The 70,834-nt window shown below is 36.3% G+C and overlaps 4 protein-coding genes and 2 long non-coding RNA genes across 8 annotated transcripts; 4 read left to right on the forward strand and 2 right to left on the reverse strand.

Annotated features, from left to right (window-relative positions):
• Window positions 1-1,905: 1,905 nt before the first annotated feature.
• Window positions 1,906-12,793, forward strand: mrps18a (mitochondrial ribosomal protein S18A). Its single transcript, XM_055016265.1, has 6 exons — window positions 1,906-2,083; window positions 6,995-7,026; window positions 8,117-8,221; window positions 8,299-8,422; window positions 11,545-11,617; window positions 12,368-12,793. The coding sequence occupies exons 1-6, from the start codon at window positions 1,936-1,938 to the stop codon at window positions 12,510-12,512; spliced, it is 627 nt and encodes a 208-aa protein (XP_054872240.1). The 5' UTR covers window positions 1,906-1,935; the 3' UTR covers window positions 12,513-12,793.
• A 56-nt stretch (window positions 12,794-12,849) lies between these two features.
• rsph9 (radial spoke head component 9) lies at window positions 12,850-23,711 on the reverse strand. Its single transcript, XM_023295813.3, has 5 exons — window positions 23,366-23,711; window positions 22,756-22,921; window positions 20,183-20,312; window positions 18,487-18,633; window positions 12,850-13,050 (listed from the first exon to the last, which is right to left on the reverse strand). Exons 1-5 carry the CDS (start codon window positions 23,590-23,592, stop codon window positions 12,890-12,892), a joined length of 831 nt encoding a protein of 276 aa, XP_023151581.1. The 5' UTR covers window positions 23,593-23,711; the 3' UTR covers window positions 12,850-12,889.
• On the forward strand, window positions 19,866-22,909 carry LOC129350269 (uncharacterized). The gene is made up of 3 exons (XR_008603613.1): window positions 19,866-20,353; window positions 21,106-21,576; window positions 22,776-22,909. It is a non-coding gene; the product is annotated as an uncharacterized LOC129350269 (long non-coding RNA).
• A 10,753-nt stretch (window positions 23,712-34,464) lies between the features above and the next one.
• tmem63a (transmembrane protein 63A) lies at window positions 34,465-59,230 on the reverse strand. Of its 3 annotated transcripts, none has more exons than XM_055016044.1 (23): window positions 58,946-59,230; window positions 56,376-56,568; window positions 54,812-54,891; window positions 54,659-54,737; window positions 53,197-53,234; window positions 52,950-53,092; window positions 52,716-52,767; window positions 51,443-51,551; window positions 49,503-49,573; window positions 49,331-49,411; window positions 48,229-48,346; window positions 46,026-46,159; window positions 45,656-45,799; window positions 44,890-45,043; window positions 44,029-44,135; window positions 43,864-43,950; window positions 43,273-43,338; window positions 41,850-42,012; window positions 38,817-38,922; window positions 38,580-38,747; window positions 37,729-37,844; window positions 37,595-37,645; window positions 34,465-36,734 (listed from the first exon to the last, which is right to left on the reverse strand). In XM_055016044.1, exons 2-23 carry the CDS (start codon window positions 56,541-56,543, stop codon window positions 36,594-36,596), a joined length of 2,376 nt encoding a protein of 791 aa, XP_054872019.1. In that variant the 5' UTR covers window positions 56,544-56,568; window positions 58,946-59,230; the 3' UTR covers window positions 34,465-36,593. The 3 variants fall into 3 exon arrangements, with proteins under 3 accessions (XP_054872019.1, XP_054872018.1, XP_054872017.1); XM_055016043.1 differs by having other exon boundaries at window positions 56,376-56,545; window positions 58,731-58,971; XM_055016042.1 differs by having other exon boundaries at window positions 58,731-58,971.
• Window positions 40,558-50,586, forward strand: LOC118469386 (uncharacterized). The gene is made up of 5 exons (XR_008603552.1): window positions 40,558-40,801; window positions 40,879-41,086; window positions 41,876-41,998; window positions 49,345-49,438; window positions 49,543-50,586. It is a non-coding gene; the product is annotated as an uncharacterized LOC118469386 (long non-coding RNA).
• Window positions 59,231-64,373: 5,143 nt separating the features above from the next.
• Window positions 64,374-65,962, forward strand: LOC129350244 (glutamic acid-rich protein-like). The gene is made up of 2 exons (XM_055016170.1): window positions 64,374-64,446; window positions 64,537-65,962. The coding sequence occupies exons 1-2, from the start codon at window positions 64,374-64,376 to the stop codon at window positions 65,775-65,777; spliced, it is 1,314 nt and encodes a 437-aa protein (XP_054872145.1). The 3' UTR covers window positions 65,778-65,962.
• The last annotated feature ends 4,872 nt before the right edge of the window (window positions 65,963-70,834 follow it).

The raw sequence follows: 70,834 nt of genomic DNA on the forward strand, positions 1-70,834 counted from the left end.
TTACTGCAATAAAAACAGAATCTGTAACAGTTTGTGACGTTCATTTTGTTACTTCCAGCTGCTTAGGATTATTTCCTCTGAGTTTATTAAACACCTGCACCACCGGAAAAATACACATTCATGATACAAAATCACCAGAAAAGGTAATTAATTGTCAGATGTGAGGCATCGAGATGCAGAATAAAGTGTTAAAATATCAGGAAGCCAGAACATGCTGATTTTTGAAGAGCAATCAAAATAATCTTGAAGCCAAGCAACAGTTTTAATCGAATACTTGTGCGAAATCTTGGATGACTGCACTTAGCTGGAGTTTAGTTTGTTGCTTCCAGTTGTTTAGGATTATTTCCTCTGAGTTTATTAAATATCTGCAACATCAAACAGCAGCATAATTCATAAAATAGAGAGAAATTATAAATCATTCCTGACACCTTAGACAGCTTTCACACAGAGTTTATCAGCTGCAGGTAAATCATTAGTTAGCTCCTTGTGTTGAAGCTCCACTGCAGATTATTTTCACTTTACTGTCATCATAGGAAACTAAAAATAAACTACAAAGGTTCAGTCTCTTGGTTTTTAGTGCACCATTAGGATTCAATAAATGTTTTATGTGTCATTTGTTCATGCAGAATAGGAAATAAAATTAACATTAAGACCTCTACTTCTCTTTATTATTTATGATAGTGTGACTTTTTCTCATTTTCTGTTGTTTTTTTAAAGGAATTGTTGTTTTTGTTTATTTTTATTGTTATTGCACAGCCCACTTTGCACATGTGACAAATAAATGAAAGAATCTTAACTCTCGCGTCATCCTGCGGGTCAAAACTGATCCATTCAAAAGTTTGAAAATGTGGAAAAAAATAAATATTTTCACAGTGAAACTTTTGATGTCCACATTTTCAACATTTTTGGGAAATCTTGTTTGGTTGAAAAAAAGAAATGTTAAAAATGTTTCTTAAGAACATTCACAAAAAATAGATTTTTATGTGAATGTTCTTAAAGAAAATATTAGAAGTTTTACTGATATATATGGAGTCACTTTAGATATTTTTAGGATTTTTTGGGAAGATTTTTACTTATTTTTTGAAAATATTTACATGAATGTTCTTGCCAAAATTGGGGGATTTTTTTAAAATAAAACTTTTAAGGGAAACTTTTAAGGAATTATTGGAATTTTCTTCCTGAAGATTTTGCAAATTTTCTGAAATTTGAGGAATTTCTTTGCTGAATTTTTAAGTTTTTTCTTCTTTAATTTTAAATTTTTTTCAGACAAGGAAATAATATTTTTTGGTGCCCATAAATGAGGACAACAGGAGGGTTGAAAAATGTCTGTTCCACAAGGCTTTGCAATAACAAAACATTAGGATAAAACACTCCTTTAAACAGAAAAATCCATAAATAATGAGGAGCAAACAGATTGTGAGACTAAACTGCAAAAACACAAAAATATTCCTCATGTTTAACTTATTCTACATCACCGAATGCTCTGTCTAGTTTTGTGTTGTGTTTATCATTTATGAAGCTGTGAGGGAATTTAAAATAATGATAGCTAGAAGCAGCAATGTTCAATATTTCATGTCTGAAAAGATATTTTCCAACATCACTGCTGTTTCTCTCTCTCGTGTTTAATTCAGTTTTATAATCTGCTGTTTTGTGTTTTGTCGTTAACAATAATAATGATTCGTCCGTTTCATAATAAGGGTCATAAATGCAAATTAATTCGTTTATTTGTACTGAAAAGGAATTTCCTTTTTGGCCAACCAGTTGCTGTTTAATAAACTGTGAGAAGATAAATTATTAACCTCACATTTGTCATTGATTTGTGTTTAACCTACTTTCTCCATTCTGGCTGCAGTAACCGGTTTCCACCGAGGGAGTCGCTGTTGGATTCTCGCGAGATTACTACACCGGAAGAGGGGAAGGTCAGCGTAGTGGAACATGGCGGCCCGCAGTGTGCTGAGGTCCGTCTTGAGCTCTTTTACGGGTCTAAAACTCGGAGTTTCGGGCTCTAATGTGGGGGTTCTGCAGCGGATAAATGTCCCGCTGGTTTCCGCTTTAACCGTCCAGAGCAGAGGGGTCCGACAAGGTGAGAATCATTTATAAAAAACGACCCTTTTAGCCTGTTTGTGTGTTAGCTTCATGCTAACGTGGGGACGCTGGGAGCTTCTAGTTTGGTTTAAATTCTCAAAGTTTCCTTCATTTATGTCCAATATTTTAACATTTACGGATCAAGGAAACAATATGCGATTAGATAGATGGAATCATTAGAAAATTAGGATCTAAACCGACATCTGAAGCGACGCATAATTGTTAAAATCCTTGAAATTGTTGCATATTTTTGAGGATAGGTTCATTTATAGCCCAAAATAGTTCAGTAAAATAGATAAAATATTGATTTCAAAGCTTGAAACCTCCCTGTCCTTCTCTGGGAGCAACAAATATCTGTACAAACCTCCTTGAAATTCTTCTCAGTGTTAGAATTAAACAAAAAAGTATTATTTGTCATTACAAATTTAGGTTTATCGTGGATTTTAATTGAACAAACAGGTTTATTTTGTGACAAAACACAGTAAAATATTATATTAGAGGTGAATTTGTCACATTTTACTAAAAATGTCATGTCTGAAATTGTTCAAATCCTTGAAATTGTTGCATATTTTTGAGAATAGGGTTCATTTAGAGCTCAAAATAATTCACATAAAGCAGTAAAATATTGATATCAAAGCTTGAATTCTCCCTTGATAGTGGTGCAAAATCAGTAGATTTGCCCTCTGGGAACAATGAATATCTGTACAAACCATGAATTAAGTTTAAAAAAAGAACACCTATTATTTGTCATGACAAATTCAGCTTTATCGTGGATTTTTATTGGACAAACAGTCTGACTAGAAATGACACAAACAAGCGACAAAACACAGTAAAACATTATGTTAGAGGTGAATTTGTCACATTTTGCTCAAAATTTCATATCTGAAATTGTTTATTTACTTAGAATTGTTGTATATTTTTGAGAATATGGTTCATTTATAGACCAAACATGTTTATATAAAAATATAATATATAGACATTTAAGCCAAAATTAACAAAATCTGGGCTGAAAAAAATCATTCTTGCTGGTCTGTCAAACATTTAAAAAGCTAAATATATTCTGCAGCGATCGTCTGGAAAGTCTACTTCAGAAAGACAAATATGAGTTAAATCACATCAAGGTGATTCAGGTTTTTAAATCTGATCTCAAAAAATGTCAAGAACCAGAAGAAAGAGAGTAAAACACAGAAAAGGGTGGGATTCATTTGGCTTGTTTTGGCTTTTTCCACGTAAACTAAGCATTTCTACCCCTTCCTTCTTTAACATCAGAGCTAAAGACGGATTCAGATGTTTAAATTAAAGAACCACAGTGTAGAAATACTGTCGGCTGGCGTAAAAATTTTTAGTTTATCTGTTCATATTTCATCAGTCATTCTGCTCTCTGTTTTATTACATTGCAGTCCACTTACGTTGTGTATTTAAGGTGTAAATATCTCTACATTTACTGTTCATAACTGTATTTTACACTAAATTTTTGTTCACTTTTACTTTTTACTGAACTCTGGCTCACTTCAAAATGCTCTTTTACCCATAATTGTGGCTATAAGTGGGAGTTAAACACTGAATTTGCTTCTGTAACCTGCTGCTCTTGTTTAAATAGATGTATTTTTTATTTATGTATTTTTATAATATTACGTTTATGTGTTCACACGCTCCGCCTATTAGACTCATTCTGTTTGTCTGATTTATATAAATGCACAAAAATCTAGTCTACAGTGGTTATTCAACTGTGTAATAATCGTAAGTCCACCAAAACATAACCATTTCTTTTACTATTTTACTATATTTATAGTTTTTTTAAAAAAAATTCTACTAAAATTATTTGTTTGTTTCTTGCACAACTGGCACCTTATATTTCTTAAATGTTACTTGTGTGAGCTGCTGGATGGATGGAATTTCACCAATTAGATCAGGGGTGTCAAACATGAGGCCCGTGGGCAAAAAAAAGGCCCTCCAGGGGGTCCAATTATTCCCGACTTTATAAAGTGTAAAAATTCCAGAGAAGACATTAACTGCAGATTGTAAATTAGTAAAACTATAAATTTAAAGTAATTTCTAGACCATGACAAGTTGTTTGGATCATAAAGTAAAATACTAGATTATTCATTGTTCTTTTGTTGTTTTGTGTCTAATTTTTGTAATATTTTGTCTGGTTTTTGTTGTTTTTTTGTCTTTTTTGTTGTTTGTCTCATATTTTTGTCGTTTTGTTTCTCGTTTTTGTTATTTTGTGTTTAATTTTTGTAATATTTTGTCTTGTTTTTGTTGTTTTTAGTCTGACTTATCGTTTGTCACATCTTTGTCATTTTGTTTCTCGTTTTTGTCGTGTTGTGTTTCCTTTTTGTCTCGTTTGTGTTTTTTGCCTCATTTTTGTGATTTTGTGTTTCGCTTTATTCATTGTTTTGTGCATCTTTTTTCGCTTTTGTCATTTTGTGTCTCGTTTTTGTCATTGTGTGTTTCATTTTTGTAATATTTTGTCTTGCTTTAGTTGTTTTTTGTCTGACTTTTATCGTTTGTCTCATATTTTTGTCGTTTTGTGTCTCGCTTTTGTCATTTTGTGTTTACTTTTTGTTTTGCTTGTGTTTTTTGTCTCATTGTCATTTTGTGTTTTGCTTTATTCATTGTTTTGTGCATCATTTTTGTAATTTTTTGTCTTTTGTAAATTTTTTGTAACTTTTTGGTTTGTTTGGTGTCGTTTGTCTCGTATTTTGTCATTTTGTTTCTTGCTTTTGTCGTTTCTTTCTCATTTTTGGAATATTTGGTCTTGTTTTTGTTGTTGTATACGTTATCGTGTGGAACTATGGAAGTTGTAATGTGTAAATGATTAACTGAGGCAGAATGTTGTTGAGATTGAACTTACTTTTCTTCATAATGTTTTGTAGAAAGATAATTCCTTAATTTTTGCACTAAAACAAAGGAAAATGTGTAGTTGTGGTTATTTATCACTATATTATTTGTTATTTTGTTATGATTATACTGGTCACTTGAGATGAAATTGGGCTGAATGTGGCCCCTGAACTACAATAAAGTTTGACACCCCTGGATTAGATGAATAAAGTCTATATCTGCATCTACTGTATCTGGGTATAACTTTCCAGCTGCACTTTTACATCCTGCACCAAGTTCACCACATTATCTGTTGTTATAGAGACTCGACGTCTCTTATCCTGCTGCCACGTTTTCACTTTATGATGATTGGAAATAATAATAATTATAAAAAAGAAAAGCAGTCAAACACTTAGGTGTTTTGTCCTAAATGATAAAGTAGATTTCTGTAAAGGTCTGATGTTATTCTGAACCACACGTCTGCACAGTGTTTTACTTTGACAGCTCGGTTTCTACTCCTGTCTTGTATTTTTCACTCAGCTGTGGGAGGAGAAGTTACAAAGTTTATTACATACCGCCTGTCAAATGCCTGGATCATGTTTTTAAAAGCTTCTCTGATACCTGTGTTATTTGGTATCATGACGTGAAAAGTGATTTCTCGCTCATATTGTGAAACATTTGTAAAAGTAACTGGAACAGATTCGACTTTTCACTCTCCATACAGAACTCTGTGCTGCTGATTTAAATGTTAAACTGATTTTATTTTGTGCTCAAGCAACAATTTCAAGATGCTGCAGACAGACTAGATGTTTTTGGTTCTGCAGCTGAAATTTTACCATAGAACCAACTAATTTCTGCAAGCTTTGCAGCTGGTAAAAGTGAATTAACTCGTTTATATCTGCTGGTGAATTTCACTTCATGCAACAAAAAAGCTTTATCTTAATCTATTTGGTTGTTTCATGATGTACTTACTGAGAATAATAATTGTTTTTGTGATGACAATAACTAAAATTAGCAAATAAATGGAGATAAACAACTAAGTTTGCAGAACACATTTTTGAGGCCCCAAAAATGTGCCCAGAATGGTTCATTTCACCAAAGTCAAAGAAAAGTAATCCACAAACTCTCAAAATTATTAAATATTTGGCCGAAATCCCCCAAACTTTATTATTTTTTAAAGTACAAAAGCTTCAATCAAAATCAAAATGAGCTAAAGATCAGGTAAAATATATTAAAACCTGCCCCAGATTACCCTATTTTTAAAAAACTTACTAGTTTGTATAAAATGGCTCAAAATTTCACCAAAATGACAGAAGATTTCTTTTTTAAAAAAAAAAAAAAAATGGCTCAAATTTCAAGAAAATGTCTCAAATATTCAAGAAAATGGCTCAAAATTCAACAAAATTTTTCAAACTTCCTACAAAACGGCTCACAATTTCTTTAAAAAAAAAAAAGGAAAAAACTTCTATAAAATGACAATTGACACAATCCAGTCCAAAATGACCCAAAAAGTCCAAAAGGACAAGAAAAATGCACAGAATGCTCAATATTTGTCCAAAATTTCAATAAAGTCACTAAAAATTTATACATAGTCACCAAAAATTTTCCACAATGACTCTGAAATTACTGTATTTATGTTTTCCATTTGTTTAAATTAAACAGAACTCTTCAACATTTACTGAGAATTGATTTTTTTTAAAAATGTGAAAATGCTAAATATCTGATCTAATATTTGTCCAAACCGACTGCAATATACAGAAAAGCTTCCAGTTTTTGTGTCTCTATGGAAATCCTGCCTCTCTTATGATAAATAAACAACACATTTAAAATATTAGCTGTTTCCTCTGTGACATTTTTCAATAAAAGCATCTTTCCACTCGCTGAGTCACATCATCAAATGAAGCAGCATTAAAATAAACACATATCAGAACCGTGTGCCACCGGAGCTCATTTCACTTTTTGTTTTATTCCTCCTCCTCCTGACTTTAAATCTGTTTAATCTGCTTCTATTTCTGCACTTTTCTACAGCTTGAGATGTGATTTAATCAGTTAATATGTTAAATTTTATCTCCTTTTTGTGTTACAGTGGTGGAGAAGCAGGACGGGAAGACGACGACTGTAAGTACAACTGAACCGTGACCTGAAATATTCCGTTTTCTGTGTGTTTGTTTGGTTTGATTGTTAAATAAACAGATACGAGGAGTTTCCTGCTTCCCAAAGAGGTCAAAGTAAAATCAGCTGCTCAGAAATGCTCAGAATAAAAATAATATTTCTGCTCTGAAGCCAGTTTTGTTCACTGATGCTTCAAATAAAGTAGACGTTTTAGAAGATAAAAATGAACAAATATCGATGGAGCTCAGTTTCTAAATGCTTAAAACATAAAAGCTCTGTGATGGGGGGGAAAAACTCACAGAATAAGTATTACTGCAATATTTGCACCACTGTCACCTCAATAAGCTGTCTTGTATTGCACTACCGCCAGTTCACAGGTTGATTTTTATATATTTTGATTTATTTTACTTTATTTATATTGTTTTTTTGATCCTTTTTTATGTATGTTAACGCTAAGGTCAGTTTGATGATTGTAGAACAAAGAAATGTGAAGTAAAGAGAAGCAACCAGTAAGAAGGATCTTTACGCAAAATCATTACACAAAGATGCAAAATCACCATAAAAAGATGCAGAATCGCCAGAGAAAGATGCCAAAATCACCACATCTAGATGTAAAATCACCATAAAAAGATGCAAAATCACCACATGAAGACACAAAATCACCACATGAAGACACAAAATCATCACATGAAGACACAAAATCATCACATGAAGACGCAAAATCACCATAAAAAGATGCAGAATCATGACAAAAAGATGCAAAATCACCACATAAAGATGCAAAATTGCCACAAAAACACACATAATCACCACAAAAGCATGTGACATTCAGATGCTGTTCGTTTCTATGCGGTATAAACTCCTCTGTGGACTCGTAGCTTCAATGAAATGTGACACATTCGTCCTTCAGATGGGACTCAGATCAAATGTTTTTAATGTACAAAGACTGGTTTTCTGTATATTCACCCTCTAAACATCCTTTCTGAGCCCAGAATGTGGAACTTTCCCTCCAGTACTTGACGTGTACGTTGCAGCATGTAGATCAGTCTGAGTCCATGACGTCCTCCTCAGACTCATTGAAGTTGGTCTCTTTCAGATTGAAGGTCACATCCAGGACCTTTCAGCTGCTGCTCAGCCTCCAAACCCTGAAGCTAAATGTCCCATTTACAGATGGAACCTGCAGCACAGATACAACTACACGGTAAACACCTGTCCATCAGTCAGTCCGGTCTGTCCACCACACGTCTGACCTTCTGTCCTGTCCCTGTCCTCCTCCAGGACGTCCTGCTGCTCAGCCAGTTCATCAGGTCTGATGGAGGGATGCTGCCTCGGAGGATCACCGGCCTCTGTCCAGAGGAGCATCGAAAGATCTCCATCTGTGTCCAGATGGCTCACCGAGCAGGTCAGAGTTCCACCTGCAGCTCTTACTCACCTGTTGGTAGGACTTTATGTTGTTTTACTCACCTGTTGGTAGGACTTTATGTTGTTTTATTCACCTGTTGGTAGGACTTTATGTTGTTTTACTCACCTGTTGGTAGGACTTTATGTTGTTTTACTCACCTGTTGGTAGGACTTTATGTTGTTTTACTCACCTGTTGGTAGGACTTTATGTTGTTTTACTCACTTGTTGGTAGGACTTTATGTTGTTTTACTCACCTGTTGGTAGGACTTTATGTTGTTTTATTCACTTGTTGGTAGGACTTTATGTTGTTTTACTCACCTGTTGGTAGGACTTTATGTTGTTTTACTCACCTGTTGGTAGGACTTTATGTTGTTTTACTCACCTGTTGGTAGGACTTTATGTTGTTTTACTCACCTGTTGGTAGGACTTTATGTTGTTTTACTCACCTGTTGGTAGGACTTTATGTTGTTTTATTCACTTGTTGGTAGGACTTTATGTTGTTTTATTCACCTGTTGGTAGGACTTTATGTTGTTTTATTCACCTGTTGGTAGGACTTTATGTTGTTTTACTCACCTGTTGGTAGGACTTTATGTTGTTTTACTCACCTGTTGGTAGGACTTTATGTTGTTTTATTCACCTGTTGGTAGGACTTTATGTTGTTTTATTCACCTGTTGGTAGGACTTTATTTAGTTTTATTCACCTGTTGGTAGGACTCTATGTTGTTTTACTCACCTGTTGGTAGGACTTTATGTTGTTTTACTCACCTGTTGGTAGGACTTTATGTTGTTTTATTCACCTGTTGGTAGGACTTTATGTTGTTTTACTCACCTGTTGGTAGGACTTTATGTTGTTTTACTCACCTGTTGGTAGGACTTTATGTTGTTTTATTCACCTGTTGGTAGGACTTTATGTTGTTTTATTCACCTATTGGTAGGACTTTATGTTGTTTTATTCACCTGTTGGTAGGACTTTATGTTGTTTTATTCACCTGTTGGTAGGACTTTATTTAGTTTTATTCACCTGTTGGTAGGACTTTATTTTGATTTTGCTTCGTTTTTTGGTAAATTTTAGTCTCTTTTCAGTTATTTTGTGTCTTTGTGCTCATTTTGCACCTCTTTGTTGGTTTGTGTGTCTTTTTTTGCATCTAGTTGGCATTTTGTGTCTAAAAGGTGATGTTTTATCTTCTTTTATACTGAATCAGCATCTGTTTCTGTTAATTTAACATCTTTTTGTATTTGTTTCTGTCTCTCTGTGGTTTATTTGTGTCTCTGTCATCATTTTGTGTCTCTTTGTGTTTGTTTCCAGTCATTTTGTGTCTCTTTGATCAGTTTGATTTGATGTCAGTGAGTTCTGAGCTGATTCCCAGTGAACTCTGAGTTAAATAGGTCAGAACTAACAGCCTGACTGTGCAGAACGCTGCAGAAACACTGGAGGTGTTCACGAGTAAATATTGGATTAAATGTGGAGGGCTGATAATGTGGAACTTTCCTCCTGATAAAAACAACTCTTAGAATATTTACCGACCCATCGATCAATCTGCCTTCAGGAAAGATTTTCATCTGGTGCCATTAAAACGTCCTGACATGAGAAATACTTTAATTAATGATCGAATACGTAATGTTCCCGAAACTTTAAGCACCAGATTTGTGTTTACAGCTGCACTGAAACCTGCAGTGACCTTTATACCGACAATAAAAACAGGCACATAGCCTGGCTTGTACTGCTTGATATCGCTGTTTTGTGTCTTTTTATGGTGATTTTGCACCTGTTTGTGGTGATTTTATATATTTTTGTGGTGATTTTGCATCTTTAATCTACTTGCAGCCTTGTAAACATAAATAAGTAAAGTAGTAAACTATAATAATAATAATAATAATAATAATAATAATAAAAAACATCTAGTATTTGCAGCATATAAAACCATTTAAAACTGGTTATTTTAAACTGAAACAATAAGAACAGTCTGGGAACATCTGTTGAATCTTAATATGTGGCGTTAATATTTAATATTGCACTTTTTAATCATATTCATGTTAGTATAAATGCAGACTAATAGAGATGATTGTAATCTTACTACAGCTTTAGTGTTTTTACTTTATGCACCTGTAATAACCTTTATACAGACACATAAACTGGCTTTTACTGCTTGCTGTACAAACTAATTAACCTTATTTTGTCTTTTACAAATTCAAAATGTCGACAAGCTTTAAGGAAATTTCAAATCCAGTGTAGAGGTGGAGACGGATATAAAAGTGGTGATTTTCACACGGCTCAAAGTGACGACAGGATGGTAATTCAGTTGTTGCATGTCAGATTCCTCCAAACTAAGTATTTATTTATCCCTAAACAAACTATCAAAGCTGGATTTTGTCTGCTTGGTTTACACGGATGATAAACACTGTCAGAAACACCGTCCAGATGTAGGACAGCAGTTCTCACTCTGTGTGAATCTTTTTATGGTGATTTTTGCATCTTTTTGTGGTGATTTTACACTTTTTCGTGGTGATTCTACGTCTGGTTTGGTGAGTTCAAGTGTTTTAGTAGTGAATTTGTGTCTTTTTATGATGATTTCACATATTTTTGTGGTGATTTTACACCTGTTTGTGGTCATTTTTGCACCCTTTTGTGGTCATTTTGCACTTTTTTGCCATAGTTTCAGATATTTTTTGTGGTAATTTTCCATTTTTTTTGTTAACTAAATCTTTTAGTAATAATTTTGTGATGATTTTGTGTCTTTTTGAGGTGATTTTTCCTATTTTTGTGTCTTTTTGAAATGGTTTTACATATTTTGGTGGTTTTGCATCCATTTTTGGTGATTTTACATATTTTTGTGGTGATTTTGCATCTTTTTGTGGTAATTTTGCATCTTTTCGTGATGATTTTCTGACTTTCTGTGGTGATTTTGCATCTTTTCTCTACCTGCAGCCCCTAAATGAATTGCAAACTACCATAAAAAGCTGTATATAGACATATTAAATCATTGTGACCCAGTTATTTAACGCTGAAATCACAAGAATGATTTTGAATCTTAATATGTAGCTTTAATATTTCTTCACTTTCTGCTGTTTTTATATGAAACTTAGTGATTACAAGTTGTTGTTTATTTCCTCTGTGTTGAAGGTTTACTTCCGGACCACAAACCCAAACTTCCAGAAGGTCACGTCCCAAAGAGGATGAAGCAGCAGCTCAACAGGTGACGCTCACATTTCTGCTTTTAACTTTCTCATTTTAATTTTCTCTCCTTTAACCCTCGTGTCGTCCTGCAGGTCAAAACTGACCCGGTTTGAAAATATGAAAAAAAAAATATATTTTCACAGTGAAACTTCCGACATCCACATTTTCAATATTTTTGGGAAATATTTGAACATTTTTTGGTGGAACAAAGAAATGCTTAAAAAAAATGTTTCTTAAGAACATTCACAAAAATCACCCAAAATCCAGCAAATTTCACTGGATTTTGGTTGATTTTTATGTGAATGTTCTTAAGGAAAATATTAGAAGTTTTACTGATATATATATATGGAATCACTTTAGATATTTTTAGGATTTTTTGGAAGATTTTTACTCATTTTTTGAAAATATTTACAAGAATTTTCTTGCCAAATTTGGGGGATTTTAACTTTTAAGGATTTATTGGAATTTTCTTCCTGAAAGTTTTGCAAATTTAAAGTTTGAAAATACCGGGAAAAAAAAACTATTTTCATAGTGAAACTTCTGATGTCCACATTTTGAACATTTTTGGGAAATTTTTGAACATTTTTTGGTGAAAAAAAGGAAATGTTAAAAATGTTTCTTAAGAAAATTCACAAAAAAAATCTACCAAAATCCAGCAAATTCCGCTGGATTTTGTTTCAAGGAAACAATATTTTTTGGTGCCTGTAAATGAAAACAACAGGAGGGTAAAAATTGTTAATAATTGTTCAGTATTCTGTGTTTGCTGCAGATACCTGACTCGCTACGCCATCGACACGGTGAAGCCCATCTACAAACGGGGACTCAAGTGGTCCAAGAAGAGAATGCCGGTGGGCCATCCGGTCCTGAAGGACAACGTTCGCTACGGGTTTAAACCTCTGTACACCAAACACTGATCTGTGGATTCATGTGGGTGGGCCGAGAAAACTAAAAGCTTCATCCATCTGTATTTATTCTGTTGTTTATGGACTCCCGGTGAATCACGCTCGGCTCCACCCGGACCATCCGTCTTCATGCAGCTCTTCATGCGTCCTGACCGGTGCAGCTCGGAGCCCCTTGAAGTGGATGTGAGGCGAGCTGCAGCCGGGTCGGCCCCACGGTTTCTAAGTAGGTGGTTGGGTTCGCTGTGTAAACTACAGGCAACGCAGATGTGCAAATAAAACGTGTTTACTCGGCCTCTCGCCGTGTGTTTACTGTGGGGGGAGAGAACAAAAAAAGAGCTCGGGATTGTTTGTTTTAGGACGTTTTATTTGAACAGGAATACAGCGTCGCCTCACAGCATGAAGGGAAGGTCCAGGTTCTTGGTTCCGTCTCCGAAGTAGACGTACCCGTGCTGAGGAGTCCTGGGCAGGTGGTAGAAGGTGAGTCCGAGCCACAGCAGGCTGCGCAGGACTAACACTCTCCTGGCAAATTCGAACTGGAGACTCCACGAGCCTAAACACAACGAGCACAAACAGGTTACATTAAAACCACACCATGTATCAGCCAGAAACTGCTCGGATTTTCAACTTTTCTTGAAGTAATCATCTGTAAAGTGCAGTTTTTGTAACCAAATTTTAGCTTATAATATTTCGTCGAAATCACTTCATTCAACATGTCTTATTCAGAAATTTGTCAAAAATAAACACCACAACCACGGCTAAAGGAGAGAGAACTCAAATATCACCACAAAAAGCTGCAAGACCACCAAAAAAAGACAAAAAATCACCACATATAGACACAAACTCAAATATTTTTGTTCAGTATGTCACTTAGAATGGCAGAAATGAAAGTAAAAAAGAAAAACTATGAAATTCAACCTAACAATTCGCCCGACAATCTGAAATTAATCTGATTATTAGCCTGCAGCTAGCATGACAATTAGCCTGACAGTTAATCTCAAGGTTAGCCTAAAACTAGCCTGACGGTTAACTTGACAGTTAATTTTGACAGTTAGCCTGAAAGTTAGCCTGACAGGTAATTTTGACAGTTAGCCTAACACTTAAACTGATGCTAACCTGAAAATTAATTTGAAGGTTAGTTTGACAGCTAGCCTGACAGCGGGCCTGAAGTTATTCTGACACTTAATCTGACAGTTAGCCTGAAGCCAACCTAACAATTAGCCCAATAGTCTGAAGCTAGCCTGAGAATTAACCTGACAGCTAACCTGAGAGCTAGACTGACAGCTAACCCGAGAATTAGCCTGACAATATGCCCGACAGTTGGTCTGAAGTTAATCTGATAATAAACTTGACATTTAACCTGACAGTTAATCTAAAAGTTAGCCTGAAACTAGCCTGACCATTATCTTGACAGCCTGACAGTTAAGTTTGACAGTTAGCCTACTAAACTGATGCTAACCTGAAAATTAATTTAAAGGTTAGTTTGACAGCTAGCCTGACAGCGGGCCTGAAGTTATTCTGACACTTAATCTGACCGTTAGCCTGAAGGCAACCTAACGATTAGCCTGACAGTTAGCCTGAAATTAATCTCATTGTTAGCCTGAAGCTAGCCTGACAATTAATCTGACAATTAGCCTGACAGATAACCTGATAGTTAGCCTGACAATTGGTCTAAAGTTAATCTGATAGTAAAGTTGACATTTACCCTGATAGTCAATCTAAAAGTTAGCCTGAAACTAGCCTGACAGTTCTGACAATTAGCCTAACATTTACCCTGACTTTTAACCTGACATTTAGCCTGACAGCTAGCCTGACAGTTGTTTGACAGTTAGCCGGACATTTAGCCTGACATTTAGTCTGACATTAAGTCTGACATTTATCTTGACATTTAGCCTGACAGTTAGCCTGGACCGGACCAGGTTAGTTTCCCAGTATAAACTTCCAGATTAACTGAGCTTGAACTATGCTGAATTTGCTTCATGGAAGTGTTTAATTTGCTGAGTTTAATCCGTTTTTATCTGCGGTTGTCTCTGGAACCACTGACGGCCAAGAGACACCAATAGATCACGGCTCTGTGCTGGAAACATGTCGACGTGTTTGGGTGTGACCGTGAAGATGTGGGAATCACAGCTGGATCAGCTGCTATGAAAACATTTCAGAGGGGAGAGACGTCTGATGCAGCTGAAGGTGGAGAGGCGTTTGGTGGTTCAAGCTCCATGTGATGCGTGCTGCAGGAGGAGGAAATAAATCAGGATCCAGCTGTTGAGGGTCTCTGGGGGAAGCACCTGTCGGATACTTTCCCCCGCTGCCTCCCCAGAGGACGGTTAGAAACGTTAAGTCTTGGTCCTCCTCCATGCCATGTGCAGCAGCTGTTTTGTGTCCGGCTCAGGAACACACACCAACATCTGCTCATGTGGAAGCTCTCCTGCTGAATCCAACATCTGGTGCATGTCTGCCGGCGGCCACTAAACATTTTCTGCTGCTTTCACGTTCGCAGACGTTTACATTCAGCTCTGGAGCTCAGCCAGAGAACAGTCATGACCACGCATCGCTTCGTTCACATTATCCTCCTCGGTGTTTAGTGTGCAGCTCCTGGGTTTGGTTTTATAAAACACTGATTAACCTCAACATGAAATCCAGCAGCCTAAAGTCCTGGAGGTTCTGGTTCTGCTGGTCCAGGTCTGGAGGTCCACAGGCTGAAGATGCTGGACTGGTTTGGGTCATTTTATGGCTCTTTTAAAGTGGTATTAGACTTATTTAGTGTCATTATTTGGTTTTTTTGTGTGTGTGTGGTTGTTTCCTGTCTCTTGGCGATCTTTTTATGTCTCTTTGTGTTTATTTTGTGTCATTTTCTGGTCATTGGTGTCACTTGTGTGTCATTTTGTGTCTCTTTGTAGTGGTTTTGGATTTCTTTAGTGTCATTATTTGTGGTTTTGGGGTCATTTGTGTCTTTTTGTGGTTGCTTTGTGTGTCTGTGTTTGTTTTGTGTCTCTTTGTGGTCGTTTTTATGTGTCTTTGGGTCATTTATGTGTCTTTGTGGTTGCTTTGTGTCATCGTTTTGTGTCTCTTTGTGGCCATTCGTGTCTCTTTGTGGTTGTTTTGTGTGTCTTTATGGCTGTTGTGCCTCTCTGTGGTCATTTTGTGCTTTTGCATGGGCATTTTGTGTCATTTTATGTCACTTTGGTGTCATGTGTTTCTTCCTGGTCATCTGTGTTATTCATGACTGATTTAGTGTTCCTTTGTTGTCATTTTGCGATGCTTTATGGTCTTTTTGTGCCATTTTAAGTCTCATTCATGTCATTTTTGTGTGTCTTTGGTTCCATGTTGTGTCTCTTTCTGGTCATTTTCTGTATCTTTATGCCTCTTTGTCATGATTTTGTGTATCTCTAGTTCCATTTTTTGTCTCTTTGTGGTCATTTTGCATCTCTTTGTGATCGTATTGTGTCTCTTTGTGATCTTATTATGTGTCTTTGTGGTCATTTTGCGTCTCTTTGTGATCTTATTGTGTCTCTTTATCATCACTATGCTCTGACATCGTTAAGGTTTCCATCAGTTTGTCCTCCAGAATCTCCCAGATGAACCAGACATGGGTGAGTTCTGTGCGTCCACGACTGCTCACCTGCTGCCTGATGTTCCTGACAGCTGTAACCATGGTAACCCCATCATCAGTATTTACCCACTGCATCCCCACACAGTGACAGATCCGACAAACAAACAGGTTTCTTACAGGAAGTACAGCAGAAATGAGGACTCCTCTGCAGACGTGGAGGAATGTTGAAGAATCTGCTGGTAAATTAGCTCAGCTTCACGGAGCTGCTCAGATTATTGCCTGATCTTTTTCCTGAGAAGTCGCATGAATCATTTCAGTGTGAATTTCAGTGGCAGCGGCCGTCATTTAGCTCTGCTTTCCGTGCTGGTTTTTATCTTCCTGCTCTCCAGGCGGCGATAGCAGGAAGCCAAACTCTCAGCCTTCGATCCAGAATCCATCAAACAGGCCGACCGGCTGCTCGTCACACAACGTTACATAAGAAGCAGAGTCCAGATTATTCCTGCAGATTCCCAGAAACTTATCGGCTCGATAGAGAGTTTATCAGTTTGATTCAGCGACTGGTTTACTGGTACAATAATTCACTTCATCTCCTCCTCCAGTTTGATGAATCACTGCAAAAAAAACCTCCTGAAAGCTCAATAATCGTTGCATAAACTGGGATAAATACTGTAAAGTGCACTTAAATCAGCAAAATTATCATTATTTTAGAGATATCTGCTGTTATTTTCACAGTTTTTTAATAGTACTTGAAGCGTTCCATCGTTTTTTCCATGTTTTTTCTGGTACTCATGTTGATTTTTGCAGTTTTAACAGCATTTAATCACCAAAATCTTGCAAATTACACAGAAATGTATGTTTTAATTAGGATTATTTAACTATTTGGGTAGTTCACAAGTAAATATGCAACCAGAGATAATGGATTTTTATTAAAAGTATAGAATTTGTTAGATGTTTTTATTACAAATTGATCATTAAATATGAAAACATGGGCCTGCCAGTGATTAGCTTCTTTTGTTAGAAATAATGCAAGTTAGAAATAATAAATCAACCAAAAAAAAATAGTATTTTCAAGATATTTGCTGTTATTTTGACAGTTTTTACAGTTTTTGACCACTACAGTATCACTCCGTTTTTTATAAAATATAATTTTTATAAATATGTTTTTAATTGTTAAGTTAATGTTGATACAAATATTAAACTTTTTATGTAAATATAGAATTTGTTAGACTTTTATTACAGATTGAAGATTAAATAAAACAGGGTCTGCTAGTAATTACTTTTGTTAGAAATGATAAATACTGCAAACTGTAAAAACTGTGTTTAAATCAGCAAAAACATAATTATTTAAATATATTTGCTATTTTCTCTATTTTTTATTTTTATTTTATTTTTTATTTTCACAGCTTTGTTTTTTTTTTTACAGTTTTTAAACATAATATTCTACATTTTTATATATTTTTTTCAGATTTTCACAATATTTTATTTTTTTCTTATAATAAATATCCATTGTGAAAATAATAAACTGTGTCTTTTAATTCAGATTATTTAGTTATTAGGGTAATGAAGGAGGAAATATGCACCTTGGAGTGTTGGATATTTATGAAAATATAGAATTTGTCAAATTAAAATTAAAGAACAAAACATGAATCTGCCAGTTGTTGTTTTGTTGTAATGATTTTATTTAGATTTATTTTTTAATTTTTAATAATTTTTTTCAGTTTTTTAACGTTATAGCATTCTACCATTTTTTTCATGTGTTTTTTGAGCATTTTTTACATTTATTAATGAGATCTTATTTTCTTTTTAAAAATGTTTTTACAGTGAATATATATGTTTAAAATCTTGCATATGACATTTAAAGTTCAAACTGCAGAGTCGTATTTACATGGAGTCTGAAAAACAACGTTGATCCATAAATGAAATGATTAATAATGTAACAGGGGGGACACTAGGACCCAGAGACAGTGTGGTCACTCAAGGTGAGCAGCTCACCTTTTGCAGCTCAGGTGAGTCAGTTTGACTGTTTTGCTTCTTATGTTTGTGTTTTAATTAGAATTATTTGATGATTATTTTAATGTAGGAGTAAATATGAACCTTAGGATGTTGGATTTTTATGTTTATTTAAATTATTTTAGACTTTTTATTACAGATTAGAGATCAAATAGCAAAATGTGGATCTGATAGTAATTCATTTCTTTAGTTATAAATAATAGAATTTATTTCCACTTGTATAAAACTCCTTTTATCTCTCTGTCTGATGAATCTCTGCAATAATTCTGCACTAAAGTCACTCTGTGTTTAGTCGTAGTTTAACTCTAAAAAGCTCCGTCATGGTTACATAACGAACGGTGGAACAAACAGTCCTGTGTGATAAATTAGACGATGATGATGATGATGATGATGATGATGATGATGATGATATAAGATCTGCGGTTTCACCTTTAGGAACGTCGTCGCTCAGCACGTCCAGGAAGTCCACAGCCGGGTTCAGCTCTCCGTTCTGCAGGACGAATCTCTGCTTCGGGTTCTTCGGTTCCCTGAAGTGAAAGAAACTGTCCAGTTTTCTGGATTCTGACTCAGAAAGACCTAGGAAAAAAAAAACAGAGAAGAAGCAGGAATGCAGGAAACATGTCATTTTACAGGAATATATCATCAGTAGTTTTCACATGGATGCAAAATACAGAAATAAAATAAGACCAGCACCAAAGAATTAAACCAGAATCTGACGTTATGACTCGTTCTAAAAGGTTCGACCCTCAGTCAAGCTTCTAATCTGCTGGAAATATAATAAAAAAATCACTTTATTGATCCTTTACATTAAATAATTTGTTACAGGAGCTTCAATCACAGTCAAAAATCAACATTTAACACCAAACATGAAACGTTTCTGGTGCAAAAACTGGAAAACGACTCACAGAAAAACCTACTGAAGACTTAAAGCGATATAATTAAAATATCTGAGACTTGATGTGCAAAATGTGCAATATAGAAGAGATGCAGTGTGCAAAAATGTAGAAAATTATAATAGACATGCAGTGTGTACACACAGGTGCAAATTAAAGAAAAAGGACTTGTACATTTGAAATCTAAATATAATATTAGATAGAAATAAGCATTTCTAAACACAGAAAACAGTCTTTAAATATATGTTAACATTTGCACTGCAGCATTACTGAACAGCAAGTTTAGTTCTTTTCTTTTTCTTTTTAGTTCTTTTTCTGTCCTTTAAACACTCACGCATTTTTAAGTAAATTTAACTGATTCTACAGAAATAAACGACCAAAACGGACCAACATCGAGTCCTGGAAATTATTGTGTTCTGCTGCAGCAGCAAACTCAGCTGAACGTTATTCTGCTGCGGAATTTAAATAATTAGTATGAGAAAGATAAAAGTCGTTAGATTGAAGGTAGAGAATCAGAGAATTTAGTGATTGTTAGTGGAAAATTGGACAAAATGTGAATTTAATGAGACGATAGTAAAATCACAGAAAAACGCTTATTAATTTACTTATTGGCTGTAAAAAAAAACAAAAAAAACTGTAAATAATGTCCACAAAAAAAATCAGTATTTCTTCTACAAATGATACTAAAAATAATAATAATAAATATTTATTTTAGTTATTTATTTTTCTGGCTCCATTTCTTCCACATTTTTAACTGGATTTTTTATTTTATGTTATTTTTTCATTTCCAAAATCTTGCCAATTTTTTACTAATAATAGTAGTGATAATAATAATAATAATAATAATAATAATAATAATAATAATAATAATAATAATAATAATAATAATAATAATAATAATAATAATAATAATAATACATATTTATTTTATTTTATATATATTTTATTTTTTGTGGTGCCATTGCCTCCAGATTTTTACTGTTTCTTTGACTTGATTTTTTTTCATTTTCTCCTAAATCTTGCCGACTAAGAATCAGAAGCAAAGACTGAAAGAACCGATCATTAGTAGAAAATGTGACAAACCTGCAGAAAAACGTAGTTATTGTGTTCTAATGTTTCCTAGCTGATATTAAGAGGCACTTTATTCAGATTATTGGTGGAGTTTCGGGTCTAAACAAACTAAAAGCAGCTTCATAAGTCAATAAATCTGTGTGTTTTTCCTGTTTATTTACCGGTGAAGCTGCGGTTGACGATGACGAGGCCCAGATGGTTCCTGATGAAGGATCCTCGAGGAACCACAGAAACCTCCTGGTCGATCTGATGAACCGTCACCGAGAGCCTCGTCTCCTCTTTCACCTTGTTCTGAAACACAAAGAAGCAGCTGGAAGTTCACGTCTCTGCAGGTTAAACTGATGTCGGGCAGGAAAAATATATCAGTTTCCTGTTTTGTTTATTTACAGAAAATAAATAGTAAAATCACAGATTTTTTAAAATCAATATACTTGTTGACTGTAAAAAACAAAGTAGTCAAAACTGTAAATAACATCCACATCAAATAACTGTATTTTTAAAAATAGTATTTTTTTTACCATGTTTGATCATAAAACTAAACTATTTTTACTGTTTTTTAATCTGTAAAATTGTAATTATTTTACACATATTTACCATTATATAAAAAATATGTTTAGTAAGAATTGAAGAATGGTAAATAATTTTTATTTCTTAATAGACAAGAACTAATTCTACAGATTTTCCTGTTTTGTTAATTTAAAAACAATAAATAGTAAAATCACAGAAAAATATGAATTTACTAGACAGTTAAATCTCAACAATTTTTAAAAAATGGTGAAAACTAAATATGTCCACATTAAAAAATATATTTCTTCTTCTACTTCTTTTATTTTATTTTATTTATTCTATTTTTACAAATAGTGATTTGTTCTTTTATAATATATGACTTTATTTAATGTAAATTGGCTTAAAAATGCATAATTCTCCAGATATTTGCCGTTATTTTACAGATTTTTTTGTTTTTGTTTTTACAGATCTTTTTGCATTTTTCCCAGCACCCTTGTTGCCAGATTTTCACAGTTTTTTTAAATAAGATATTTAATTTTTTACGACCTATATCCATCTGTAAAATCTTTCTGATTAGACCTGAAGCTGAACCTGCTGAAGTGACCGGCACTAGGACCCAGGAGCAGCCTGTTCCATCCAGGTGAGTGAGTTCAGAGGAAGCTCAGGTGTGTGTTTCAGTTAATTTAGTTGTATTGTTGGGCTGATGTGGGGGTAAACACACACCCTGAGATATTTGTATGTGTTTTTGTTCCAGACTGATTATTACGTAATAAAACGTGTGTCTGCCGCTAATTATTCCTTTTGTAAAGTTTTCTAGCATCCAGGAGTGGCGGCAGGTAGGAAAACATCTCTGATTGGAAACCTCTGTTTACCTGCGATAAACCTCATGTTGTGCAACCATTTGCTGCTGATTATCTGTTGGTTTTCTCTTGTTTTTATCTGCTGCAGTTAAATTGTGGAACTAATCTGCTGAATTATCGTCGTTTCCTCCTGCAGGCATCGACCTGCTGAACTCTGCTGACCTTATATAAGGTTCACTGAGCTGGACGTAGGTTTATTTCATGTGTAGTTTACTGACTAACTGAAATTTACCTTTATTTATATCAAAAGTTTAGTCAGATTTAACAATAATAAACACAACAAGGTCTCAGTAAAGTTAAATCTGCTGAAAATACACATTTACATTTCAAATAATTCTCAAAATTGACCTTTTAGAGTGTATATGTTCAATTAATTCCCTATAAATAGATCCTAAAATGAGGAAAATACACATTTATATTGAAAATATTCCCTAAAATTGACCTTTTAGGAGTTATATATTCAATTTAGTGCCTATAAATGGAACCTAAAATGGGGAAAATACACATTTATATTGAAAATAATCCTCAAAATGGACATTTTAGGAGAATATATTAAATTATATCCCTATAAATAGATTCTAAAATTAGGAAAATATTAATAATAATTGTCAAAATTGATGTTTAAAATTGTACATATTAAATGAATTCCCTATAAATAGACTCTAAAATGAAGAAAATGTTGAAAATAATCCTCAAATTTTACATTTTAAGAGTGCATACATTAAATTAATTCCATATAAATAGATCCTAAAATGAGGAAAATACACATTTATATTGGAAATAATGACCACAATTGATGTTTTAAGAGTTCTACATTAAATTTAGTCCCTATAAATGGATCCTAAAATGAGGAGAATACAGTTATATTGAAAAAAATCCTCAAAATTGACACTTTAAGAGTGTATTAATTAAATTAAGTCCCTATAAATTATCCTGAAATGGGGAAAATATACATTTATATTTAAAATAATCCTAAAGTTGACATTTTAAGAGTGTATATATTAAAATAAATCCCTATAAATGATCATACAGAAAGTTAAACAATATAATCGCAAGTTTAGCTAAATTTAAATTTGCTGCAGAAAAGTAATTATTTTAGAGATATTAGTTGAACGCAGCTTAATCATTAAATAAATAAAGAGTTCCTTTGTTTAAATTCAACATGAATCAAACACAGATGAACTGTTTTCTGCAGTTTTGTCGTCTTTATTTACAATAAATTAAATTTAGTCGCCTGTCTTTGCTGCTCTGGGCTTTAATTTCTGCATGTTGTGTAAACTAGATTATTTTGGATGTTTTACTTTTTCTACGTGATCATTTCTCATTTTCTCCTCAGCAGCAGACAGTTAGAAGGTCCGTTTACTCACCACCACTCCGTCCTCTGCAGCTCCGTCCTCTGACTTCCTGTTGACCTCCACGCGTTCGTAAACAAACGAAGGATCTCCGATGAATCGACCTCGAGCCGCTTTGGACACTTCAGAGGCCATCGAGTCTGTAGCTGCAGGCAGCAGGAACCAGTCCATGCAGTTAAAGCTGGAAACGAGAGAAAATAAACAAGTAAACAAACAGGTAAACAACAGGTAAACACACAGGAACCAGTCCATGCAGTTAAAGCTGGAAATGAGAGAAAATAAACAAGTAAACAAACAGGTAAACAACAGGTAAACACACAGGAGCCAGTCCATGCAGTTAAAGCTGGAAATGAGAGAAAATAAACAAGTAAACAAACAGGTAAACAACAGGTAAACACACAGGAACCAGTCCAAGCAGTTAAAGCTACAAGAGACAGGTAAACATACAAGTAAACAACAGTAGACTCACAGTAAACATGGTGGTATACACACAGAAAACAAACAGGTAAACAGACAGTAAACACGCAGATAAACACACAGTAAGCATACAGTAAACATACAAAATAAATAGGTAATCACACCATAAACAAACAGGTAAACAGAGGGTGAACTGAATGAATCTCACCTGTACAGGTACTTCCGGTCCCGCAGCTCGTCCTGCCCTCTTCCCTGCGCTATAAAATAATCCTCCTTCAGTCCCAGGATTTTGCCCCAGAATAAGACTCTCTGGAACTTGTAGTTTTTCTTCAGGATCACTAATGACGTCTGCAGCGCGGCTTTCTGCTCCAAACTCACGGTGTTTCCGCTTCCGGCGACGAGCTCCAGAGAGAAAAACAGCGAGTCTGAGTCCATCTTCGGTCAGACTAACGACTTTATTGACGTAGATTTAACGGATTTTAACGGTATCTGTCAGTTTTAGCTTCCTGCTAACCGTTAGCTGAAACCCTCCGCTCCGAACGCAGCTGCCGTTGCTAAGGACAACAAAGCCCGTTGCTATGGTGATGCAGTTCAGTTCCGTTATTTATAAACGGATTTTTTTTTTTAAAAAAACCTTAAATATTTGAAACGTGTCTTGACAGCGCTAGAAATGATTCAGCACAGAAACAAATCAAAAATATAAACGTCTGTTTTTGTCTTGTTTTTATTTTTGTTTGCTTTGTTAACGTTTATTTTAATATTTTTTAGAGCTCAGCTCAGACTTTGACCTCGTAATTCCCCCATTTTCAAGTTATTTCTGAGTAAAATTAGTTACGTGGCGCCTTGTCGTTATTACAATGTAAAAGAAATTTTAAAAATCTAGTAAAGTTTATCAAAAACGGAACACACAAGTTGAGTAAAGTCCACCCAGATTTGTGGTAAAATTAAAGCTGCTTGACTGAAACAGCTAAAAAACAAAAAATAAACAAAGACAACAGATCAGTACAACTTTTAATCTTGTAATTCCACCATTTTCAAGTTATTTCTGGGTAAAATCAACCAAAAAATTGACATCCTGATTGTTTATGTATGTGGTACCTTGTTGTTATTTAACATGCTTTACAGGAAAATGTAAAAAGAAGTTAAAAAAAAATTAATTAATTAAATTAACAAAAACAGAACCAAGTTGTATAGAATAATTAAAGCTGATTGACCAAAACAGCTAAAAAAAAGCAAACAACAAAAAAGCTGATGAAATTTACACTAAAATAGAAAATAAATGATTAGAAACCGGGTTTTGTATTAAAACTAACTGCTGATTTGTTTAGTTTCCCTTCTAGACGTTTAACTGTCATAATGATAATGTTGAAGTTAAAAACTTTAAATCGATTAAATTTAATTTCATGTATTGTTTGTTTTGTAAAGATAAAATCATTAATATGGAAAATTGCTGCTGTCATTGTGCCTTCTTGTGTTATTGTAAAGCAACTTATTATAATATTCTGTCCTGTAACTAATAATAACTGCGTATTCTGCTAAAAAGTCAAAATAAAGGCCTGTAAACACATTCTGATGTCATATCTGTGATTTTAAACTGTAAAAAGGTCAAAAACCTGCCTTAAAGTTTAAAAAAAGCATAAATCAGAGACAACTAAATCTGATTTTGAATGTTTTTAGAGTTACTTTTATGAAAAAGGTCATTAAAAATCACTTTGTCATGTTGCGTTATTTAATTTTTAATTAATGTTGAGTGGATTCACGAGTAGAAAGATGAGGTCAGATGAGTTTTATTGATCCCTAAATAGGTAAACTTAGATTCTACAGCAGCTGGATGAGGCATAAAGGAGGCAGAAATAAAGACAGAATGAAGACAGTGAGGTGTGATGATGAACATGTGGATACGTTCAGGTGTGATGTGACAAATCACAGATCCAACAATATTACAGCTGAATTTCTGTTATTGCAGCTGGAAAATAAAGAGAAAAGATCAGTTTTACACAAAGTTACTGCAACAGAACGCAGTCTTATTTTTATTTTACTGTTGGGCTACTGGTTCCCAGTATGTTTCTCTCTTTAAACTGGTTCCCAGTATGTTTCTCCCTTTAAACTGGTTCCCAGTATGTTTCTCTCTTTAAACTGGTTCCCAGTATGGTTCTCCCTTTAAACTGGTTCCCAGTATGTTTCTCATTTTAAACTGGTTCCCAGTATGTTTCTCTCTTTAAACTGGTTCCCAGTATGTTTCTCCCTTTAAACTGGTTCCCAGTATGTTTCTCTCTTTAAACTGGTTCCCAGTATGGTTCTCCCTTTAAACTGGTTCCCAGTATGTTTCTCATTTTAAACTGGTTCCCAGTATGTTTCTCTCTTTAAACTGGTTCCCAGTATGTTTCTCCCTTTAAACTGGTTCCCAGTATGTTTCTCTCTTTAAACTGGTTCCCAGTATGTTTCTCATTTTAAACTGGTTCCCAGTATGTTTCTCCCTTTAAACTGGTTCCCAGTATGTTTCTCTCTTTAAACTGGTTCCCAGTATGTTTCTCATTTTCAACTGGTTCCCAGTATGTTTCTCTCTTTAACTGGTTCCCAGTATGTTTCTCTCTTTAACTGGTTCCCAGTATGTTTCATCTTCATCACTCTTAAAAATGGTGTTTAACTGATAAGATAAAGTTCTTTATTTCTCCCCACTCCAGGGGAAATTTACATTGTTACAGCAGCTTATGTAACAGTAGACATAGTGATAAGAATAAAATAATAGAACAATAGTAATAATATTTACAATATATACAAGGGTGACAGATGAGGGTAAAGTGGCTTAACAGAAAAAATAAAAATAAAAATAAAGTTTAAAAGTGCAGAGATGTGCAGTGCAAGAATGTCAGTGCAAATTGTTATGGTTTGGGGTGGTAATGATATAGTCCAGTTTATGTTAACATCAGCCAGTGATGCTGATGTTGTAAAGTCTTACAGCAGATGGGATGAAGGACCTGTGATAGCGCTCTTTCTTGCAGGGTGGATGTCTCAGTCTGCTGCTGAAGGAGCTGCTTAAAGACCCCACAGTGTCATGCAGTGGGTGAGAGGGATTGTCCATGATGGATGTGAGCTTTGCCAACATCCTCCTCTCACCCACCTCCTCTATGGAGTCCAGGGAACAGTCCAGGACAGAACCAGCCCTCCTGACCTTCTGTTTAGTCTCTTTGCTGGAGAAACAGAAGCAAAGACAAACAGTGGAGCCACATTTTCATTTTGTTTTGAATAATTAGAGATAATTAGAATTTTTACAACTTTCTGTCTGCTGAGTTTCAGGTTGTAGAGTTCATAGAATAAACTCAGTAGTTTGTGCAGAAGAAGTTCCTGGCAGTTCTGGTTCTGATGGTTCTGGTTCTGATGGTTCTGGTTCTGGTGGTTCTGGTTCTGGTGGTTCTGGTTCTGGTGGTTCTGGTTCAGGCAGTTTGGTTCTGGTTCTGATGGTTCTGGTTCTGGTGGTTCTGGTTCAGGCAGTTTGGTTCTGGTTCTGGTTGTTCTGGTTCTGGAGGTTCTGGTTCTGGTGGTTCTGGTTCAGGCAGTTTGGTTCTGGTTCTGGTGGTTCTGGTTCAGGCAGTTTGGTTCTGGTTCTGATGGTTCTGGTGGTTCTGGTTCAGGCAGTTTGGTTCTGATGGTTCTGGTGGTTCTGGTTCAGGCAGTTTGGTTCTGGTTCTGATGGTTCTGGTGGTTCTGGTTCAGGCAGTTTGGTTCTGATGGTTCTGGTGGTTCTGGTTCAGGCAGTTTGGTTCTGGTTCTGATGGTTCTGGTGGTTCTGGTTCAGGCAGTTTGGTTCTGGTGGTTCTGGTGGTTGTGGTTCTGTCGGTTCCAGCTGAAGCGTCTGTAATTCAGTCTTTTCTTCCGCCTACATCTGTCTGGATCTCTATCGTGAGGCTTTGTGGGAATGAGAGCGTTTCCTGTATATCCAGTCAGTATGTGTTTGTTTGTTTGTTTACTGAACAAACAAACAAACAAACAGCTGTTTATTTATCCTGAGGAGTCTTCCCAGGGTCAGACTCACAAGGACCGGTGTGGAGGAAATGTGTCAGTGTGCTGCTGATTATTGATCATCTTTATCATCACATCTGTTTGTTTCTCTGCTGACGGAACAAAAAGCTTTTCTTCTATCAGTGACTCGTCTCAGTGAAGAGCTGAACCTCTGACTCACTTTCATCAGCTCTGCTTTTAGAAATGTCGCTTCATCTGAGAATGACACCAGTTTCTGAAGCTCGATAAGGAAAATAAGATATAAATATTATATAGAAATATAGATGAACATTGTTTCATTCATTTTCTGTCTCCAGTGATGGAATAAACTGATTTCACCACAAAATGAATTCTTATCTGAACAAAACCAACAAACACAACAACATGACTCCTCTGTAAACTGGTTCCCAGTATGTTTCTCCCTTTAAACTGGTTCCCAGTATGTTTCTCCCTTTAAACTGGTTCCCAGTATGTTTCTCCCTTTAAACTGGTTCCCAGTATGTTTCTCCCTTTAAACTGGTTCCCAGTATGTTTCCTGATTGTATTTGTTTTAATTGAAGTTTTATTTTTAAATGATTTTCATCAGTTTGTTTGTGTGATTTTTCTGCCTTTTATTATTTTAATTTGCTCTATAAATAATAATAATAATAATAATAATAATAATAATAATAATAATAATAATAATAATAATAATAATTATTATTATTATTATTATTATTATTATTATTATTATTATTATTATTATTATTATTATTATTATTATTATTATTATTATTGTTTTAAAATCTATTTTAATTGTGATTTTCAGCTCAGAAACCTTCAGAAATTTGCTTAATGATCAACCAGACGTCTTGTTCCAGTAAAACCTCCAGACTCCAGCTGGATTCTCTCCTGTCTGGACTGGTTCTAGATCCACCAGGTGAGTTTTTACTGGTTCTAAAGCAGTGTTTTTTTTACTGGTTCTTCTGGTAGAACCTCTGCAGTGCTCTGGGCTGTTCTGGGATCAGGTCTTATTAAAGAGACGCTGAGCTGATGCCGGTTCTTTGGTTTGTTCTGGATCTGGTCCAGCAGAATCAGTGGAGTCTGGTTTCAGTAGAACAACAGGACTGGTCCTGGTCCAGGTCCAGGTCCTGGTCCAGGTCCAGAGGATGATCCTCCACAGACTGTTTGTTCTGCTCTTTTATTCCTTCAGCTCTTATTCTGACAGTCAGCTGTGGATTTAAGAACCAAACTCTTCCTCCTCGTTCTGATTTCAGGTCAGTTTTTATTTCACCAGCAGGTTTGTTCTGGATGGTAACCATGGAAACGAGTGACAACAGACCATAAAAACATGTTAATGATGACTTTTTAAACAGTTTTTGCATTTATTTTGCCATTTTTACCACAAACACCATGTCCAAAATGAGCAAAACACCTGGAAACTGTGACTGCTGCAGCTTTTCTATCATTCCAGATGGTTGTGGTCGTTTGGTTCTACGTTTGGTTCTACAGCGTTCTAAGTGACTATAAACTGAGAACAGCTGATGCAGGAGTTAATTAGTTAATTAATTATGTTAATATTCAATAACAAGTCAACAGATAAAATGAGAAAATCAATTGTGGGGCCAGAAAAGTTTTTTCTACTGAGAAAGAGTACACTGTAAAAAATACGAATGTTTTAATAATACTTTTCTTAAAAAAGAACTGTTTTTTGCAGTTTTTCTGTTTTGATAAATTACAGAAAATATTCAGTAAAATCACAGAGAAAAACAGATTGATAATTAAAGTAAATTATCTAAAAAAAATCATAAATCTAAATTATCTAAATAGTAATAATTCTTATTGTTGTTATTTAAATAATTAATAAATCAAAATTATCTAAATAACAATAATTATTATTTAGATAAATTCATTATTATTATTATTATTATTATTATTATTATTATTATTATTATTATTAATAATAATAATAATAATAATAATAATAATAATAATAATAATTTAAGATTATTATTATTATTATTATTATTACCTTTTTGAATCTTACACTATTCCACCATTTTTTAAAATCTATTTTTCTTCATTAATGTGATTTTAGAATGACAATTTCCTGCATTTAAAACAACAGAAATATTATCATCTTACAAATACTGAAAACTGAGAAATGATAAATGAATTAGTAAAATGTTATTTTACAGTTTTCCCTATTTTGTTAAATAATAGATAATAAAATCACAAAAAGTAAAAACAAACAAAAACCTAACATAAAAAAACAGTCATTTCTTCTTTTACAGTGTTTGACTGTAAAGTTTCTGTTTAACGGTATTTAAATCAGTAAAAATACCATCATTTTACTGATATTTGCTATGATTTTTGTCATTTATTCAGTTTTTGAATGTTTCAGTGTTTCATTGCTGATTTTGACTTTGTTTTTCTGACACCCTTAGTGACAAATCTGCAGCAGTTTTTGCAGTGTGTGAATCATTTTGGACAAAAATAATAAAAAAGATAGTTGAAAATGCATCTTAAACATCTTTGTCTCACATGATTCTGTCATTTCCATCCAGAAGAAACCTGTTGGTCAAATAGAAATTCATAATCATAATTTTACATGAGTTGTGAATAACTTTGGGCTTAATTGTACATGACAAGAAAAGTAATTCTATATTTTTATTGATCTCTTGTCTTTAATTGAGGGATTAATTCTGTCTTTATGTTTTATTCTTCTGAACAATCAAAAGCAGGAAGTCTAGCAGTTATTCTATGTGTTCTGTAGAGTCACTGTGATCTGGCACATCTTTTATTTTCTGGATCTTTTCCTGCAGATTCTCAGTATTTACAGTCAAACATGCGACTCAGGATGAATCAGCAGCACCAGACCTGATCACACCTTCACAGATTATTTATTTAGGAGATTTTTTCAGGTGAATCAAGTGAATTATTGCACCAAGGTTTCAGTTTTGTTGCTCACGTGCAAAAATATTTGTCATTTTTGTAGATTTAGTCACAGAAGTTAATAAAAAAAAGACGCAGAAAATATTTTTGAAATGCAAACACCGTTTTATTAAAGTCACTGAGTCCAGACAAAGATTTATCTGTTTGTAAGATCTGCAGGAATGAATGAAATGCTAATAATGCTAAAGATAATAATAATAATACCACCAGTAATAATAATAATAATACTAGCCATAATGATAATGATATAAAAATATACAAAATAAAACATAGCATTTATTATTATTATTATTATTATTATTATTATTATTATTATTATTATTATTATTATTATTATTATTAATAATAATAATAATAATTATAATAAAAAATATAATAAATTAATAAGAATATAACAAAATAAAATGAAAGATACATTTTATTGTTACATTATTATTATTATTATTATTATTAATAATAATAATAATAATAATAATAATAATAATAATAATAATAATAATAATAAGAAGAAGAAGAAGAAGAAGAAGAAGAAGAAGAAGAAGAAGAAGAAGAAGAAGAAGAAGAAGAAGAAGAAGAAGAAGAAGAAGAAGAAGAAGAAGAAGAAGAAGAAGAAGAAGAAGAAGAAGAAGAAGAAGAAGAAGAAGAAGAAGAAGAAGAAGAAGAAGAAGAAGAAGAAGAAGAATATGATTTACAATATCAATGATAATAATAACAACAATACAAAATATTAAATAAAATATAAAATGCATTATTATTATTATTATTATTATTATTATTATTATTATTATTATTATTATTATTATTATTATTATTATTATTATTATTGTTATTGACAACATGTTCTGTTCCTGCTGCCTATTTTGAATATTTCTATAAAACTGATAAATATAAAGATACACATTTACAACCACAGACACACAAAGTCACAAAGTCATACACAAACACAACTGCAGTTTTACACACAATTACACTCACACTCTCTCACACAGTTACAGTCACACAAATACACATTCACACACAGTCACACAAAGTCACACACAGCTGTAAACAGCAGACCCACACAGTCACAGAAAGCCTCACACACACACACACACACACACACACACTCTGACACACACAATGTTGTCTTAAAGTCTAACTTGGATGTGTGTGTGTGTGTGTGTGTGTGTGTGTGTGTGTGTGTGTCATTGCCTCTCTGGGAAACTCGCCTCCTGGGCGACCAGCGTTGCCATGGCACTAATCCTGACGGACAAAGGGGACGGAGGGCCGAGGAGCCCGGTGCCGCCGGACGCTCCCATTGGCCGACGGCGGCCCACGCGATGCCCTGATTGGCCGACGGCGTGTTTATCCACAAATCAGAGCAGTCAGAGGTCACATCCATCGATCTCTGGTGGTGACACCGAGGAAATGTGACCCCAGAACCTCACAACTCTGAGCGCCTTAATTCCTGTTTGATACACAGAAACACACACACACACACACACACACACACACACACACACACACACACACACACACACACACACACACACACACACACACACACACACACACACACACAGAATGAAGTGAGTCCTGAGAGCTGGAGTGAAGTAGTGACTAAATAATAGCGTCTGAGATACACAAAAGCGCAGACGACAACAATACCAAGAATGCACGGAGGGCAGCGAGTTCGGCTACACACACCTTCACCAACACACAAAAAACACACAAAAACACACTCACACAGGTCTCTGGATTTAATATTAGTGTGTGAACATCAGCTCACAGGATAAATCTCTGCTGCTTCAGGTCATCTGCGGTGCAAAAATGACACTAAAAGACGCAAAAAGACACAAAAAGATACAAAAATGACACTAAAAGATGCAAAAAGACACTAAACACAAAAATGACACAAAAAGACACAAAAATGACACTAAAAAACACTAAAATGACACTAAAAGACACAAAAATGGCACTAAAATATGCAAAAAGACAAAAATTACACTAAAAGATGTAAAAGTGACACAAAAAGACAAAAATGACACAAAAAGACACAAAAATGACACTAAAAAACACTAAAATGACACTAAAAGAAGCAAAAATGGCACTAAAATATGCAAAAAGACACAAAAATTGCACTAAAAGATGCAAAAGTGACACAACACTAAAATGACACTAAAAAAAACACTAAAATGATACTAAAAAACACTAAAATGATACTAAAATATGCAAAAATAACAGAAAAAGACAGAAAAAGGACACTAAAAGTGTAATGACAGCAGTGGCCCCTCCTTCAGGCTGGTTCATCAGCTTCTGTCTCTCTCCCTCTGAGCTGCTGGTGATCACAGGTAGATCACCTGCCAGGATCCTCACCTGAGACTCATCATCATCATCATCATCATCATCATCATCATCATCATCATCAGCAGCAGCAGCAGCTCGTTAACAGTGAACCTCACAGCCTGGAGGTGACCAGCAGTCCAAGACAGAACCAAGAGACTGAGAGCCTTTATGATCCGTCCTACAGGACTGAAGGACTGAGCTGCTGGCCTCCTCCTGTAGAACCTCCTGATAGAGGTGTTGGACCCACACAGGCCACTGGACACAAGACATGTCCTCCATCCACAGACTGCACCAACCAGCTCCAGTTGCTGGACTCCAGATCCACCAGTGCCGATGTGTGACATGTTTATTTAATTTTAGATATTTTTGGTCAGAACTCAGAATATGAATCTTCTCATCTAACTCTTGGCAAATATTCCTTTTATAAACAGATATTAATTCTTTTGAACATTTGCCCCAAACTTCCCAGTAATGGGTGAAATATTTTTAGAAATATAAAGTTTTCAGTTGTTTCCAATAAATTAATTAAAGCAAACCTGGAGAGCCGCCCGGTCAGTACGAAGCAGCATTTATAGAATAAGTTTCTAATAACACACAAATATAAAGTGAACATTAACTCGAGGCTAAATGGAGCTTTTTCCTCTAAAGATAATATTATTATTATTATTATTATTTCTGTCATTTGCACCAAATTACAGAACTCCATACCAGGAAAAATATCAGAGGATTACATGGAAATAAAACTTTAAAATGGCTTCACGCTACATTAAAAATCTCTCCTCAGGTATGAATCAGTTGGAGCAGGAGGAAGATGATGGATTACCAGCTCAGATGGAGCTGGATGAATCCATGAGGGCGGAACCAGAACCAGAACCAGAACCAGAACCAGAACCAGAAGCAGAAGCAGTCGATGTTTGATGAGCGGTTTCTGGAAACTCTGTGGTTCTGGAAGCAGCTGCTTCTCCTGCAGCCTCAACGTTACGTAACCAAGAAGCAAAGCAGAGACCGAACCTCGTCTGTTCACGAAGATCAGACAGAATAAGAAGAACGAAGAGCTCATCCTGAAACCACACAAGAAAATCTGAAAGTTATTAGTGGGAAGTCAGCTAAACTCTGTCTGATGATTAGATTTCTCACACGTTTAGTTCAGGGACCACTGGAGAGCTGATTTGACAGTTTCTGGCTCTGATAGATGGTTTAATTTTGTCCATTTTTTAAAAAAGATAATATGCCTTTTCAAATCTGCCAGCGGAGTTCAGATGATTGATCTCATGCACACGATAAAATAATACTGTTTTGTGATTTTTGTGACATTAGTGGTAAAAAAAAAAGTCAGATTTTACATGTATGCAGCTCTGAAAATCAAAAAAGTAAATTTTTTGACTAAATTTGATGAAAATTCTGCATGCAAGTCATTAGTATCTGAGGCCTCTCAGTGAAAATGTTCACATTTGAATGGAAAAGTGAGTCTGAAGAAAAATAACAAGAGTGTAAAAATGACACAAAAAGATGCAAAAATGACACTAAAAGAAGCAAAAATTACACAAACAGATGCAAAAATGACACAAAAAGACACAAAAATGACACAAAAAGACGCAAAAATGACACAAAAAGCTACAAAATGTAACTACATGTCAGAGAAGTGGCAGTGTGTGAAGCGTGTTGGTCTAAAGCCTGAAGTTGTTTTGTTAACGCCGTCCTCCAGCAGTCACTGTTCCTGAACCGGTTTGTGGAACTGAGAGGTTCCGTCAGCGAACCCTTCATTACCCACATTTAACTAACTCCTTATTTTGGTGTTCCAGAGCCGGGGCAGGGAGCGTGGTGAGAAAGGGCAGGAGGGCAACAAAAGGAGGCAGTAAGAGGATCAGGTGAGGAGGAGGAGTCGCCGGTGGAGAGGCTCATTCCAGTGTCAGGATCACTTAGAAATCCTCAGGTTCCTTTCTGCAGCTTTGTGAATATTCCAGAGGTTAGACTCGTCCCTCTGCAGCTCAACAGCGCCCCCCAACGACCAGACGCCGTCACAACAACACAACAACCAGTCTGGAGGAGTTCAAAACTGCACGAGACTCTTTAATACAAACCTGACAAAAGTCAAACAATGAACCAAGTCTTTTAACATTTAGTTCCTCGTTAATAATTCCACATTTAAACATAAAAAAGCTGCAAAATCGCATAAAAGTTGACCTCTTTAGACCCCGAAAAAACATTAAAATTAAGCTGCAGAGCTCCTTAAATACTGATAGAAATTAATAATATTAAATAATAAAATTATAATTTCCTGATGAAACTGCATGTCACACACGTTTAGTTCAGGGACCATCGGAGAGTTGGAAATCTAGATTTTTCTGTTTTTACAATTAAAACCGATTTTTTAAAAAGTTTTTTGTTGTTTTAACTTCTCAGTTGCACCAAAAAGCTTGAAATTTTTACTTTGTTGAAGAATCTTATTACTGCAAATGGTTTCTATTTAGAGGATTTTGAAAGGAGTCGTATCGAATTAAGTGAATATAAAAACTTTAAGCTTAAGTTTGGTTAATTTTCCTGATGAAACTAAACATCACATGTTTAGTTTAGGAACCATCGGAAAGCTAAACTTCCAATATTTCTTTTGATTTTACAGTTTCTGGCCCTGATAAATGGTGAAATTTTGCCCTTTAAAAAAAAAAACATCTAGAAAAAATACAAAGCAGACCTAAAAAAGTTGTTTTTTACAGAATCTGGTTGGTGCAAATGGTTGTTTTTTGGAGGCTTATTAAAGGAATAGTATAGAATTCAGTGAATTTGATAGAAATGTAAAAATTTAAGGCCTAAATTTGGTTAATTTTCTTGAAACTAAACATTACACGTTTAGTTCAGGGACCATTGGAGAGCTGGAAATCCAGTGATTTTTTTTGTTTTTACAGATTCTGGATCTGAAAAATGGTATAATTTTGGCAATTTTTTTGAAAAACACATACAAAAAAACAAAACACATGTCTGTGAAACCAACAGCAGATCTTTTTAAACAGTTTTTTAGCTTCTCAGTTGCAGCTAAAATCCCCAACTTTTAGTTTTTTTTTACACAATCTGATTGGTCAAACAACAAACAAAGAGTCCTTCAGCATTTAGTTCCTCGTTAATTGTACATTTAAACATAAAAACGCTGCAAAGTTACATAAAAGTTGACCTCTTTAAACATTCTGTCGTCATCCAACCCCAAAAAACAATGAAACTTCTTTTGGTTGCAAAGCTCCTTCAATACTGATAGAAATTAATATTATTAAATTAAATTACAAAAAGCTCTTTTTTTGGTAAACAACAGAAATACGTCAAGGTCTTCCTTCAGCAGACGTTTCCACCTCTTTGGTATCTGTGGGCTTCATTATCAGCTTCCACATGGCTTCATTTCAAAGGTGAGAATTGGTGAATTGGTCCTTCACAGCAGATTTATTTCAAGCTCCGCTAGTGCAAAAATGATTCACCGATTACCAAATAAACCTTCTGTTTGTCTTCTTGCTCTTAAACCGCAGAGCCACAACATTAAAACCACCGGCCTGATGTTGGGTTGTTTACTTCTGCATGTTCCGACTTCAAGAACCGTCTACTAGAACCTCTTTTAGCGAAGTTTCCAGTGTTTCGGTCCTGAATAACTCCTGTTCAGGTCCTGACGCTGGTTGGTTAAAGTTATTTTCCTTTGTCCTGGTCCAGGATCCGTGTTTGAAAAATGGAAAATTCAACATTTTTGTCAACAAAACAAACCTCCATTGTTCTATTTCCTACCTAGAACTGGAGTTAAGTCCAGTAGCTGTTCGTTTTGGGGCGGTCGGGGTCATCAGTGAGGTCGAAATGGTCGGATTTTACACCAAAATGTGGGTTTCAGGACTTTTTTGTACCGTTAAAAGACCTCCGAATCACAAAGATGGAACCTCTGGAGAAGGAGGTTGGCAGTGGATCCTTTGGTTCCTGTGGTGAAGATTGAATTTGGGAAGTCTGGAGGTCATCAATCAACAGTTTGGGGCTCTTGGTCGCGTTCCTCCAGCAGTTTTTCTAGTTGTGTCAAAGGACCAAACTTCTCCAGATGTTCCCTTCAGTGGTTTTAATGTCGTGGCAGATATAAAAGTTAAGCCGGTCTGAGGAAACCGGCGTTCAAACTCTATTTTTTTTTCTTTTTACAAAGTCAGGAGCCGAAACAGAATAATTCAAGCTTCCGAAGCGTCTTCCTCCACCGGACTGGGTTCAGGAGCCGGAATTTCATCCGTAGAACCGTAAGACTGCTGAGGTTTGGACCTCTGAGGGCTGTCGACGGGGGATTTAGGATTCAGGACTCTGGGGAGGTAAACCTGGAAACAGACGGTAAAAAGGAGGAGATTTTAATAGAAAGAAATGCTTCAGATGAAGAAAAGATGAAGCTCCAGAACGGATATAGAATAAAATTGAATCCTTTTATTAGGGTCCAAACACTTTTCTTCCCATAAAAGAAATGCATTTTTGAGGTCCTAAACAACCTCACACTGCCTGCAGTTCAGCCGAGAACTCGACTGTCGGTCACAGCTGAGTCACTAATAACTGCAGTTTCACCAAACTGGTAGGAATTTTTAGCTTTTTACAGAATCTGACAACTGCAAATGGTTTATTTATGGCGAAAGAGACGTGTAGATTAATATGATTTTGATGAAAAATTGCGATTTTTAAGCTGATATTTGATTAATTTTCCCAACAGAACTGTATGTCACGTGTGATTGGTTCAGGGGTCGTCGGAATTATGATAATTCAACAAATAGTTCTGCTTTTACACTTTTAAGCTCTGATAAATGCTCTAATTTTGGTGATTTATTAATTCATTTTGCAGATAACTTGCTTTTCAAACCCACTAGTGGACTTTGGTGGTCCGGAGGGTTAAGTGTATTTTTTAAAATCCATTTTTGTGTTTTATTTTCTGCAGTACAGTTTGTGTTAGAGATAAAAGTCCAGTAAATGTGCCTCCAATATGACCTAGAAAAATGACCCAGAAGGCCCAAAGTTCACGGCGTGAAAAGGAGAAAACAAACACTTATCTTCTGTTTTCTATTAGTCGTGTTATTTTACTGTATTTACATTTTTGTGTGGCAGCTGAAGCCAAAGTAAACGTTCATTATGTTATTACTTCGTTAATGCCTAACGTAAGAAAAAGGACAAACAGAAAAAAGAAGAGGTACAGCACCGTGGAGTTTTCTTCCACTCCTTCTCCTTTATCCTCGTCCTCCTCTTTGACCTGGATCAGAACACAAACATTAAAACCAGAACAGATGAAAGACGGCGGAGAATAACAGTAAAACATGAGGAGGACAAACTCACGGCGTAGTTGTGAGGACTGAGGTATTTAAAGTGTCCGAAGCAGGTGTAGCCGAGGCAGAAAAACACGGTGATGCAGAGAACCACCAGAGTGAACAGAGACGTGGACCTCCAGAATCCTGAAGGAAAATTTAAAAACACAAATATAGACAAATAACATACAAAACCTTGTGATTTCTTCAAGCTTTGAATGAAGTTTCTATGGTAAAATCTGTCTGAGCTACAGGGCTCCAGAGATCAGAGTTGTTCCACTGGCTTCCCATTCATTTCAGTGGGGAATTTTAACGGAGTTTTTTATGAATTTCCTAAAAAACGTACATTGAATCGCTACGAAAAATCACAGCATAGCTTTCTTGATTTAACTGTACGTTCTAATATATAATTTGAGTTTTCTCAAAACTGTAGGACGAGTTATGCAGAAAAAATTGCGCTAATAAACCCGAAGAATAACAATAAGTGAGCTTCAATGCCTATATACTGACACACTTAATATTTTTATTTGTTTTTTTTTATTTATACTTTATGTACTTTACGTATTTATCATATAGTTTTTTTATTGTTTATTTTCTTCAATACTTTATTATGTACTTCTTTATGTATTTATTTTATTCCTTCTCTTTTATACTTTATTGCTGTACTTATTGACATATTTATTTACTATTATTACTTCTAGCCTTGTATTTACGGTTTTACCCTCTATTTTTTTATCCCACTTGTTATTTTTCCTTTCTTCCAGGTGGCCTTTTTGGTTCTTTTATTATTTCATCTGGTGTTGTTGAATTGATTCATTTAGAAAATCTTTTCCCACGTATGACCATTTCAACACTGGTGCTCTTTCTGTTGCTGTTCCTGACCTGCTCTGAGGACGGAGAAGAAGTAGAGCCAGATGAGGCAGATGATGGGTGCAGCCAGAGCCTGGTTGACGGCTCCCAGATGGACCTGACGGTTGAGGCGGGTCGGCAGGTAGGCGAAGTACAGGTTGTGTCTGTCCACCAGGTGTTTGAGCAGCATGTACAGCAGACCTGGAGGAGGCAGAGGAGGTAAATACAAACACCAGACTACAGCAGAAGATCAGGCCTCTGAGTACTCACCAAAAGGTACGATGATGGGACAGATGATGCTGTAGGCCATGATGACGGTGAAAACACACAGAGTCCAGCCGTACATCGCTCCATATTCAAACTCATAGGCCTGGTTCTGGAGACAACGGTGAGACAGGAAGCAACTGAATGTTCAACGTTCTACTGAGTAAAGTCATGAAATAAAGCAGTTCAGTCAGCAGGACGTCATATATTTCTATAAAATACAACAGGCTGACTCACGTGTCTCTGGTGACGCTTCATGTCTCTTTGAAGTGATTTTTTTGCCATTTTCTTTGCACTGGTTTTGTATCTCTTTTATGTAATTTTGCATCTTTTTGTGGTCATTTTTGTTGATTTATGCTTCTTCACAGTGGTTTTGTGTATCTTTGGTGCAATTTTGTGCCTCCCTGTGGTCATTTTGTGTAATTTTGTGCCTCTTTGAGGTCATTTTTTGTCTCTTTGGGACCAATTTGTGTCAATTTATGTTTCTTCACTGTTATTTTGTCCTTTTTGTGGTAATTTCATGTCTCTGGTGTAATTTTGTGTCTTTTTGAGGTCAATTTGTGTCTTTTTTGTGTCATTTTATATGTTTTTGACCTTATTTTGTGTTTCTTTATGGTCATTGTGTGTCTCTTTGTGGTCATTTTGCGTCTTTTTGGTTTCATTTTGTGCCTCTTTGGGATCTTTTTGTGTTGATTCATGTTTCTTTGCAGTAGTTTTGTGGATCTTTGGTGTCATTTGTGTGCCTTTGTTGTCATTTTATGTCTTTTTGAAGTTATCTTTTGTTATTTTTGTGTCTTTGCAGTTGTTTTGTGCCTCTGGTGTAATTTTGCATCTTTTTAGTGTCATTTTGTGTCATTTTGTGCCCCCTTTGTGATTGCTTTGCACTGTGTAGCACTCACTCTGCAATAGTTGTTCACTCTGCAATAGTTGTTCACTCTGCAATAGTTGTTCACTCTGCAATAGTTGTTCACTCTGCAATAGTTCACTCTGCAATAGTTCACTCTGCAATAGTTCACTCTGCAATAGTTCACTCTGCAATAGTTCTTCACTCTGCAATAGTTCACTCTGCAATAGTTCACTCTGCAATAGTTCTTCACTCTGCAATAGTTCACTCTGCAATAGTTCTTCACTCTGCAATAGTTGTTCACTCTGCAATAGTTGTTCACTCTGCAATAGTTGTTCACTCTGCAATAGTTCACTCTGCAATAGTTGTTCACTCTGCAATAGTTCACTCTGCAATAGTTGTTCACTCTGCAATAGTTGTTCACTCTGCAATAGTTGTTCACTCTGCAATAGTTCACTCTGCAATAGTTCACTCTGCAATAGTTGTTCACTCTGCAATAGTTCACTCTGCAATAGTTCACTCTGCCATAGTTCACTCTGCAATAGTTGTTCACTCTGCAATAGTTGTTCACTCTGCAATAGTTCACTGCAATAGTTCACTCTGCAATAGTTCACTCTGCAATAGTTCTTCACTCTGCAATAGTTCACTCTGCAATAGTTGTTCACTCTGCAATAGTTCACTCTGCAATAGTTCACTCTGCAATAGTTCACTCTGCAATAGTTCTTCACTCTGCAATAGTTCACTCTGCAATAGTTGTTCACTCTGCAATAGTTCACTCTGCAATAGTTCACTCTGCAATAGTTGTTCACTCTGCAATAGTTCACTCTGCAATAGTTGTTCACTCTGCAATAGTTGTTCACTCTGCAATAGTTCATTGTTGGCCATCAAGAATCCCAACATGAACAGAAAACTGCAATCAGTCACAATCAGTCACTTCCACAGTATTGGACCTCCTCACTGTCACTCACTACACCTGAGCCAATCACCTGCAGTCTCTCTCCCACCTGGAATCCACCCATTCCTTTGTTTGAAGCACATCCAGATTCACTCAGTCACTTGAACAGCAGGTTCACCCCACATTCACTCATCTCTGGAAACACATTCACTTTCACTGCCTGGAATCTTGGAAATCACAGCATCAAAGAAAGTGAGTTAAAATTCATGTGAAGCAAGTTGAAGCTGTTGGTGTCATGCTAATACTCATGCTAATGCTAATGCTAACAGGCCTTCAGCTCCACAACCAGCTCTTGGACTTCTGGATGCCACCAACATAAACCAAACATTTTGCTGAACAGGTGAGGCTCCTATGGATGATTGAACTGATGGTGAGTCCCTGGAAAGAAGTGGAAGAGTCTGAAAAGATTCACCCCTTCACCCCCCACTCATTGGCAGGCCTCAAGCCTCACAGCTTCATCCCTTCCCCAGTGGTGTGGTAGGACTTGTTTAGATTGTTTCACCCTGTTTAGACTTGTTAGGACTTGTTGTTAGGATTTGTTCATGGACTGGTTTCATGGATGAATTACTTTGATTAACACCATTAGCAACAGTGGAACCACATTCACCTGAATCTAGAACTGTCGTTGTGTTATTGACATTGAACCATTGCACATATTCACTTTAAATTGTTTAAAGTGAAGCTGCTGGATTATGATTGAATTGCTTGAATGACAGCTGAAGGTTTGGTTTTTCAGATTTTGTTATTGTTTTAATTTATTATTTTGATCATTGTTCTACCGTGATACAGTCAAGTATTTTCTGTTGATTATTTTTATTACATTACCAGTAACATAATTTTTGTGTCTTGTGTTCGTTAATCTTCACACAGCTCCCAGAGCTGAACCTTTTCCACAGCCTAGCCCTTAGCCCTCCTAATGGTAGCATATTTCCATTACAAGTGCTGCAGTTGCTTTATGTTTCTTTGCAGTGGTTTGTGTGTCTTTGGTGTCATTTTTTTATGTCTTTGATGTCATTTGTGTGTCTCTGTGGTCATTTTGTGTCTCTTTAGGGTCAGTGTTCTGACTTCTTTCTATCAGAACATCATTAAGGTTTTCAGCAGTTTGTGCTACAGTAGCTCTTTTGTGGCTCCTTGGCTATAAAACACAACATTTCTAACAGAGTAAAGTTGACAAAGGACACCAAATCATGTCTGAACAGATTACTTGTGACCCTGTGCAGCAGCTGATGCGGTTACAAACCTGTTTGACGTATTTTCTCTCTGCAGCAGAGCGAGCGAGCGTCATACGGATGGCGTACAGCAGTAGCCCTGGCAACCGCAGCAACTCCATCCCAGAGCCCACCAGAGCCGCTGCGATCACGTAGTTGACGAAAAAAGCTCCTTGGTCAGGTAAAAACACACACCTGGTGTAAGGAAAGACAGAAAAACCAAGAGAAAGAAAAGAGGACAAGTGTTGAACTGATGCAGAATTAAAAGAGAAAGAAATGTCAGAATAGTTTCATTTTTTATGTTGTTTGTGTGACACACTGTGAAATATGAAACTACACTGATCAGCCACAACATTAAAACCAGCCGACTGACTTTGTGTAGATCCTCCTCTCTAATTGGTCGATGATTCCACGGACTCTGAAGGTCATTTGAGTCGTGGAAGTTGAAAAGTACGAAAACACCAAACTTTTCTTCATGTTCCTCAAATGATGTGGTGTCATTTGGTGCCACTTTGTGGTCACTTTGTAGTTGTTTTGTGTGTCTTTCTGGTTGTTTTGCGCCATTTTGCATCTCTTTGTGGTCCTTTTGCATCTTCATAGTGTGGTTTTGTGTCTCTTTGTGGTCAGTTTTTGTCTCCTTAGTGTCGTTTTGTGTTTTTTGTGGTCATTTAATGTCTGCTTGTGGTTGTTTTGTGTCATTTTGATTGTCTTGGTGGTCATTTTGTGTCTCTTTCTGGTCATTTTGTGTCGCCATAGTGTAGTTTTGTGTCTTTTTGTGGTCATTTAACATCTCTTTGTGGTCATTTTACATCTCCTTGTGGTCATTTTGTATCTTTTGTGGTCATTTAATGTCTGGTTGTGGTTGTTGTGTCTTTTTGTGGTCATTTAATTTCTTTTTGTGGTTGATTTGTGTCATTTTTTGTTTCTTTGCTCTCATTTTGCCTCTCTTTGTGGTCATTTTGTGTCTCCTTAGTGTCATTTTGCGTCTCTTTGTGGACATTTGGCTTCCCTTTGTGGTCATTTTGCACGTCTTTGTGGTCATTCTGTATCTCTTTTGGGTTTTCGTGTGGTCAATTTGTGCCTCTTTGTAGTCAGTTTCTGTAATTTTGTGTCACAATATTCTTGTAGAGGGTAACATTGGACTGAAGTCTATCCCCGTGAAAATACATTACTCACATTGCACATTTTTTTTTACTGCTTTAACACCTGACTGTTCTCCTGGTGCCTGATTTATCCCACCTACTGACTGCTGTCACGGTAACCAGGTAAATAATGTTATTAACATCATCTGCTAGTGGTTTTAATGATGAAGCAGATCAGTTTATACTCTTAAACAATGTATGCAACACTAAAATGTAGAAACCTGAAAACAGTTCTTCTTACTATGATGTACTTCTTGTAAATTCAAATTATTTAGATAATCTTCTCTTAAAAAAAAAAAGTTGGACTACTTACTCAAATCTCAGTTTTCCATCAGTGAGAAACTTTCTGTCAAACAGCCAGCGGAAAAAGACAGCAAGACTAAAAGGGGGAAAAAAAGGAAAATTTTCAAAAGAAGTCTTTCTTGAATCCAGTTACAGTGACACTGCATGAACAAACCAACAGGGACTTAAAAGATTTATTTCTGCAAAAAAATATGACTTCACCCAGGTGATAGCACCTGGGTTGAAGTGTTTAAGTTCCCATTTCTGACTGTATCTGACATACAATGGGATTTTAGCAATCAGCAAAGGCAAAGAAATGGCACAGAAGTAATAAAAGTCAAGAAAAAAGTGTAAAGAAGTAAGTAAATAGTGTTGGTGATTTGCCTTTGGTGCAAGGTAAACTGTTCTGGGAGGCACCACAAATTCCTTCATGTAAGGAAAATCCAGATGTATGTCAGATACAGCAGGAAATGAGGGACTTCTAATGTATAATAGACATTACTGTTAATCATTTCCTGACTGACTGCAGTGTGTAGTTTGTGCAGGAAAGTCTCTGATTACTAGAGTATCTCTTTAGATTGTGGGTCAGCTGTTTGTTCACGCTGATAGGAATACAAATTACCTGGTGAGTCCCAGCGAGGGGAGGATCAGCACCATGAAGAGCAGGAAGAAATACAACTTTCGCATCATGCTCAGCTGCTCGCTGGACCTGAGATGGCAGCAGAATAAACTATTTACCTCCAGTGACAGAAACTAATCAGTCTAGAGTTGTGTATTTTTGTGTTACCTGCTCCAATGAGCCTCTCCCAGGGTAGAATAATACACTATAGTGGGCAGCAGGGCAGAGAAGGACCACAGCAGCAGCGTGGGGAAGAACTGGCTGATGATGGGACTCTGGAGATAAAAGCAAAGCAACATGAAGATCTGTAGCTCTGAAAACAAAACTGTGATATTTACGGTTCCCATGAGAGGTTTCAACCCCCTGTGGAAGTTCTCTCCTTTTATTACTTTTCAACACTGAATCCCGGTCAAATAAATGACACTTTTTGACAAGAATTTGCAAACCACGGACACCTATGACTCCTCTGAAGGAGTTCCAAGCTTCAGCAGCTGAGATGTTAGAGACTGTTCATACAACAACTGTTGTCTGTTCTTCACCAGCCAAAGCTTCAGGGAGACAAAGAGACACTGTTGGAAAAAAGCTCCAACTAAATCTGGACTAGAGTTCACCAGAAGACATGTGGAGACTCTGAAGACACCTGGAAGAAGGTTCTTTGGTCTGAGGAGACCAGGATGGAGCTTGTTGTCCATCAGACTAGATGATATATTTGATGGACATCAAACTTGGCGCCATTCCCACTGTGAAGCATGGTGGTGGCAGCATCATGACGTGAAGCATGGTGGTGGTAGCATCATGATATGAAGCATGGTGGTGGCAGCATCATGATGTGAAGCATGGTGGTGGCAGCATCATGACGTGAAGCACGGTGGTGGCAGCATCATGACGTGAAGCACGGTGGTGGCAGCATCATGATGTGAAGCACGGTGGTGGCAGCATCATGATTCAATGTTGAAAAGCCAAAAAGGGGAAAACTTCCAAAGGTAAATCTTTTAACAGGGTCTGTATTCGTGCATGTGTGGGCCTCACATTGAGGAAGGTGATGGGCTTCGTCACGTTAAACCTGTCCATGGTGTTGATGATGATGGTGGGAGTCGTGAGGAAGGTGAGCACTAAGACCACGAAGAAGTTTAGCATCAAGTAGCGTATGTACCAGGAAAAACCACTTACGGAGAGATTTTCCCTGTAGAGGACAAAACAGAAAACAACAGGACAGTTACACACTAAAGGTATAAAATGAAACTAATAAAAATACCATTTGACTGACACAAATGCATATTTTCACCAAAAAAGACTAAAACTAATGTGCTGAACATTTGCTCATTAATAGATGCTATAATTTACTGGTGTTCCCTAAACGCTTCGCAGGCATCAGTAGATATGAGGCTGTGCACAGAGAAGCTTCTAGTCTCCATCAGTTAATGCAGCAGCTAAGACCAAAAAATAGTTTGAAAGAAAGTGTTTTAAAGTCAAATTCATCCAAGTTGCACCAAAGTGAGGCTCTTTTTAAATGTCAAAAATGTTGGTCATGTTTATTCAATTGCGGGAAGCCAAAATCGTGACTGTGATTAATATTTTAGGACAATAATCCGCTTATTTTGTGCTACATCATACACACAAAAAAAGTTAAAAAAAAATGCAGTTTAATTGGAATCATTCACAAATCCTGCATATGATTCCACTAAAATGAAACCACTTGATGTTAATATTGAATCACTGAGGAGCCCTGCTGGCACCAGTCTCATTATAAATCCGTATGACGTGCACGTGCTGCTGCTGCTGTTTCCGATCTTACCAGTACACGTTTCTGGGATGAGGAGCGAAGCTGACCCGCCACTTGTTCACCCTCAGAGCTTTGCTGTTGGTGGAAGGTTGAGGTTCCCTCCCGCAGCAGCAGCTCGCGCCACCGCATTCCAGAGCGTTGAAGTCTTTTAAAATGCTGCCGGGCAGAAATGAAAGCTGTCAGCGGTATATGTTAACCAGCGTAATGCCCGGAGGCGTGTTTCCAGTAAAAAGTCATGCGGCGACAGTAAAATTCAGAGATAAGGGGCCAGAAATAGTCGCTCCAGCAAACACTGAGTCTGGTGTTCGTGTCAGAGCAAAGATATTAAAGGGAAATGGTGGTAATAGATTACTCCACAGCTGGATGAGTGGTTTATACTCACTACTTGGCCATGGCTTCGTTCTGTAGGGTGATGAAGGCGATCCCTAGAGGGTGCTGTGGAACCACCTCGGCCTGTTTCCTCACCTCCACCAGCAGCTCCTTCTCTTTGGTGCTGTAGTACTCGATGGCATCAACCTGACAGCAACACAACGTTTAGATTTTATTTTTTGGTAACATTTGGAGCCTGGCAGCCACACATGTAGTCCAACATCTGTTGTTTTCCTTGAAGAGTCCATATTCTGCATATTTACAGATGTATAATGGTATTTTTGGGCTCTTTACCTGCTTTAGTGTTCAAAAACACATTCATTTCCTCATAACATACATTACTGTAGCACCTCTTCTGTCTAATAACCATAGCTTTAGTTTCTCTTTCAGGGGGATTTATTTATAGTTGCTTTGTGTCTTCTTAGAGTCATTATATGTCTCTGCACCGTTTTGCATCCATCTCCTTTTGTTGTGTCTTTTTGCTGTCGTTTTGTGTCTTTGTGGTTGTTTATCTGTCTTTTTGAGATTGTTTGTGTCTTTCTGCAGTGGTTTTGTGTCTATTTACATTTGTCTTGCTGTCATTTTGAGTCTCAGCAGGTTTCGTCTCTATATGGTTGTTTTTCTGCTTCCTTTATGCCATTTTGTGTCTTTATGATTGTTTTGTGTCTCTGTATGGTTATTCTTCTGACTTTTTGTGATTGTATCTCTTTGCAGTCGTTTTGTGTCTGTGGCTTATTTGTCTCTGCAGTTATTTTGTCTTTTTACCCTTGTTTGTGTCTCTTTTCCATCCTTTTGTGTCTCTTTCTGATTGTTGCGTGTCACTTTGTCGTTGTTTTTCTGTCTTTTTGAGATTCTGTGTGTCCCTTTACAGTCATTTTGTGTCTATTTACAGTTGTTTAGTGTTTCTTTGTAGTTGTTTTGTGTCTATTTGTGGTTTATTTGTCTCTGCAGTTATTTTCTGTCTCTTTATCCTTTTTTTGTTTCTTTTGGCCGTTGTTTTGTGTCTTTGTGATTGTTTGTCTCTTTACAGACATTTTGTGTTTATTTCCAGCTGTGCAGGATTTCTTTGTAGTTGTTTTGTGTCTTTGTAGTCATTTTGTGTGTCTGGTTGTTTTTCAGTCTCTCTTACATCATTTTGTGTGTCTTTGCAATCATTTGTGCCTCTTTGCAGTTGGATCTCTGTACCATCACTTTGGGTCTATTAGCAGGTTCTGTCCCTCTTTATCGTTATTTTCTGTCGTTTCTGTCTCTTTCTGATTGCTATTCTATCTATTTGCAATGTCTATTTGTCTCCTTAGAGTTGCTTTTATCTTTTTGCGGTAGTTTTGTGTCTCTGAGGGTTTCATTTCTCTATGTGATTGTTTTTCTGTCTCCTATACATCATTTTGTGTCTGTATGACATAGTTTTGTGTCTTCTTATGGTTGTTTTTCTGTCTTGTTGTGATTGTGTCTCTTTAAAGTCATTTTGTGTCTATTTCCAGTTATTTTGTGTCTCCTTGTAGTGGTTTTGTGTCTTTGCAGTCATTTTGTGTCTCTCAGCAGGTTTTGTCTGTCTTCATGGTTGGTTTTTGGTCTCTTCTATGTAATTTTGTGCCTCTTTGCAGTCGTCTAGTGTCTCTTTGTGGTCATTTTGTGCCTCGTTGCAGTCATCTGTGTCCGTCTGCGGTTGTTTTGTCCCTTTGTGGTTAAATGTCATGAACCTTCGTCCTCAGGCTGCTCTGGCACTGAGGTAAAACATCTACTACATGTGGTTACAGTTCCAGTGTCATATTGTGTGTAAAAATCAAGCCTCCTCTCATTCAACGAAGCTTCTAACTTTAGAAATCTGCAAATCAAAACTCTGACTCCACATATCTGTGATTACATTCTGAGGAGGCAGACTTCCAGTTTGAGATCCATTCTGACCAGTTCAAATTTCATATAATTATTTAAAAAGGTTAAATTAGATCTGTTGACCTGCATTAAAGATATCTGGATCTAGAATTACAACCAGTGACAAATCAGCTGCAGATAAACTCAGAGGTAACAGTGACATCATTTGTTCCTGAAGAATGATGTTGTGGAGATCTGAAATGTTCTACTAGCAGGAATTCTGCCAATTTGTCACATGATGCGTAGATAAATAACGGAAGAAAAGCAGCTTCATAATACACTGAAGGAAAGGAGGAAGCAAAAGATAAAAACTAAAATATCCAGAAATCTGAATCAAATCTCACCTTTTCAACGTTGGTGCAGCAACAGAGGTGACCACACAAACGTGGGTTGATCAACTCTAGTTTCTCTGTTTTCTCAAGGATCCGCTCGTAGTAACGCAGGTTTTTACCGGCTCGCAACCTGCGTGGACAAAATAAAAGCACATAGAAGTTGGTTTAACTTCATCTTTGGGGATATTCTGTGTTCCTTTGCATCTCTTTGTGGTCATTTTTGTCTCTCTGTGGTCATTTTGTGTCTCTTTGCATCTCTTAGGTGTCATTTTGTGTCTCTTTGCATCTCTTAGGTATCATTTTGTGTCTCTTTGCATCTCTAGGTATCACTTGGTGTCTCTGTGGTCATTTTGTGTCTATTTATGGTCATTTTGTGTCTCTTTGTGGTCATTTTGTGTAATTTTGTGTCTCTTTGTGGTCATTTTGTGTCTCTTTGCATCTCTAGGTATCACTTGGTGTCTATTTATGGTCATTTTGTGTCTCTTTGTGTCTATTTATGGTCATTTTGTGTCTCTTTGTAGTCATTTTGTGTCTCTGTGTCTATTTATGGTCATTTTGTGTCTCTTTGTGTCTATTTATGGTCATTTTGTGTCTCTTTGTAGTCATTTTGTGTCTCTGTGTCTATTTATGGTCATTTTGTGTCTCTTTGTGGTCATTTTGTGTCTCTTTGCATCTCTTTGTGGTCATTTTGTGTGACCTTGTAGTCATTTTGTGTACTTTTGTGTCTCTTTGTGGTCATTTTTCAGTTGGTTTAACTTAACAAAAGCAAAAATGAGGCAAAAAATCTCTCAATATCGAATGTGCTTAACAAGATAGTAATTAAAGCCATTTTCTTGGAAGAATCGTGCAAAATCAGAAAATAATTTAAATATTCAAGCCAAATAGTGGGACTGAACCATAAAGTAAATTTCTGGTGAAAAAATAAAATTTAAAAAAAGGGAAAAATCTCAGTGAAGCTGCTGAGTTTGGTGTCAGTTTGGATTTTTATTTGTAGCACAAACGTGAAAATGAAATTATTAAAAATGAATTGTACAGATTTCATTGCAACTCTGCAGGTGAGGAGCTGTTATATGACCTGTGTGGATTCCACAACCAGTAATTAGTGCCTTCTTACCTTTCCTTATCCAGGTGCATGAGTTTGGCCACGTCGTAGGCCAGAGTAACAGCACACACCTGGCAGGTGGGATACGCCTCCCTGTGGAGAAACAGCACTGAGACTGAGGTTTGCAAGTATTTGAGAGCAACAAAATGGACTGAAATGTTTAAAAAAAGAGCAGTTTACTGACGAGAAATGAGTCTTTACATCCTCCTCTGTCGCTGTTTTAGGGACCGAACACACGAACAAGGTGTTTCTGGTCTACGGAGAGACGCAAGAGTCAGACAGGTGAGCATGTTTCTAATCCAACTCTAACAAATCCAGTGTAAAGAATAAGAACTCAAATGAACACAAAGCCTTTTAGTTGTTCTTTTTTTCCTGTCAGTATGTGCACATAAACTGAAAATGCAGAGGATTGTGGGATTCTCAGGCCTCCAGTTCAACATAGCGAGGGAATATTTTCATTTTCTGGCTTCGCTAAACCGAAAAACTGGCCGAGTCGCCACACAGAGCAGGTTATCAACTCCATAAGACAACCTGGGTTTCTGAAACTGGGTATAAACGCAGGAATTGGATGACCAATCACAAACATGGATGTCTGTATTTCTAAAAAGAAGAAAAACAAACTAGAATCTGAAACCGATATGAGGAATTTATAACTATAGTACAAGGTGTCCAGTTACGCTGCTGCAGCCAAAACCAGGAAGAAAACTGTCTCTGCCTCCTAAAAGGTATCATCTGAGTAAAATATTAATTATGTATAAGTGGGTGAGATGAAAGATTCTCAGTCAATATGAAGATTGTGTAATGAAATTCCACATGTAGGTCCTTTGTGCTGCTCACAAAAATGAAAAATCTTTGCAGGTATTTCGTGTCCTTTGAGGGTTTTGTCTCTTATTGTGGTTGTTTTTCAGTCTCTTTTACGTCATTTTGTGTGACTTTGCATCTCTTTGTGGTCATTTTTGTGTCTCTTTGTGGTCATTTTGCATCTCTTTGTGGTCATTTTTGTGTCTCTGTAGTCATTTTGCATCTCTTTGCATCTCTTAGGTGTCACTTAATGTATCTTTGTGGTCATTTTGTGTCTTTATGCATCTCTTAGGTGTCACTTAGTGTCTCTTTGTGGTCACTTTGTGTCTCCTTGCATCTCTTTGTGGTCATTTCTGTGTCTTTGCATCTCTTTGTGGTTATTTTGCATCTCTTTGTGGTTATTTTGCACCTCTTTGTGGTCATTTTGTGTCTCTTTGCATCTCTTTGTGGTCATTTTGTGTCTCCTTCCATCTCTTTGTGCTCATTCTGTGTATCTTTGTGGTCATTTTGTGTCTCTTTGTATCTGTTGGTGGTCATTTTGTGTCTCTTTGTGTTCATTTTGTGTATATTTGAAGTCATTTTGTGTCCTTTATACTGCTCACAAAAATGAAAAATCTTTGCAGTAATTTTGTGTCTCTTTGAGGGTTTCGTCTCTTATTGTGGTTGTTTTTCGGTCTCTTTTACACCATTTTGTGTGTTTGCAATCGTTGGTGTCTCTTTGCGGTCATTTTGAGTTAATTTGTCCTCCTGATTTGTAAATGTATAAATTTATACATAAAAAATGTACATAAGTTGTGGCAGTGCATGAATAATAGAGTTCCACCAAACCAAACTCTGTCGTACTGAAGCCGCTGGCTGACGTTATATCGCACCTAGTTCAGTATCTGTGAATATTTCCATGGTAAGGATTCATTTTCAGAGTCTGAAGCAGCATTTCACATTGAGTAGGTTTACTCACTGCTTAATTAGCTCTTAAAACTGGGCATCTTTTCTACACTTTGCAAAGTTGTCCTGTGGGCTGGATTGGACCCTCTTGATGGTCCGGTTTTGGCTCACTGGCCGTATGTTTGACACCCTTGTGTTATCTTCAGCATAAGTTACCATGGCAACGTACTCTAGTAAGATGTAAACAACAACTGTAGCCTTTAAAATCCAGAGTTAAACCTGAAGTTACTTCCATAACTTCACAGAACTCTGGTGTTTTTGGCGTTAGACATGCTATGTTCTGGGAAATGTGTATTTTTCTGGAATACTGTATTTTAGTTTAGTGTTTGTGTTGATGGTAACTTTGCATCAAACAACTTATTGTCGTCGTAAACTCACCGTTTCTCTGCGCATGTCTTTCATCTGCGATGTGTGACGTTGCAGCAGCAGAACCGTCAGGAACAAGTAAAGAACTGCAAACACCGTGTGCAGCCACAGCAGGTCATTTCTACAGGCAGAAATAACACAATTTTATCACAACTAAACAACAACAGCTCTGTTTCTATAAAATATCCACAACATGTGGGTCAATTAGTCTCTCAATTATGTCCTGGTTTAGTCGGTAGTTGTTTAGTCTTTAAAATGTCAGAAAATTGTGAAAAATGTGGATCAGTGTCTCCTCAAATGTTTTATTTTGTCCAAAGGTATTCAGTTTACTGTCAAAGAGGAAAGAAACCAGGAAATATTCACATTTAAGAAGCTAAAATCACTGAATTTAGACTATTAGACTATATTTATGAAAAATAAATCAAATTGAGTAATCAATCATCAAAATCAGCTGTTTGCTCTTTAAAATGTCAGAAAATTGTAAAAAGGTTGTGAAAACTGTCTCCTAAAATGTCTTGTTAAGTCCAAAGATGGTCAGTTTGCTATCATAGAAGAGGAAGAAACCACAAAATATTTACATTTTAGAAACTAAAATCACAGAATTTAGACTGTTTTTAGACTGATTAGCAACTTTTGAGGCTAAAAAATGATGGAAACATTGGAAGTGCCAAAAGCTGCAGTTCCTCAAATGTCCACTAGAGGCTGCATCCAAAAGTGAGTCGATCCCCATAGACCTCCATGTTAAAATGTCTGACTTTACAGCCGAAATAAACATGTTTACAGCTTCGTACAAAAGCAGTTTTGGTCTCTACGGCAAATTTACCCATTCATGACAACTGTCCAGGAAGTGAATTTTTATATAAGTCACCCGCTTAAATTGTATTAAGGTGGAAAATTATGCATACTTCACTCTGACTCTTAGGTCCACTCTGCTTCACCTTTTTGGTCATGATTGGATTAACTGGGGAATTAAGAGGACAGGAACCTATAGGTGACGCTATGGAGTGTTCAGACATCTTTATATGCAGTTAAGACTAGTACTGCTATATAGTTAATGGGGAAACCAAGCAACGGTATTCCCCAGCAACACAATGCACCCTTCTACATCGCAAAAAACTGCTTGGGAACGCCTCAAGGAACACAACCAAGGCCTGATCAAGCAACCAATGCACTGAGGCCTCCACAACCAATTGATCAATCAGTTTTTTGGTCATTCTTAAGTGAAAAACTGCTTAAATTCTCTGATTCCTGCTTCTTAAATGTGAAATTTTCACGACATTTTTACCCCACTGGAAGATTCCCCAGAGTCGTCTGTCCAAAGTACTGTGTGTTATTTCCTGAAACAAACAAACAACATTTGTCAAAATCAGGTTTGACTGCTTGATTCACATTTTAACCTGCAATCAGTACATCAAATAGCCCTAAAACGATGCAAGATAGGGAGTTATTTTCAGTTGTTTAGCCTTTAAAAACACGGTTATTGTGTATTTCTGGATGTAGGGTGTGAATTTAAACCCACTGAGCAGGTCTCCGGTCATGTTAACCGGCAGTATGATCGCTAAGGAGGTGACCGTGATGACGCCCAGCAGGAAGATCAGATGACGCTGGAAGGACAGGTAGTGGATGGCATCCATGCCACACCTGGATTTGATCTTTTCCTCGCTGTAAAACACATTCAAAGAAAGTACTATTTAAACAGGAATCAGATGACAACAGATCCGGGTGTGACACCAGTGAAGAAACAGCAAAAACAAACAAACACTTACTCCATTCTGAGGATGTATGGCAGCCAAGAGCAGAATCCCTGAACACAAACGCAGACATTTAATTACACTTAAATACAACAAAGATTAGAATGATGAAGAATATTAAGTAAGCAGTCTGTGCAAGAGTTTGTGCTGAGATTAAAGGCAGCTTAATAGAGCTGCACGCCTTAAAATCAAGCTAGGTGGGGTTCAGAATGATTACTAAAGTGTACCTGATTGAGTCAGTCTGTCATAAAAGGGGGATTTTATAGTTAGTGTGAGTTTATATGCAGTTTTTAATGAATAGAATGCTGATAAAGATGCTAGAAGTTATTTAGAAATGGTGTTTTTACATAGTTTGTCCAGCAGAGTGGCTCCAGTGCTTACAATCCTCTCAGTACTGTCTGCAGCGCATGTAGCAGAGCAGACACTGGTGTGGAGTAGAGCGGCAACCTGTTAACTAGATTGAGATACTTTTCTGGAAAGTTCCTGAACACTTGTACAGATTAGAGATGCAAATAATAAATAATTTCCTTAACAGACAGCTGGTGACCCCCCCCAACCTCAGTAATCAATTAATAATTAATTAATCAATAATTGGAAGTAGCACACTTCTTTGCCCTTTAACATTTGTATATTAACTCCATTACTATTTATTACACTCTACCCTTACATTGTTTTTCTTGCACATTTTAAGCTTCTACTTTTTCTACCTAGCTTCGTATTTTTATGCCATATTTTTCTTTTTACGTTCCTCTATATATTTCCGTATGGTGTAAATAAATAAGACTTTGAATAGGAGCAGCTGTGAACAATTTTCTCCCTGACTGTGAAATGTAAAAATTTCAGCAGATATCGGAATTTTTTACTCCCTAAAATCAACTTCGGCCCCAAAAATCCAGCATCAGGCGGGCTCTAAAAGGAACCAAATGAATCATTTTTGCTTCATGTACAACTTTTGAAATAATTATTAGACCACTGGTTTATCATAAAGAAAAAGAGTACAGCACCTTCTAGAAGACAAAAAGAAGAAGTATGATGTATTGAAGCTGTAAGAATGTCAAAATTCACACCAGGTAGCTCTTTTTTTGTGCTTAAACTGATAATCTACCAAACTACATTTTTGATATCTAAATACAAGAGAAGGACGAAAATATGGCCATCTTTAATATCTATATAGATTTTTACATTTTTTTTACAAGTTGCTCTCTGGGTTTCATTCTGTCATATTTTGTTTTTTAATTAAATTTTGCTAATTTTATCCAGTCTCGATATTTTGCACATAATTTCGTTGCTTCCTGTCCTGGAACATTTGCAGTAATTTGGTTAATTTGGGTTGTTTTGAACACGCTGAATGAGTAAATTGAATTTGCAGATTGGAATCAGCAGAGTGGCTTCTATTAAACCTCGATGTGGATGCACCCAGCAGAAAATGGTGCTCACAGTGTTTTAATCATTGCTTCCAGAGATTTCTTCTACGTACCTCCTCGTACTCGTGGTCGTCTGCGCTGGACAGAACCGACGACATGCGTCCATAGCGGCGATGCGTCGACTCGGTGAACCTGAAAAAGTTCTGCGTTAAAACCTGCATCGAGTTTATTAATTACACTACTAAAAAACTGGTCTTCAGACTGACCCTTCGTTGTCGGCCACCAGAGCTAAACGTCCGTAGTCCCAGAACTTCTTCCTGATGATGGAGAAGATGATCACCAGCACCTGTAGGGGGCAAGAAAAGAGGAAATTTAGGGTTTACTTTTTCATTATTTGGTGTTTCACATCACCAAAGACGACATTTAGGTGATTAGAATAAATGCAGAAACGTACCAGGTACAGGACTATTACAGAGTATTCTTACTTTCCTGTAATAATACTTTTACTTAAATTGAACTTTTCGTGCAGAATCTTTAGTTGTAATGGAGTATTTTTACTTCAGTGGGATTTTTCTTGCAGGGCTTCTAGTTGTAATGGAGTATTTTTACTTCAGTGGGATTTTTCTTGCAGGGCTTCTAGTTGTAATGGAGTATTTTTACTTTCCTGTAATGATATTTTAACTTAAATAGGACTTTTTGTGCAGAATGTTTAGTTGCAATAAGGTATCTTTATTTCAGTAGGATTTTTCATGCATTATTTTGCTTGCAATGAAGTATTTTTACTTCAGTGGGATTTTTCTTGCAGGGCTTCTAGCTGTAATGGAGTATTTTTACTTTCCTGTAATGATACTTTTACTTCAATAGAAGTTTTTATGCAGGACTTTTACATGTAATAGAGTATTTCTACTCTCCTGTGTTAGTACTTTTACCTAAGTAGGATTTTTCATGCAGAACTTTCACATGTAATGGAGTATTTTTACTTTCCTGTAATGATATTTTAACTTAAATAGGACTTTTTGTGCAGAATGTTTAGTTGCAATAAGGTATCTTTATTTCAGTAGGATTTTTCTTGCAGTGCTTCTAGTTGTAATGGAGTATTTTTATTTTCCTGTAATGATACTTTTATTTAAATAGAATTTTTCATGCAGAACTTTTAAAAGAACTTGTAAAGAAGTATTTTTACTTCAGTGGATTTTTTTTTAATGCAGGACATTTACTTGTAATGGAGTATTTTTACTTTCCTGTGTTAGTACTTTTACTTAAGTGGGATTTTTCATGCAGGGCTTCTGGTTGTGATGGAGTATTTCTACTTCAGTAGGATATTTCATGCAGAATCTTTACTTGTAATAGAGTAATTTTACTACAGTAGGACAGGGCTTCTACTTGTAATAGAGTATTTTTACTACAGTAGGACAGGGCTTCTAGTTGTAATGGAGTATTTTTACTACAGTAGGACAGGGCTTCTACTTGTAATGGAGTATTTTTACTACAGTAGGACAGGGCTTCTAGTTGTAATGGAGTACTTTTATTTTGCTTGATCAGTACTTTCAGTTCAATGGGATTTTTCATGCATTACTTTGCTTGTAATGAAGCATTTTTACTTCAGTTGAATTTTTTCATGCAGGACATCTACTTGTAATGCAGTATTTTTACTTTGCTGTGGTAGTACTTTTCACTAAAGCAGGACATACGTGCAGAACTTTTATGTGAACCAATACAGTGATGTAAACCATTAGAAGGATAAGTACTGCATGTAAAATCCTACTGGAGTAAAAGTCTTCCAGGTCACCACAGGAGACATTTAGGTGATCAGAACTAGAATAAAGGTACCAGGAAGACGATGAAGTCGAGCAGCAGGACGATGGGAACTCCTCCAAACTCGAGTCCAGAGAGGACGGTGTTCTGAGACGGGTTGTAGCAGGTGCTGTTGTCCCAGAACCTGGGAGGGTTGGTTCCATTGTTGACCAGCTGATCCCACCACCACCACGGGGACGACATCTCTGCAGAGGAACCAGGAGAACGTCTGCAGAGGAACATTTACTAGAATGAACCTTCAACAAAACACCTCCAGGAGACAGCGATTAGAAAATAAACATCAGAGCTCCACAAAACCATTACTTTCCAACTTAAGGCTAATTTTCTTCACTTTAGGCTCATTTTCCCGAACTTCAAGCTCATTTTTCCTCACTTTAGGCTAATTTTACCTCAGTAAAGGCAAATTTTTTTCTCACTTTGGGCTCATTTTCTTCACTATGGGCTCATTTTTACTCACTATGGGCTCATTTTTTCTCACTATGGGCTCTTTTTTCCTCACTATGGGCTCTTTTTTCCTCACTATGGGCTCATTTTTCCTCACTGTGGGCTCTTTTCCCTCAATTTAGGCTCATTTTTCCCTCACTGTAGGCTCATTTTCCCTCACTTTAGGCTAATTTTACCTCACTAAAGGCAAATTTTTTCTCACTTTAGGCTAATTTTCTTCACTTTAGGCTCATTTTTACTCACCATGAGCTCATTTTTACTCACCATGGGCTCATTTTTCCTCACTGTGGGCTCATTTTTCCTCACTGTGGGCTCTTTTTTCCTCACTATGGGCTCATTTTTCCTCACTGTGGGCTCTTTTTTCCTCAATATGGGCTCATTTTTCCTCACTGTGGGCTCTTTTTTCCTCACTATGGGCTCATTTTTCCTCACTGTGGGCTCTTTTTTCCTCACTATGGGCTCATTTTTCCTCACTGTGGGCTCTTTTTTCCTCAATATGGGCTCATTTTTCCTCACTATGGGCTCATTTTTCCTCACTGTGGGCTCTTTTTCCTCAATTTAGGCTCATTTTTCCCTCACTTTAGGCTCATTTTCCCTCACTTTAGGCTAATATTTCCTCACTGTGGCTCATTTTTCGTCACTGTGGACTCATTTCTACAGTTACAGGAGGTTCCGTCTGAAATATTACGTCACAGTTGAGAAGCTGTAAGCAGCGAATATTTAATAATCGATAATCAAATTATTCAATCAGTCCACTAATTGATTAATCAGAAAATCCTTCTGGCTCTACACAGAGCACTCTTTGTCCAGCGTGGTCTTACTTTGACTTTCATGTGTTGGTACTTTTATTTAAATAGCATTTTTCCTGCAGGACTTTTACTTGTAAATAGAGTATTTTTACTTTCCTGTATTGGCACTTTTACAAATTTTACTTGTAATGCAGTATTTATACTTAAATAGACGTTTTCATGCAGGACCTTTACTTATAATGGAATAATTTCACTGTACTTTTATTTAAATTACTTTTTTCATGCAGGACTTTTACTTGTAATGTAGTTTGTGTGTGTGTGTGTGTGTGTGTGTGTGTGTGTGTGTGTGTGTGTGTGTGTGTGTGTGTGTGTGTGTGTGTTATTTTAACTTTCCTGTATTGGCACTTAAGTTGAGTAGGATTTTTCATGCAGAACTTTTACTTCTAATATGGTATTTGTACTTTAATAGCAGTTTTCAGGACTTTTACATACAACAGAGTACATTTAGTTTCTTGTATTAGCACTTTCACTTTAGATTTTTTTTTTTTTAGGAGTTTTACTTGTACTAAAGTATTTTTACTTTCCTGTATTTGTACTTTAACTAATACTGAATCTTCCTGCAGGACTTTTACTTGTAATAAAGTATTTTTACTTTCCTGTATTTGTACTTTAATATAGATTTTCCTGCAACACTTTGACTTGTACTAAAGTATTTTTTGCTCCAGTACTCCATCAGAATACTTCTCCCCTGTAGTTTTTCCTCAGACTGATCCAGTACTTCAGTTATTTCAGTACTTTGGTGTTTTCACGGTGTAACGTGCTTCGGATGTACCGGATAAAAACGGTTCGTCACGCGCACAGAACGGAGCCGCGCGCGCCTCACCTCTTCCCAGACAGATGCCCTCGGAGTCACGAGACGCCGGTAATAAACACAAACACACAACTTTTTAGCGTTAAAGGAGCAAAAAATGGTTTAAAAAGACAGAAACAGTGTCACCTGTGGGCTCCTGGAGCAGCTGTTTGAATCTGACGGAACACACCGCTGCACTGACGCACACTTTAACACACTTTAACTCACTTTAACACACCTTTTTAGCACTTTTAAACACACAAAACGGGCTAAAAGCGACACTACAGAGTGTTTTAATGTAAATCAGGTCAACAGAAGTTAGCTTACCTCCTCAAACTTCCAAACTTAAGTCAACAGCCGCTAATAAAACTGGATTTACTTCCCTAAAAACACCATAAATCCGGTTTCCATTCCACCCCCAGAGCTTTGCGGTGACTTCTCGGTTCCGTCTCCGTGTTTTAGTGACTTTTTGCCGTCAGTAAACTCTCTCGAATGTAAATAATTCAACAGAAGTAAATAAAAATAGAGGAACTAAACTCTACCTGCTGCCGGACAGCCGCCAAGGGTTCCGCTCATGCGCAGAAGCTCCAGCAGGCTGTTCCGTCAGACCCCCTCCCTCCTCTGTTGAATTACTGAGGAGTTGTTCCGGAGGGGGGCTGCACAGTAGTGTAGTGGTTAGCACTTTCGCCTTGCAGCTAGAAGGTCCCTGGTTCGCGTCCAGGCTTTCCCGGGATCTTTCTGCATGGAGTTTGCATGTTCTCCCTGTGCATGCGTGGGTTTTCTCCGGGTACTCCGGCTTCCTCCCACAGTCCAAAAATATGCTGAGGTTAATTGATCATTCTAAATTGCCCGTAGGTGTGAATGTGAGAGTGATTGTTTGTCTCTGTATGTAGCCCTGTGACAGACTGGTGACCTGTCTAGGGTGTCCCCTGCCTTCACCTGAGTCAGCTGGGATAGACTCCACCCCCCCATGACCCTAGTGAGGATTAAGTGGTGTATAGATAATGGATGGATGGATGGATGGATGGATGGATGGATGGATGGATGGATGTTCCGGAGGGGGTCAGACCAGGCCAGAAAACTTTAGGAGTATTTTTTATATTAACTTTGCTGTACTTTTACTTTAGTAGGATGTACATGCAGGACTTTTACTCTTAATGGAGTATTTTTTTTCACTTTCATGTAATGATATTTTTACTTAAATAGAACTTTTCATGCAGAATCGTTACTTGTAATGGAGTATTTTTACTTAAGTAGGATTTTTCATGCCGGATTTTTACTTGTAATGAAGTATGTTTTTTTCTTTGCTGGGTTAGTACTTCTACTTAAGTAGGATTTTTCATGCATTACCTTACCTGAAATGGAGTATTTTTACTTTCCTGTAATGATACTTTTAGTTTTCATGCAGAATCTTTACCTGTAATGGAGTATTTTCCTTAAGAAAGGATTTTTTTTAATACAGGTCTCTTACTGGTAGTGAGTATTTTTTTGCTTTCCTATAATGATGCTTTTACTTTAAAATAACTTTTCATACAAAACCTTTATTTGTAATGAAATATTTTTACTTCAGTGGATTTTTTTGCAGGACTTCTACTAGTAATGAAGTATTCTTACTTCCCTTGTAATATTTATTTCATTAAGATGTTCTGTGCCTTACTTGTAATGGAGTATTTTTACTTTCATAAGGATTTTTCATGCAGGACTTTTATTTGTAATGGACTATTTTTACTTAGGTAAGGATTTTTCAGACAATCCTTTTACTTGTAATGGAGTATTTCTACTCTGCTATATTGGTACTTTTACTTAAATAGGATTTTTCATGCACAACTTTCACTTGTAATGGAGTACTTCTACTCTGCTTTTTATTGGTACTTTGCTCTGTTAGAAGTAAAAGTCTTCCATGAAAAGTTACATTTTAGTAAAAGTACCAATACAGCAAGTAAAAATACTCCTTTAGAGTTGAAAGTCCTGCATGAAAAATCTTCCTTATATACCAACACAGTAAAGTAAAATGTTCCAAGAAATGCAGAATAATTCAATAACAGAAAATATCTTATCAAAGTGTCCAAAGTGTCTGATATGTTATAATGGAAGTGAAAGTTCAGCACTGAGACGTCATAACTCACCTGTCCAGGTGAACTAAAGTCTTCAGTTTAACCTGCTGTCAGATCCTGATCCAGAATTATTCATTCTTCAAGCTTTCTGGGGATTAATTTTTGATTATAAGAATTTAATTAAGTTACCATTAATTTGCCGTAATTATTCCACAGAAAAGGTATTGTTATTTTACAGATATTTTAAAATGAATAGCTGAATAATCTTCAATAATTTTTTACTGTTATTTGACCGATATTCCCATTTTGTTAAATTACAGATAATATCTAATATAATTACCAATAAATATATGAATTTACATATTAATTGTGGAAAAAAAGAATAAATAAATAAAAGCAGCATCAAAAATCTATTTTTTGGAGAAATGATCTTTTTTTCTTATAGAATGTTTGATTGTAAAATTACACTTTTCCCCTGTATTTAAATTGTCAGAAAACGTTATTTTACAGATATTAAATTATAAAAAAATGAAAAAGAGTAAATGATTTTTAACTGTTATTTTGCTGTTTTTACTGTTGTGTTAAATTGTTAAATTATAGAAAATATCTGGTAAAATAACAGAAAAAATATTTATTTAGATCTGACTGTAAAAAAAACAACAAAAAAATAATAAGTATTATTCTTATTTAAAAAAGGCCAAAACTGTAAATAATGTCCTGTATTTTTCACAAAAAGAAATTCACATTCTCACAATGTGACCCTAAAATTAATATTTTATTGTATTTAAATTAGCTAGAAACATCATTATTTGATGGATTTTTGCAACCATTTTCTAACGACTGCTGCCAGATCTTTCCCTTTTTTTGACATTTAAATTTTTATTTTATTTTATTTATCTATCTTTTGTGCTGTAGCTCAGGTGGACACTTCCTGTCACACCACCGGATCAATAAAAGAGCTTTTACTGCTGAAAAGGTGTGGAAACAGAAATGCAGTAGAACTTGTTGTACTGGCCAACACTCCCAGTACTCAGAGTACAAAAGAACGGCAGGGTTTGGTGTTTTAATGAGTTTAATGTGTGGCGAGTAAATAAATAAAACATATTTCTGCTTTGTTTTGTGTTACTGAACCTGTCTGATTTATGTGTTTACAGGCAGAAAGTAGTTGCATTATTATGTACTTTTATTGATTAAAAAAAAAAAATTTTATCCGATTTTACTTTTCCTGCAGGTTTTTTACTTGTAGTGGAGTTTTTTTTTTTTACTTTAGTGGGATTTTTCATGCAGTATTTTTATCTGTATTTAAGTATTATTGCTTTCCTGTTTTAGTACTCTTACTTAAGTAAGATTGTTCATGCAGAACTTTGACTTGAAGTATTTTTTTTACTGAAGAGGAATATTTTATGCAGAACTTTTATTTGTGATGATGTGATTTTATTTTCCTGTATTAGTGCTTTTACTTTAGGATTTTTCATCCAGGATTTTTTTAAAACCCTGATCATTCAATTTTAACATCCCTGAGCTTTTACTTTGAAAGTGTCTCAATCAGCCAATCAGCTGTGAGTCACCGGTTGCTGCAGTGAGCAGAGCAGACAGTCAGACTAAGGGTTAGACCCTCGAACAAACCATCACTGCTCAAAAAGTAAAAGTCACATTAAAATAATTCTTTCAGGGTGTGAATCAGAATCTAGTTCTGAACGTTTTGATCTATTTTTATGTCCGTTCTGTGTTTTCTACAGATTTGGTGGCAGGTTAAAGAGACTCACCATTTCTGGTTTTAAAGCTCAGATATAATGGGACTCAATGAGGTTTTGGTCAATGCTCTCTGAGCTCTGAGACGATTTATGAAAAAACTATAAGTCTAACAGCAATGAAACTCACACTGGGTGGTAGAGGATAAAAATGCCTACATTTATATGTTGAAACTGTTCATGTAGAGGAGAAACTGTGAGAAGGAGACAAAGTTAATGAAGCTTTTTTCAAAAAAATCTTCAAGTTTAGATTGAAGAAAAATTCTGGATTTTCAAAAAATTCATCAAACTGAAACTGCGACTACATAATGGTTTTACATGAGTAAAAATTAAACCCTTGTGAGCTGTTTAAACTTTAAATTAAGTTTCTACTGAAAAATCTGCCAGAGCTACAGGGGTCCAAAGATGGCTGGATTTTCACAGTTGTTTGGCCGATTTCCTATTCATTTCAATGGGGATTTTTAACGCAGTTTTTTTTTCATGAATTTTGCAAAAAAAATGTACGAGGAATCACTTCCAAAAGTCACAGCATTCCCAATTGAGTTGAATATTTTGATATGTGATTTGTTTGGGTTTTCTCAAAGCTGCAGGATGAGTTAGGTGCAGAAAATTGTTTAGAAGAATTAGTAAGAATAAGGGAGATTCAGTGATGCAAAATTAAACACAAAAACATGCAAAACAGTCAAAGTATGAGACAAAATTACCAAAGTTTGATGCAAAATGACAAATTATGATTCAAAATTACCATAAAATAATGCAAAACTAAACCCTTTTATCCACTTTTATCCACTTCAGGTGTCAAAGTCTGAAGACTAAATGTGATTGTTGTTGATTTCCTCCATAACCAGCTGTGTGGCATCCATCATAGTTCTAATACAAACTGTTTCAGAAATGCTCAGATCAGTCTCCTGAGAAGCTGCTATGTCCAGTGCAGCAGCTCTGCAGACATTCCTTCAGAACTGGAACAGATTGGACCACAGTGAGGCCTTTGTGACCTCTGATCTCTGATTGGTCGACGCCAATATCTGAGCAGGAAGTAGCGCCACATGAGACGTTGGGTGAATCCGGATCGTTCCACATTTAAAGAAATCACATGAGGGCCGTGACATCGGTTAGTCTGGCCAAAAAAAAAAAAAAAAATGCCAGTGTTTATTTGTAATAGAGTATTTCTACTTTCATGTATTAGTACTTTTACTACAGTGGGATTTTTCATGCAGGACATTTACCTGCAATGGCGTATTTTTATATTCCTGTATCAGTACTTTTGCTGAAATAGGATTTTTCATGCAGGATTTTTACTTGAAGTATTTTTTACTTAAGTGGAATTTTTTATGCAGGACTTTTATCTGGCATGCACAATTTCTGCACTCCTGTATTAGTCCTGTTACTAGCATTTTTCATTTAATAGGGTAGTTTTACTTTCCTGTTTTAGTACTGTGACTAAAGTATCATTAATGATAGCACTGACATTGGCTAGTCCGACAAAACACATGATGGCGGTTTTTTGTTTCCATAATGACTTTTTTTTGTTGCCATAAATCTTTTTTTTTTGTCGCCGTGATGGTGTTTTTTTTGTCTCCATGATGACGGCTCTTTGTCGCCATGATGGCGGTTTTTTGTTGATATTATGGCAGGTTGTTGTTGCCATGATGGGGATTTTTTTTTAGCACCATGATGCCTTTTTTTGTCTCCATGATGGCGGTTTATTGTTGCCATGATGGTGATTTTTTTGGTGGTATGATGGCGTTTATTTGCCGGACTAACCAATGTCAGTCCTTTTACTGAAGTCATGGCCAGCAGTGGAATTAACAGCTGAATTAGCGGCTTCATTTTAGCAGCTCAGTTTGGTGGCCTGCTAGTGTTGTCTCTGGGTTCCATTAAACGGGGTTTTTCTGTTTGTCTGTTGTGGTGTGGACTGTTCATTTGTGCTTCCTGTGTCGTGCTGTGTGTGTGTGTGTGTGTGTGTGTGTGTGTGTGTGTGTGTGTGTGTGTGTGTGTGTGTGTGTGTGTGTGTGTGTGTGTGTGTGTGTGTGTGTGTGTGTGTGTGTGTGCAGGCCGTTCATGCCTCACTGTGGGACACGTTGATTAGCGCCCGCCGCCGCTCAGCTCCCAGCTGTCCTTGCGGCTGTCCACTGATTGAAACCAATCAGGCCTGCGATGGCCCCATGGCGCTGACCCCTCACCCCTCCCACCCCCGGCCTAATCACCTGCTGATTGGTCCACGCGGGGCCCCCTCCCGTCGGCACGGAAGGTTAATTTGAGCGGCGGATGGAGGCTCCGGGAGGGAATAGGAACGTGCACAGGGTGATATTGCATGGATATAGCCAGGCTGTCAATCACAGCCACTTAGAGGGGAGCAGCGAGGAAACAGTGACGAGGAGGAGGAGGAGGAGGATGAAGAGGAGGATGAGGATGAAGAGGAGGATGAGGATGAAGAGGAGGATGAGGATGAAGAGGAGGATGAAGATGAAGAGGAGGATGAAGATGAAGAGGAGGAGGAGGATGAAGAGGAGGAGGAGGATGAAGAGGAGGAGGAGGATGAAGAGGAGGAGGAGGATGAAGAGGAGGAGGAGGATGAAGAAGAGGAGAAGGAGGAGGATGAAGATGAAGAGGAGGAGGAGGAGGATGAAGAGGAGGATGAAGAGGAGGATGAGGATGAAGAGGAGGATGAAGAGGAGGATGAGGATGAAGAGGAGGATGAAGATGAAGAGGAGGAGGAGGAGGATGAAGAGGAGGAGAAGGAGGAGGATGAAGATGAAGAGGAGGATGAAGAGGAGGAGGAGGATGAAGAGGAGGAGGAGGATGAAGAGGAGGAGGAGGATGAAGAGGAGGAGGAGGATGAAGAGGAGGAGAAGGAGGAGGATGAAGATGAAGAGGAGGAGGAGGAGGATGAAGAGGAGGATGAAGAGGAGGATGAGGATGAAGAGGAGGAGGAGGAGGATGAAGAGGAGGATGAAGAGGAGGATGAGGATGAAGAGGAGGAGGAGGATGAAGAGGAGGAGGAGGATGAAGAGGAGGAGGAGGATGAAGAAGAGGAGAAGGAGGAGGATGAAGATGAAGAGGAGGAGGAGGAGTATGAAGAGGAGGATGAAGAGGAGGATGAGGATGAAGAGGAGGATGAAGAGGAGGATGAGGATGAAGAGGAGGATGAAGATGAAGAGGAGGAGGAGGAGGATGAAGAGGAGGAGAAGGAGGAGGATGAAGATGAAGAGGAGGATGAAGAGGAGGAGGAGGATGAAGAGGAGGAGAAGGAGGAGGATGAAGATGAAGAGGAGGAGGAGGAGGATGAAGAGGAGGATGAAGATGAGGATGAAGAGGAGGATGAAGAGGAGGATGAGGATGAAGAGGAGGAGGAGGATGAAGAGGAGGAGAAGGAGGATGAAGAGGAGGAGGAGGAGGATGAAGAGGAGGATGAAGACGAGGATGAAGAGGAGGATGAGGATGAAGAGGAGGATGAAGATGAAGAGGAGGAGGAGGAGGATGAAGAGGAGGAGAAGGAGGAGGATGAAGATGAAGAGGAGGATGAAGATGAAGAGGAGGATGAAGAGGAGGAAGGACAGTCATTTTAAAAACATCCTTCGTCCTGGGAAAAAGTTAAATCCATTTGTAAATACTAAAAAACAGGACATAAAAGGATGACAAGCTGTCAGATAAGATTCTGAAATAAAATAAACACAACATACACAAATAATAAGATACCTGGCCAGAATGTTAATGTTCAGAAAATCTTCAAATAAAGTTCTGTAAAGTTCAAGATTTCAGCGGGAAGTTTTCTTTTCAGTTCCCAGAATGTTCTTCTTAAAGGCTTAATAAAGTCCTCTAAAGGCTTCCCTACAAATGTTCTGGAAAACGTTCAAATGTTGGTTTGAGGACGTCCTTCCTGTTATCATTTGTTGTTAGAATGTTTTATAGAAGAACGTTCAATGATATGTTGCCTCAACAACATCCTCAGAACGTTGCAGGAAAAACATTATTTAATTTATCACGTTACAGAAACGTTTTATTAGAATTTTCCTGCATCTATTCCTCTGTCTTTTTACAGAAGTGACTAATAACAAATCCATTCTACATATTTAAATCAAATCATTTGTGTTTTCTTAAATATTTAGAAATGTTCACAAAAAAGTACAAATCCTGCTGTTAATTTGAAATTCATATTCATACAGCCACCACAACAGTTGAAATGCAGTGAAAATATTCTAAAAACTAAAGTAAACTCCCTTAAAAAAATAATCAAATTCATGTCACTTGAGGAAAAAATTATTTTAAAGAAATTATTTTGAAAGATCCACATACAGCACGTTTTTGTAGAATACTTTTATTTTTTAAATATGTAGACAGTTTATAGAATTATACATAAATATGAGTATATGAACTGACAGAACCTGAGCTCTTTCTGTCCTTTTATTCCTGTCTTTTTGTTTCTTATTTCTGACGTAAATATTTTTTACCTCTACAGCTCCTGCAGTGAGCAGGTTTGTCCAGGTGGTGGCAGTGTTGCATTCAGAGTGGACAGTTGTGCAGGAAATATTCTATTAATAGTCTGGTGTTCTTTATTTTGGTGCTTTCAGCTTATTTTTTCATCCATATTTGCACACATATATATTATATATTTAGATCTATATATCTATAAATGTGTGTTTTTGTGTTTTTAGCCTCATTTTAAACCTGGAAATTGGAACAAAACACGAACTTACAGCTGCAGATTTTGCTCTTTATCAGCAGTTTTCATGACAGACTCAAAATAAATCCAGTGAGTTAGAATTTCTTGTTATTATGAGGAAGTTTTCCTCCACAGAACAGCTCCACTGTTCGCATTTACTGTAGTTTTGTGTTGTTAAATAGCGTAAAATTCAACATAAACCAACAATAAATCAACTTTACAGTCAGTTACTGTAATTTTTATGATATTTTAGGTGATTACATGACATTTTATGGTATTTACTGCAAGTTTTAGTGTTTTTTGGAGCATCAGATCTGATTTTAATTAGTAACTTTTGAAAAACACTGTAGTTAGATTACAGTTTAGAGCCAAGACTTTTTCCACCATCAACAATTTGTTATTTTGAGGAAGTTTTCCTGCTTAGAGTAGCTCCACTGTTGGCCTTTACTGTATTATTTTACAGTTAAATACCATAAAAATAACAATGAATCCTCAATAAATTACCATTTTTAAGTGAATTATGATCATTTGCATGGCAGTTTAGGTAATTTTTTGACATTTTTTGTTATTAACTGTTCATTTTTGTGTTTTTTTTTTTTGGGACACAAGATGTGATTTTAATTAGTAAGGTTTGCAAAACGGTGCAAATAGATTCCAGTTTAAAGCCATGACTTCTTCCACCATCAGCAGTTTGATCTTTGGTACTGCAGACATTCTATCTAGTGAGTAAGAACTTTTATTATGAGGAAGTTTTCCTTTGCAGAACAGTTCCATTCTTAGCATTTATTGTATTTTTACGCAGACAAATACATAAAAATCATAATAAACCTACAATAGATCAATTTTGCGGTGACTTCCTGTAATTTGCTTCATATTTTATGTTATTTGCTGTAACTTTCTGCATTTTTGGAGCTTCACATGTGATTTTTGCTCGTAAATCTTGAAAATGCTGTAGTTTGCAATGTATTTTAGGTGACTTTATGACATTTTATGTTATTTACTATAAGTGTTTGTGTTTTTTGGAGCACCAGATCTGATTATTATTCGTAAGTTTTGAAAAAACTGTGCACTTTGCAGGAAGTTAGATCCCATATTAGTCCAAAAATAATAATAATAAAACTACTCCCACCATCAACAATTTATTAATATAACTGTTGGCCTTTATTGTATTTTTGTGCAGATAAATAGATTTTAAAAATTATAGTAAATCTACAATAAATCAATTTTGCAGTGACAATGTAATTTACATGATATTTTATGGTATTTACTTTAACTTTCTGCATTTTTGGGGACATCCAACTTAATTTTTGCTGAGAAATTTTGAAAAACAGTGGATATTGCAGGAAATTAAATTCTAGTTTAGTGCAAAGTTAAATACCATAAAAATCATAATAAACTACAATAAATCCTCTTTACAGTTACTTATTGCTGTTTGTAGGTGACTTTATGATATTTCACGTCATTTACTGTAACTTTTAATAGTTTTTACTTGCAAATTTTGAAAAATTGTTCACTTTTCAGAGCCAAAAATCTTAAAAACACGACTTCTTTCCATCAACAATTTGACATCACCTCCTCCTGCTCCTTCCTGCTCTGACTCCCTGAACATGTCAGATTCCTCCTTATCCTGTGTGTGTGTGTGTGTGTGTGTGTGTGTGTGTGTGTGTGTGTGTGTGTGTGTGTGTGTGTGTGTGTGTGTGTGTGTGTGTGTGTGTGTGTGTGTGTGTGTGTGCGCCCGTGCGCGCGCACGTGGTTTGTGGCAGGTTCTTCTCCCTGGCGGTCTCTGCTGGGCAGAATAATGTTGCCAGATTACCATATCATTACCATATCATTTCCATGTCATTAGCGCTCGGCTGCCTGCAACGCTGTTGGTGTGTGTGGGCGTGCACGTGTGTGGGCGTGCACGTGTCTGAACTTCGCATCAGATCTTCAACTGTTTCTCTCCCAGAGGTCTGCATGCTCCTCTGTTCCTCTGTCAGACTCCATCTCTTTATCTGCTGCATGTAAGAGCTTCATAATTCTCCATAATCTGCCGTTCATAATCCCTGTCTGTGTGTTTGTTTCTGTTAATCTCAACACCAATTACAGCTAAACCTGTTGGTGGAGGAGCTGCGGTGGTTTATTCTGCAGAAACTGATGCTCGTTGCTCAACTTACTTAACTGTTTTGTGAGCAGAAGCTGATTAAATGATCAGTTAGATGACAGAAAATCAAACAAAAATTGTTGATTTCTGAAGCAAAAAGTGTCACACAGACTCCTGCTAACTGTCCAATCTGCAAAATAAGTATGCAAAAAGCTCCTTTATCTAATATAAATGCAAAAAAGACTCGAACATCATCTAACTTGCAAAAATACATTTATTTGTAATGTTGTGGTGCAAAATCTTCATCAGATATTTGCCTGATCTGCTCGAAATGCTCTTATGCACCTGCAAAATATATGCAAAAAGCTCCTTTTTCTTAATATAAAGTTTGCCAAAAAGTTTCAAACAGAATCTTGCAAAAATGCCAATATACATGAAAAATCAGCTTTTTGTACATATATTTAATGAAACAAGCACATAGGATTAAATCTGACAAATATCTGATGATGGTTTTGCACCAAAATGTTGCAAATAAACGCATTTTTGCAACAGTCTGTTTCAAGAAAAAGGAGAAACGAATGTGCAAAAAGTTCCTTTTTCTTAGTATAAATGCCAAAACGTTTCAAACAGACTCTTGCAAAAATGCAAAACCTTCATCAGATATTTGCCTGATCTGCTCCTTTGCACCTGTTTCATAAAAAATATGTGCAAAAAGTGAATTTCTCTTGAGTAAAAATGGCAAAAATGAACCAGATCTGGCTCTAAAATATAATTATTTATTGGTTTTCCTCGTCTTTTATGATTGTAAGTTCGTCTATTTTTGCTTCCAAATTGTATAAAAATCTGATTATTTTCCACCTTTAAATCAAGCTAGGTTAATATTTATTGCTGTTAGTTGCATGCATATACTTATCTTATTGCTTTTGTGTATTAAAATCCATAATTTACTTTGAAAACATGGTTGTTAAATCTTGTCTGTGTCTATATTTTGGATATAGATGCACATAACTGTGCAACAGAATTTGATTTAAATTATGGATATTTGCTGGTTTTTCTATTCATTTATGATTGTGAATTCAATGTTTATGCATTTTGAACTGGAGCTCAGAGGAAGTTTGACCATTTTTTAGATGAAAATCTTATCAGATTCCACCTTAAAGTCATGTTAGTTTGATTTTAGTGACTGTTAGCTGCAAGCAAATATAAATTTACTTGGTCATGCATTAAAAAACTTATGATTTGCCCAATTAAAATCTCACAAATGAAACAAAAGTTGGTTAAATTCTGAAGGAATTTAACCAACTTTTGCATCCAGACAACATAAAAATCAGATTTAATTCCCAATTTAAATCATGTTAGTTTTATTTTAACGACCATTAACTGCATACAAATGCATATCTACTTGGTGTGCATGTAAAAAAATCTGTAATTTGCTTTGTTATCTCGATCCAGAACACGTTTTCTTAACTACAAATGGAAGAATATTAAATAAAATGTGACTAGTGGAGCTCTAAGCACAGAACTACCAACATGCTTTGGTTTGTTTATGCATTTTTAGCTGTTGGATGGAGGGAATTTGACAATCATAATGAATGGTTATGCATTTTGAACTGTTGCATGGAAGGAATTTGAACATTTTTTGGATAAAAATCTGATCATATTCCACCTTAAAGTCATGTTAGTTTAGTTTTCATGACTTTTAGCTGCATAAAATACACATTTGCTTTTTTGTGTGTTTAAAAAAATCCATGATTGTCTTAGTTTTCCTGCATCAAATGTGTAAACGGTCTGTTGTTTAACAATCTGCGCTCTGTGGTGTCTGAGCACGAAGCCGTGAACATGTTCTGGATAAAAGACAACTTTCCATCTTTACTGCTGCC

Source organism: Amphiprion ocellaris, chromosome 12, assembly GCF_022539595.1.
Source record: "Amphiprion ocellaris isolate individual 3 ecotype Okinawa chromosome 12, ASM2253959v1, whole genome shotgun sequence".
Taxonomy (NCBI): domain Eukaryota; kingdom Metazoa; phylum Chordata; class Actinopteri; family Pomacentridae; genus Amphiprion; species Amphiprion ocellaris.

Coding starts and splice junctions, on each gene's coding strand:
- mrps18a (XM_055016265.1), top strand. CDS start 1,936: ATGGCGGCCCGCAGTGTGCTGAGGTCCGTCTTGAGCTCTTTTACGGGT. Junction 2,084..6,994: donor GAGCAGAGGGGTCCGACAAG/GTGAGAATCATT, acceptor TTTGTGTTACAG/TGGTGGAGAAGCAGGACGGG. Junction 11,618..12,367: donor ATGAAGCAGCAGCTCAACAG/GTGACGCTCACA, acceptor TGTTTGCTGCAG/ATACCTGACTCGCTACGCCA.
- rsph9 (XM_023295813.3), bottom strand. CDS start 23,592: ATGGACTCAGACTCGCTGTTTTTCTCTCTGGAGCTCGTCGCCGGAAGC. Junction 22,922..23,365: donor GACCGGAAGTACCTGTACAG/GTGAGATTCATT, acceptor TCTCGTTTCCAG/CTTTAACTGCATGGACTGGT. Junction 18,634..20,182: donor CGTCAACCGCAGCTTCACCG/GTAAATAAACAG, acceptor TTTTTTTCCTAG/GTCTTTCTGAGTCAGAATCC.
- tmem63a (XM_055016044.1), bottom strand. CDS start 56,543: ATGTCGTCCCCGTGGTGGTGGTGGGATCAGCTGGTCAACAATGGAACC. Junction 51,552..52,715: donor CTGGGGAATCTTCCAGTGGG/GTAAAAATGTCG, acceptor TTCTGCCTGTAG/AAATGACCTGCTGTGGCTGC. Junction 46,160..48,228: donor GCTGCACCAACGTTGAAAAG/GTGAGATTTGAT, acceptor TGTTGCTGTCAG/GTTGATGCCATCGAGTACTA.
- LOC129350244 (XM_055016170.1), top strand. CDS start 64,374: ATGGCGCTGACCCCTCACCCCTCCCACCCCCGGCCTAATCACCTGCTG. Junction 64,447..64,536: donor TCCACGCGGGGCCCCCTCCC/GTCGGCACGGAA, acceptor GGATATAGCCAG/GCTGTCAATCACAGCCACTT.